The 69931-nt window shown below is 51.1% G+C and overlaps 1 protein-coding gene across 4 annotated transcripts; it reads left to right on the top strand.

Annotated features, from left to right (window-relative positions):
- The first annotated feature begins 16547 nt into the window (after positions 1-16547).
- On the top strand, positions 16548-40127 carry SNX19 (sorting nexin 19). Of its 4 annotated transcripts, none has more exons than XR_014227079.1 (12): positions 16548-18730; positions 19065-19203; positions 19714-19814; positions 19963-20082; positions 20344-20474; positions 21589-21685; positions 21903-22089; positions 24171-24300; positions 34765-34949; positions 35687-35774; positions 36564-36792; positions 39575-40127. XR_014227079.1 is itself a non-coding variant. In XM_082296970.1 (11 exons), exons 1-11 carry the CDS (start codon positions 17207-17209, stop codon positions 36694-36696), a joined length of 2835 nt encoding a protein of 944 aa, XP_082153096.1. In that variant the 5' UTR covers positions 16548-17206; the 3' UTR covers positions 36697-40127. The 4 variants fall into 4 exon arrangements, 1 of the variants encoding a protein (XP_082153096.1); XR_014227080.1 differs by having other exon boundaries at positions 36564-37260; XR_014227081.1 differs by having other exon boundaries at positions 36564-38378.
- The last annotated feature ends 29804 nt before the right edge of the window (positions 40128-69931 follow it).

Below are 69931 nucleotides of genomic sequence, written 5' to 3'. Positions count from 1 at the left end.
ATTAACCAAGCAGCCCATCCAGGGCTGAACATGACAACAGCAATTACAGACACAAAGTCTCCTGTTTATGAGGGGGTAGAAATGAAAATAGACACTTCTCTCTCTCTAGACCCATCGCTTCTCTCCCTGCTCAATCCTGGCTCCTGCACAGCCTCCGCATCCCCCTGCCAAACTCCAAGTCTCTGCCTCCATCTCATGGAGAGACTGGATCTCTTCAGCTTTAAGTTACCTTTTTTTTTTTCCCTTTCTTAAACCAGACAAAACCCACCCCCTCTACCCCAATTTCACATAGCTCCAGGCAGACTTACAGCATGGAAATTTTTAGCCTGAACAATTATCGCTTGGCAGAGAGTTAACTCACTGCAAACAGGATCTTATAATGGGCAGCCTTGGCTATAAACAACTTGGCTGGCTTCATTTTAAGCAAGTTCCATACCTCGGGATAGATCTCCCCCCCCCCTTCCTCTCCCGAAGTCCATTTCACAGCTATTTATGTTTAATAAGAAGCAGCACGGGAAATGAGCAGCACATCCACCATGCAGCTTGGGTGCTGCTGCACACCCCAAACCAATTTACCTTCTTCCTCCATCATAGACACCACAGATTTAAGGGCAAAGCCTTCCAACGAGCCCCAGTCCTGACAGGACAACCAGATCCTCTTCTCCCAGCAAGTGAGGGAATAACCACAGCTCCAACCACTTGGCCCCCACAGCCAGAGCTACCTTTCTGGTATTTCCAAGGGCAAATGCCATGGCTGAACTCTGTTTCATCCCCACTCTCAGCCTCCAGACACTGCCCAGGAGACCCTGGGGAAAATGCTATTTTTACAGTCCAGTTGCCCCCAAGCTGCACAGCAAGACTTGAGCAGGGATGTTTTGAGGTGCTGCTGGAATTCTGAGTGGGATATTTTAGCTGCAGAAGCCTCTGCCCATGAAAACTCCAGCAACTCATCATCCAGTAACATCCTTATAAAATCTGAAAGGCCCTGCTTCCTTTCCCTCCCCCCAGCAACAGTTTCATTAGTCCACACTGCTTCCCATCTCCAAATTGCATCAAGGGGAGACAATCCTGAAGCCCCAGCTCCCCTCACAGGCACCAGGCAGAGCAGTCCTGTCACAGGAGTTGTCACAGGAATTGTCAGGACTGTGATGAGCCTTTGGACAGGGACTGCTGGGATGGAGTCACGGGCTGGTAATTAAGTGACAGAATTTGCCTGATGCTGAGCTGGGAGTGGAGGAAGGATCCGCTCCAGGAGATGCTACAGACAATGGGAGGGGGATACAGCTGCAGCACAGAACGCTGCATCTCACCGGGTGCAGCTCCAAGGCAGGAAGGATCTGCTCAGGCAACACAAGACCCTCATCTCCCACCCTGATGGGGAATGACACCTGGTCCTGTCCAAACTGATGATACAAGAGGGGGAAAAAAAAAAAAAAAAAAAAGCAGGAAAGTGCCACATAATACAATTTCTGCTACTTTCTGTTGTATAAAAAATCGCTATAAAGTGGACCATGTGTTAGAGGGTCTGGAGGCAGATTGATTTTTTTTCCCCAAAAAGTTTTAGAAGGCCTTTCAAGAGCAAACCACTAAATTTTGCAACACATCCAAGTTTGGGGAAATAGCTGCTTTTATGTCATTTGCTGTAATGGAGATTGTTAACGTGCCATTACCACACGCCATGGCTGCTCATGTAATTTCAGTATATGGATTAATGTGTGGTGTGAACGGCCAAGGATCCCAACATCGAGCATTTGCAGATGGAAAGTTTTGTTTCAGACCCATCTTTAAGACATTGGGCTGTACAGAAAGAAGCGTCCCAGTGTTCTGTCTGGAGCCCTGGAAGAGCCCAGCACTGCAGGAATGCCAGACACCTCACCCCGGAGTCAGTGCAGCTCCTCCCCTTTGCTGTCAGGGCTTTCAGTACAAAATGAAACTCTTCCGAGCTCCTGATCTAGTTAAAAATCTCTTCCAAACCTTGCCTCCTCTGGAAAGGAAAAAAAAAAAAACAGAAAAGAAGCAAGAAACATCACATCTCTCTTCCTTCTCCATCTCCCTCCCCTCTGCCTTCAAGTGCTCCTTGGAGTGTCTCTGCAGAATCATGTTTATATGCAGTGAGTGCTGTTGTTAGTTAATAACATCGCGATCGCTGAACCTCCCTAATGAAAGAGAGAGACAACATAAACTGTCATTTCAAACAAACATGCAATCAGGGTACCAGCAGCTCTGAAAATATTATCTTCCCCAATTTCACGGGCTTCACGCAGGAAATAGGCTGCTTTCATGGAGATTCTGGTGCACGGCTGCTCACACACAGGATTGGGGAGCGGGCTGGGAGCGGTGGGGACACATTAAAGCCATGAAATTGTCTGGGCTATGAAGGAGGAATTGTTTTAACAGCTGGAGCCAGGAAGGACAAATAACAGCAGTGATTATATCTTCATTGCTCATCGTAACCAATGCACCAGGCAACTTGTAATTAGGCTGTGGAAGGCTGAAGGTTTGATAGCGAAGGCTTTGAGCTCCTGATTAGACACAGCGCATTTGTCCTGCCCCACAGCCACCCCGGCCCCTTCAAAAGCTCCTGTCAGACTCTGAGTGCTGCAAATGCTGCTCGACCTGCACAAAGCAGTGCCCAGGATTCTGTGGCTGCACACTTCCTCCTCTTCCTCACAACCCTCATCACAGGATCCCAGAAGGGCTTGGGTTGGGAGCGACTCCAAAGCCCATCTCATTGCAACCCCTTGGCATGGCCAGGGATGCCTTCCACTAGAACAGGTTGCTCCAAGCTCTGTCCAACCTGGCCTCGAACACCTCTGTCTCCACAGCTTTTGAAAAAACAGCATTTTCTAACTTTGGGGTGTTCTCCAGCTGGCCAAGCTTTAAGATTACAAAGCAGTGCAGATTTAAGCAGCTGATCAGCTCCGTGTTTTGAAGACCTCAATAACTTGAAGTGTCAATTGTCCTAAAGAGCCACATGGATGATGCAATGGTCCTTCCAACATAGAGGATGTTTCCCCTCTAGGTTCAAAGACCTGCTGAGGGTTTGACAAGCCACTGGAGCTTGGAGATTGTTTCCCCAGCCACAACCCACCTTGTTCAGAGCCGACGGAGGCAGGAGGAATCCTGCCTGGTTTTACCTGGGACCACCTTACACAGACCTTCTCAGGAAGCCAGATCCAGAAGGGATTCACCTCACAGCTTCATGGTTTGACCCTGCCTCTTGGACCTGCCTGGATGAGGAGCTGCTGCTTGGTTCTTACACCAACCAGTATCATCTCCTGACAGTCTGTGCTCCCGCACAGCTTCAAGGGACACCTGAACGGAGAGCGGGCAGAGCCAGAGCTGACACCTTCCAAGGGCTCTGCCTCGGCTCCTTCCCCCCATGAACATGAGGGAACCCTCTGGAAAGCAAGATTGAAAGATAAAACCCCGTCTTCCTCCTGATGTCATCACCACCAAGTGACGCCATCATTTCCAAGGCAAGTGGAAGAGGATCATGGGAATGCACTGCAATTACTGAGGGTGCTTAAGGAGAAAAAACAGAGAGAAAAGGGACTCCGTTTTTCCTTGCAAAACATTTGATTTGGGCATCATTTAAAAAAAAAAAAAAAAAAAACAAAACACCACCTTAGAAAAAGCTGCACTGTGCCTGTTTACTGGTCCTGTCTCTGACCATCATGGGATGGAAGGAACACAGGGTGGGAAGAGCCAATCCCCAGCCCCACACCAATGCCCTTGGAAAGGGACAGGGCAAGGGAGGGAAACAAGGGGCTAATTTCCCCTCACCTCAACATTCTAATCGACACCCACACACTGACAGGGCCTCGTGGGAGAGCCCTGCGGGAGGTGACAGCGCTGCCACCCAAGCCTGGCAGCCAAATTCAAGCTGAGTTTAAAAACTCTTCTGACATTTAAGAAAAATCAACAAGCACCTTCAAGTGATGAGGGGACCAGGCATCTAACTGGCTGAATGTCACATTTCAAGCTGCAAAGATAGCAGCTGCTTTATCTGCTCAAGCAGGTGGCTGGGCTGGGAAATAAGGCACCGAGGGCCGGATTCTGCTCTTGCACCTGCATTTCTCCACTGGCAGCGATGGAGCGACTCTGGATTTGCACCAATGTGACAGACAGCCAGGATAGGACTGGAGAGTCTATTAAACTTTAATACTTCTGAGCATCAACAACGAGCGTGTTACCAGCCCCCTGCCTCGACTCCAAACATCCATACGGGTCACAGTCGCACCAGTAAAATATTATTGATTTAAATTGGCAGTGCCCTTTTGGAATCAGTTGTCTTTCTGACTGATGCACAGATATGGGCAAAAGGACATTTGAAGCATTTTAATGCACTTTTTACTGCATTATCTCTCACCAGGATCTTCGCTGCTTCAAGGAAATGACTCACATAGCAAGTAGAAGAACCCAATGTAATTAACGACCTGGCAACTCTATAATGATCCTTTCTACATAAAAAGGTCTTCCCTATGCTATGAATAGACTTCAAATAATTTATTGCAAGCCATATAAAGAAGAGACTGCTTTGACCTTGGGGATTTTAAGTTGTGGTGGGTTTTTTTTAAACAACCATAATTGCAAAGAATATTTTAAGTGATAGCCCTTAAAAAGAAATTTTTAAATGCAAAGTGAAAAGTGAAGAATCATCACAAACAGCCTTCCAAGAGAATATTAACAAGTATCCTCTGCATCATTTACGGATGAGATTTTGAGACTAAACAAGAGATTCTTCCATTTCTTATAGGTGTTACTCTAAGCCTCGATGCACTGAAACACAGGTGTGGTTTTACTCAAGGAGCTCCCAGGAAATTATGGGTTTGCAGGAAAGCCCATGGGGAAGCCAAGAACAAGCAGTTTCACTGCATTCCCCACAAAGCTGATCATCTGCCTTTTAGGAACCGACCCAGGATGATCCAGAGTTTTCACAGAATTATAGAATATCCTGAGTGGGAAGGGACCTGCAAGGACCGAGTCCAACTCCTGGCCTGGCACAGGGCACCCCAACAATCCCACCCTGGGCATCCCTGGCAGCGCTGTCCAAACGCTCCTGGAGCTCTGGCAGCCTCGGGGCCGTGCCCGTTCCCTGGGGAGCCTGGGCAGTGCCCAGCACCCTCTGGGGGGATGAACCTTTTCCTAATACCCAACAAAACTTTCCCAGGCACAGCTCCAGCCATTCCCTGGGTCCTGTCCCTGCTCACAGAGGGCAGAGATGGCAGCTGCCCCTCAGGAGGAAGTTGCAGACCCAGATGGGGTCTGACCTCAGTATCTTCTCCAGGCTGGAGAGAAGTGTTTTACACACATTCAGCCCACGCTCCCTCCCTTCTGCTCATGCAAGGCTCTTTGCTCCCCATCCTGCACTCCTTCTGCTCACATCAGCACTCAACATCAGAAGGAGCTCAGCAGTGATTTACTGCGGCAGGACTCTCGGTAAATTGTTGGCTTTATGTCCAGCCTGAGTGTTTCATATTGGCTTTTACCGTTTGCAGTAAAGCCTTTACTCTCTCCCTCTCACTCACACCTTCCCTGTCTGTGCGCGTTTCCTGCTTTCCCCTTGTCTCTCATTTCATCTGCCGCGTGCGTCTTTCATATCCCCCAGTCCCCTGCATTTTCACAGGGACAGAACCATAGGCAGGTGATTTAAGCAGGAGTTGAGTTCAGTCTATCAGGGCTCTTTTCAAGGTCTTTGAGAGAGGCAGGGACACCTGGGAAGGGGTCACATCACACGCCGGATTAGTTGTCACAGGACATCTAACACGACGTGCTAGAGTGACTTCCACCCTTTGAAGTACCCGGAGCTGTTTTGATTCCTTTCCCAGAGCTTTGGGGATGTCTCGATTACAAGGAAACATGTTGAGCAAAGGAATAAATCTGGCCCAGGAAAGGGTAAGTTGCAAGTTTGACTGGAAAAAGCTGGGATGGAACCACTTTCTGTCAGAAATGAGATTTGCTGGAAGAGAAGCACTTTGTGGAGTCAGGTCTTTTTCTGCAGAAATTTCATTTCACAGAAGAGGGAGAAAAAAATCTCATCTGACAACTTTGAATCATCCTGCTTTGATACTCCTCAAATCCAGTATTTGCATTGTTTCAAAATAACTTTAACCTCAGTCTTGTTTTCCCTCAATTGTTTCCCTGTTGTGCTTTTGCAACAAAGACATAAATAAGGTAATGCAAACCCAAGATATGTTCCTGCCTGTAATGTTTTAAAGGAGCGAGGAAATGTAGCTTTTCACTCCCATTCGAATCAAAGCCACCATCACCAAAACTCACAGCTGAAGACAGAATTTCACTGGTGGAAGGGCATAAAAATTCATTTCAAACATATTTCAGAATTGGATGAGGATAGAGTCACCCTTTCCATCAAGTGGAACTGCTTGAAGTAGTCAAGAAGCATCAAATTGATGACAGCAAAACACCATTTATTCACCTCTTCTAGGCCGTTTTATCACATTAAATATACAGGATTAAATTTTCATATGATTTAAGCTTAAGTATAATTCTCACATTTAATTAAAGCGAAACAAAGCAGCGACATGTCAATATCCACTACTTCAATTACAAATCATTTCAAATGCTGGGAGAAGCGAGGAAGCTCCAAAGCATCTCCAAGAAGAAAGTTATTCCTCCCAAAAAAAAAAAAAGAATAAAAGCCCTCTGCCATCCTGCTTCCCATTGACTATCAGATCACATCACTCTCACTCGCTACCATAGCTCACATTAAAAAATTAAGTCCATAACTGCAGAGAAGCATCTCCCCATTTCTTTTATAGCTTCTTGCCACAACGAGCGATACATCTCCATTATCCCGGCGCTCGCACCAACACACCATAGATCTGAGCCGGCGCCATAAATAACGTTCCGTGTAACGAAGTTACGCCGAGGAGAACAGGCATAAATTAACACTCAGCCCTGTAACTCTAAATAGTATTTTAGGCCTTGTCAGAAACCAATTATGCAAAATATCCTCCTCGCCAAGATCTGCTCGTGATACTTCAAAGGATTACCTCGTTTCCAGCACCGTGGTCAAGGCACGGGGATGTGGATCGGGAAAGGAGGGCTTAGCTGGGGGATGCTCAGATGATTAAAGCCTCTGAAGTCATCTAATTACTGACATCATTGCTCAAAAGCATCTGTACACTTCCAAACAACATTTTAATTTGCTGTTTGTAATGAAGATGCTTCCAGTCAGAGCCGAGCCCGTTATCCCAAGTCAGTGAATATCCTGAAACAGGAGGGACTACCAGGAACAAGATTTGCAAGGTGTAATCAAAGATATTACCAGTAGAGCTTGAGCTGCCTTTATCTTTACACCATTTTGGCCATAACCCAAAGGAACAAAACATCACCTTATTCCAGCCAGGAATGAAGATTAAACACTTTTCTCAAGGTCACACAGAAATGAGTGGCAGAGATGGGGATAAACAAGAAGCATCTGTTATCTTTCCATCCCAGGTTGGATATCCAAGACTGGAAGCAGTCAGAAATCCCTGACTGGCTGTAAAAAATCTTGGCTGCTTTCCTTCAAATGAGGAATGGGTCTGAAAATCCCTAGGGATGTTTACTAAAGTCCCCGGCAATTGTTTATCAGCACGGATTTAATTGTCCCAGCAACCCTGTCCCTAAGAAACCAGCAGTTGGGGCTTTAATCCTCGTTGTTATGATCCTCCTACCTCACCCAGCAGCCATTCAGATTTAAAAATTTCCGTGATTCTCCCCAAAAAACAAAGGCCAAGCACAGCTCCCGCTGATCCTCGGGCTCCACATTGGCTGCTCACACCTCCCTCAACTCCAAGAGTTTGCTGCAAATCCGATGGCAGATGTGATTTCCAGCTGGGTCTATAGACCAACCACAGCAGGTTCATTAATAACAATTATTAAGTGCTTTATGTTACAAATTAGGCCTGTAGGAATACAGAAAATATCCAGCCAGTTGGTTCACAGGCTCTTGTCGGGAAGAACTGTAAATTCCCATCGTCACAACAACATCACCATGACAAAATGGGGAGAGGAACTCATCATAAATTAGGCTTTAAAATAGCTAAATCATCTTTGGGGGCAAGAATATAAATTAATAGTCAGATGAAGCCCCATGGAATGGCTCAGATAACTTCCATTCATCAAACACACGGATTTTTAGAAGCTGCATGGAAAACATCTTCCTTTTGCTGCTTCCCAGCACACAGAAGTTGCAACCACGTAAGTCCGAGCGTTTCACTTAAAATATATACCAAATCCTTGTCAAAAACCTTTGGAAATTGATAGATCAGGCAAGAGAGGAGCTGCTAAAATGATGGAGGGAGGGAACAAATCACTCCCAGTCATGTCCTCAAGAGCTTCCATGGCTCCTCGGGCAGGCTGGGAAGAGTTGCAGCTACCCAGGCAGCCAAACACTGTCTGGAAAATGCAGAGGAGCAGGATGAGAAAAAAAAAATAAATAAATAAAAAGAGAAAAACGTTCCTTTAATTATTTTTATTCCCCATTTAATTATTTCATTCCCCACCCTAAGGGACAGTCTGCCCTGGAGAGATGATAGGAAAGAGCAGAGAAGCTCCTTCTGTTCCATATCCTACTAATAAACTTCAACTCCTCAGTGTGTGGCACCATGGCACCAAGAAAGAGGGAAAAAGACTCAAAGCCAGAAGAGACCTAATTTTTTACCTCAAAAAAATGATGGGAAAGCCATTTCCTTCTCCTTACCCACCAGTCCCCACAAAGCAACATTTCCCAGGATCCTGCAGAGGACACAGAAAATGGATCCGTGCGCACAAGAGATGCCGAGGCCACAGAGCCCACCAGGGATATCTCAGGAATTTATTTCCAGTCGCTTCTGCCCAAGGCTGGATGCGAGGCAGCAGAGGAGAGGGAGCTTATTCATCCCGTTACTGGGCCCTTGGGGCATCCAGTTCCCCCCACCATGAAAATTTTAATAAAACTGGTGCATCGACTTTCAATTAGAAGGCCGTAAAACGGTTCATTTTCATCTGTTTGTTGCACAGTAACACAGATCCTCGGGAGAAAACAGCGCCTTTTCCAGACTGTCTGCGACGCAGAGAGCATTAATTGAATATTCTGTTGAAACCACCTTCAATTAGTGCCTCTGAGTTTCGCATGACATTCATCACTGCAACTCGCCCCGCTCCGCACGCGGCACGTTTGGGGTTTCGTGATGCTCACATCGCATTAACTCACAGCATTAGCCCGAAAATAACAATTTTATTTGCTAATGAGATGCTAGTTGGGGTAGGGGAAGCTGCTGCAGGAGGCAACACCTTCGTGGCATAAAGCAGAATGGGTTCCCCAGCCACACAATAACCAGCACTGATGATAAATTCCTCATCTAGCCCAGTCCATGGCACTGCTCTTCCACTTTTGCTGAATGGAGAAGATGAGGGCAACCCTATGGCTGATGTTGTCATACAGACACAGCTCCCTTCGCTGGAGCTCCCCCACCAGAATCAAGTGCATTCACATCCCAGATGGAATTTAAGCTGTAAACGATTGTCCTGTGGATCCTGAAGCACCATCAAGCTATACATTTCCTTTTTTTGGCCATACTTGAGGCAAAATTCGAGCTGAGTGGGGGCCAAGAGACAGACACAAGGACAAAAGGTCCACTCCAGGCAGCACTGCCAGCTGCAAACCTCCCACACACCAAAAGACAGCTGAAACCACCCATCCCAGGGCTGATTTCTCCCAAAAAACAAAGGAGTTTTGCAGCAAACACTGTCCCAGGTTCATCCAGTTCACAGAGCACAAGTTCCCACTGTGATGCTGCTCCCCCTCCCTCATCATGGAGCAGAGATACTGGAAGAGATTCGGGTGGAAAGGTGCTTTCATGACTCAAAAAAAAAAAAAAAAAGCAAGCATATTTCAGTTTTGTATTCATCTCTGCTGACTGGGGGATCTTTTTCTGTTGAGTCCTTTCCACTGGTTCCTGCAGCTGCCAAAGTCTCTGCAGACACTGATGCAAAGGGCAGAGGGGAGCCAAGGTGTCTGTCAGGCACCAGGAGCTCAGGACTGAGCAGCCCCTCAGGAGAGGCAGGGCCAAGGAGATCCAGCAGGGATTCCCACACACTGCACACCGAGTGCATCCCGCAGGGAACGGGGCAGCTCAGCTGCTTCAGGCATCACAGCAAAGCAATGCACCTTCACAGAACCACCGAGGTGGCAAAGGACCTCCGGGGTCACAGAGGCCAAGCTGTGCCCGATCCCCACCCTGTGCCCAGCCCAGAGCACCGAGTGCCACGTCCAGGTGTTCCCTGCACACCTCCAGGGATGGGCACTCCACCACCTCCCTGGGCAGCCCCTGATGATATCTAACAGCCTGTTCCATGAAGAAATTCCTCCTAATATCCAACCTCAACTTCTCCTGGTGCAACTTGAGGAGTTTCCCCTTGTCCTGTCCCTTGTTCCCTGGGAGCAGAGCCTGATCCCCACCTGGCTGCACCCTCCTGCTCAGGGAGCTGTAGAGAGAGTGCCTCCTGAGCCCCATTTTCTGCAGGCTGAGCCCACCCAGCCTCTCCCAACCCTTTGCCATCCCTGGACACACTCCCACCCCTCAGGGTCTCTCTTCCAGTGAGGAGCCAGACGTGGACACAGCACTTGAGGTGCCTCCCCAGCAAAAGCCCAGCCAGGCAAGGAGGATCCACCACTTCCCTGGGGCACAGCCTCAGCTTGTCCAGCTTTCAGAGAGCTGGAGCATTGTGAAAAAAGAAGGAAGCAGATTTTGTGGAGCATGTTGTCACTTAGGGGAGCGCACTGTCACCTCCCGAGGTGACACACTGTATTAACAAGGTGATATTAATAAGCAGATCCTACGTGCAGAATTTCACCCACGGAACTGCAATGACGTTTAACCTTGTGCCAAGTGCGCAGCAAGCTGATTATTTTAATTACAGGGTGGGATATTTTTTTTTTCCTTTCCCCATTGCGGTTCCATCGTGAGCTTCAGCCACATCACTGAAAAGCTGAAGGTGACGAGGGGCCCGTGGCAGCACCCAACATCTCTGTGCAATTAGGAGTTGGTGACTTGGCTGAGCACCACAGGCCCCCTCCCAGCCCCAAATCACCACTCAAGCCTCAGGCTGGGACATTTAAGGCTCAGCACAGAGCAACTTGCACTTATTGTACATAAAACATCTCCATTTACACCAGGTCTTGGAGCTGGGCTTTTGGCTTTCACCAAAGACACAAAAAAACCCCACATTTGCTTCACAAATAAACCCAAATACAGCATTTTTGAGAAACCCCACGCAACAGCCAGCGTTGTTTTAATTGTTCCTTAACTTCCTATCTGCAAATCTGCAGAGCACTCTAATATAATCAGGTCCTCCGTACAAGGGATTAGCAGGCTTATATCCCGTGGATCCAATCAGGAAAGTCTATCAGCAAAACATACTTATGTTGATACAGCTATTATAATCTGCATAATTCTTCTGAGTTCACATACTTAATGGATAGCAAACAGAGTCATTACTGCTGCAACTTCCATCCGTAGGATCTCTACGAGCCGTTCACTGCAGTGTTTTTTATTATTCATAGCTTTAGTTATTGATTTTCAGGAGAAGATACATGCTTTTAAGCACCATAAAAGCAAGAGAGGAAAACAAATAGCACTGTTCCAAGATTAATACTCTGCTCATAACAAAAGTATGGCTGTCACATTGCGCTGGGTTGAGCCGACGGAGCCTTGACAAATTCCATGCAAAATGGCTGAGTCGCTTAAGCAGCTCGTTAAATAATTTAAAGGCAAGTTTTACTGGAGGCAGGAAAGTTCTTCCCCAAATCCACTTCCTTCGATTTATGAGTCTGGAGTACGTTAATCAACCCAAGTGGATGCTGCATCCCGGAAGGGCACACGCTGTGCTGAGGGGTTGAGGGATGTGTGATACAGGATGTGTGATACAGGATGTGCTGGCGTGTGATCCCTGCGGGCTCCACGTCTGCAAGGATTCCAGGCCTGAGTGCAGCTGACAGGCCTGGATGCAGTGATTGCCCAAGTCATGGGACACCAGGAATCCCCAGTGTGGGGCACATGAACCTGGAAAGTGCAAGGACCACTCATCCTTCCCCTTTCTCAGCTCTCCAACACAGGATTGATCCCAAACACTTGGTGACCTCATGTCCTCCCAGGGTCAGGACTGACTCTGAAGAGACTCCACTTCTTGCTCTAATGCATTACCACAGCAAACTCCTGGAACCATTTGAGTTGGAAAAGCCCTCTAAGACCATCCTGTCCAATCCTTAAACCCAGCACTGCCAAGGCCACCACTCATCCACGTTCCCAAGTGCCACACCTGCACGGCTTTTCAACCCCTCCAGGGATGGGGACACTGCCACTGCCCTGGGCAGCCTGTCCCAACCCTTCCAGTGAATAAATTCTCCCTAATATCCAACCTAAACCTCTCCCTGGCACAACTCCAGGCCATTTCCTCTTGTCCTGTGCCTTGCTCCCTGGGAGGAGAGACCAGCCCCCAGCTCACCACAACCCTTGTTCTCCCTCCCCTGGCAGGCAGAGCTGCACTATCAAATCCCTGGGAGATCAGAGCTATCAACCCTTGCAAAAAGGCTCCCAGATTCAGGGTACTTATGGGAAGAACAGCTTCCAGAGCCCAAGGGCCCCTTCGAAATCGACATTGCAGGGCAGCAAGCACAAAGCTAAGCTCAAAACTGCCAGAGCATGGCAAAAAAAAAGCAACAACTTGTTCACTTAAAGGCTCACTTAGGAGGTGAAGAACCTACCAAATAACAACATTTTCATGGCAACTGGGGTCCCATTGGGGTCTTTGTGTTCCAGACACTGTACAGGCTGTCTCCATGTTAATAACCCTGCCTCCCAAGGGGGCACAAAGCAGGGAAAACACCCACAAAACCAAATACAAGGAGCCAGTCTGCTTTAACACCTGGGCAAGGAAAGCTCTGCAATAAAGCTGTTTGTGACATAAGCACCTAAAGGACTTTATAAACAACTCTCCAGGGCTGTGCTGGAGCTCCTGTGGAGATCGAGTCACAGCTCAAGCTGAGAAAATCACCCCAAAAGCTCCACATACCCCTCTTAATTCCACAGAAAATTCTGGTATCAGTGTTCCATACTTGGCTGCCCAGCTCTTATTTTAAATAAGCAGCCCATTTATTTGCAGGTCTTCAGGCAGACCCAGCTGGGCTCAGGAGAGACTCATCCTCCAAACAGCACAGCAACATGGGCAGCAGCCCCAACTTCACGACAGAAAATGATCAGGGAGAGGATTTATATTGCTCCACTTTCCCCATCCATCGAATTAAGCTGCTCCTGATTTTTCTGTGGGGGGAAAAGGGTGCAGAGGAGCCCTGGGATGAAGCTGCCTGCTTCAGCAGCACCTTGGCACACCCACCGGAATTGTGAGAGGAGAAACTGTGCTTTAAGCCACTTCCCACATTGGAAACTGTTGTCAGAACAAGGAACTGCAGATATTTTTCCTCCTTGGGAGGAGCTCTAGGTGATGGCACACTCAAGCCAGTTCATTGTTTCCAGCAAAAAAATTTTATCCATCCGGTTAAAACTCCCCCAAAGCAGCTTTGCAGCCCTTCCCAAGAGTGGCCGGGTAAACAAGGCACAATTCAACTAAAACGGGCACAAATATTTAAGGACCCCTAAATTCCTCCCTGTCCCCACCCTGTGGGTGTGACCTAAATGGGTCCAGGTGTTTGAGAAAGGCAAAGCACCTCAGGCAGGTGTTTCAGTCCCAAATATCAGGGTCTGGGGAGAGCTCTCGTGCTGGAGGGTTATCAGGAGCTGCTTTGTTCGGAGCCTCTCCCCTCCCGAGGCTCTTTGCTCCCCGTGCCGTGTGCTCTGCATTTCTCCATTAATAATAAGCTGTCAGACTCCTGGGCTGCACCTGTTATAAATTAAACTCTTAATTGGCCTCGCTTCCCAGCCCAAGTCGACAACAACAGCTCCCAACGGGTCCTGCAAGCCGCAGTTACACAGCGGGAAGAGTTAGAACCTGCCCAAGGACCTCTCCCACCCGCAATAAAAAAGCCAGTGGGGGAACAGGGATGTTTGTCACCGCTGGAATCGTGATGAAAAAGCGCTGGCATCGCTCTGGCAACTCAGCATCCTCCAGCTCTAGGATCCTGATATGCAGGCAAGGCTGCTCAGCTCATCAAGAGCTTGCAGCGGTCCCAAATCTCCGTCGGAGAAGGAAAGGAAGCAGCTGGGAAGGGCTGGAGGTAAAGGGCAAACTGAGGCACAGGGTTTGAACTGCAACGTGCCCGGCGTGGTGAGAGCCGGCAGAGGAGGAGGTTGTAAATCTCTTGGAGGCTTAATCCCGGAGCAGGATAAGCCTGACTCAGCTGCTCAGCTTTGTTAACCCCGAAAATTCAAGATCTCCCTTAGTTCCGTGTATTTCAGAGCGCACTTTGGAGCCAGCAACACGAGCTGCATTTTCCTTCTAAAACATAATCAGAGCTGCTTCAGCGTTTATTGGCAGCCTGCTGACACAGGGTGCCAGGTACTGGAGCTCTCTTAACGAAAGTATTCACAGCACAACCCACAAAAGAGAGGTGGGGGCACAGCACAAGCAGCTCCAGCACCTGCAAACAGCCCTGGATGGGCAGGAATGCGCCCCTGCAGCATCACCCCTCTGCTTCCTCGAGGATGCAGGCTGCAAAAAGCCCACTGAAAAGTCTAAAAATACCACCCTGCCAAAAAAAAAAGAAAATGAAAACTCTGATTCAAGCAGAAAGATTTTGATTGAAAAATAAGGTTTTGATTAAAGCCAGTTTCCTTTGGTGCCTTCGCTTCCTGCAGTACTTATACACAGCTAAAAGACAGTCTCAAACCTGACATATTTGGGGCAACTTTTACAGTCTTGCAAAATTCTTCATTAGAAATGAGCAATTCCACTTCACGGTTCCCATCCCAGACACCTGCGGCACCCAAATCCCACCCAACACCCGCTGCCACAGGCAGAGTAACCTCTATTCCCACTTGTAGTTTATTTTTTTGCATTTAGCACCAACCCAAGAGCCACAACCACACACGGAGAAGCAGCAGAAAGCCCCTGGCAAGTTTGGATGTTGCAGCTAGGGAGTTCCTCAGCACCAAACACAAATATCATCAAAACCAAACAAATCCTGAAGCAACTTTCCCAAAACTCTTCCAACACCTGGATGCAACCAGGGCTCTGGTGGCAGTGGGGACCCCTCTCAAGTCCCCCCGCTCCCCAAAGCGGTTTTAAATGAGTTTTTAAAATTTCTCTTACATTTTTGCAGTGACGTCTCGTCCTGCTGCCATCCCATGTTGTCTTTCTCGTGGGGTGTCCCTCGCAGCTCCACAAGCAACTCTGGGGAGCCTCTTCTAGAGAGAAGTCAGGGTCTCCAGAGGAGCCACACCTCCTTAGTCCCACCAGGAGAAAATCCAAGTGTATTTTTGAACATCCACAAAACGTTTAGTTCCAAATTCCTTCGGGAACAACCCCAACGCTGTGTCCAGGATCTCCCACATCCACAGAGCATCAACACAGAGCTGGTGCTCCCCCGGCCCTTTTACAGCTGAGCAGCATCACCCCATTAATTACCAGCTGTAGGTAATTACCCTCACTCCTATTTCACCAATCACACCTCTTTTTCTTATTGTTCCTTAATGAGGTAACAAGGCTCAGGTGTTTTCCAGGGCACTCAGCACCTGGAACGCAGCAGAGCTGCCTGTTTGCATCAGCAACACAACTTCTCCTTTACTTTAAATAGTAGAAACCCGCAATTTTTTCCTAGTTTATAATAATGCCATGAAGATTTTTGCCTTTTCTTTTATACCCCTGTTATACCTTTTTACAACTTCTGTATTCCCAGTGCTTTTTGCCTACATTCTTGGACTTGTTTGTCAAGCTGAGAGACTCAACATTTTAGAAGCTTCGTAGCCAGGGATCAGTGTGCCCCAGAGCCCAAGGTCCTCTCCAGAACACATTCTGTAAACCAAGATAGAACCATCCAGGAGAAGGTTCCTTGGGGAGGGGGGCTCACTTGAGCCTCTCATTGGGGAATCTTTGATAGATCTGCTAATTAGTAACACCTAGAATGTTATACCCAATGTTGGGAAGAGGATAGGCTCGGCAGGGTGCATCTCAACGCATATGACCTGGACGTGTGCACCTAAGGATCCTGAAAATAAATACCAAGGTAAAATCCCTTTTCCCCTTCTAACCGTATATGACTCTTGATTTTAAGACCAGAAAAAGGCATCAATAATAGCTGCATAATGAATTCAATTTTATTTTGTATTCATGCAAAAAGGAACGGTATTTATCATTTAAAAATCTATACATTTAAAATTATGCTTGCATACTTTCTCTATTGCATATAAAATAAAAGGTGGGGGAGGTGAAAACTTGTTTCGCGTGGCTGCGAAATGTAATATTTTAAATTTTTTTTTTATTTTATTTTTAGAGCTTAAATTGGGTTAAGAGGACTCGCGTGAGACCTCCGGCCCGCGAGGGGGCGCTGTGGGAACAGCAGGACCGGAAGCGGAAGTGCCGGCGGAAGTGGCGGGTGGTGCCGGCGCAGTGCCCGGGCGGTGAGTCGGGCCCGGGGGTCCCGGTGTGGTGGGTTTGGAGGATAGCCAGTCAAGGGCTCCGGTTTGCTGGGCTCTGTGAGCCCCAGTGCCTGGTGAGGGACTGGGCTTGGGGGGATCCGTGCCTCTCCCCGGTGCCCGGTGAGGAGCACGGTCGGCGCGTCCCGGTGCCCGGTACGGGGCTGAGCTGTTCCAAGCCCCAGCGCTCGCCGAGGGGCCCGGTCTGGGGGGGCTCTGAGCAGTCTCGGTGCCTGATGAGGAGCCCGGTGTGGGGGTCTTTAAGGAGCCCCGGTGGGGGACCTGGGAGGCTGTGCCCCAGAACGCAGTCAGGGGTCCCGGTGTGCTGGGCTCTGTGAGCCCCGCTGTCCGGTGAGGGTCCCGGTCTGGGGGGTTCTGACCCACCCCAGCGGCTGCTGAGGAGCCCCGGGCCCCAATAAGGGTCCCAAACAGCGGAGCCCCGGTGCTCAGTCAGGGTCCGGATCTGCTGGGCGCTCTGACCCCGGTGCCTGGGGAGGTTTCGGGGTGGTTGAGCCCCCAATCCCCACTCCGGCAGCCCAGTCTGGGGGGGCCCTGAAGAGCCCTCGGGCCTGGTGAGGTGTCGAGCTGTGCACCCCGCTGCCCGCCCACCCCGCCGTGCCCACCCCGCCATGCCGCCCCAGGGCCCCTCGGCGTCCCGCCGGCCGCTGCTGCTCTTGGTGGTCGCCCTGGGCTGGCTGCTGGCCCTGCAGCTGTTGCTGGACCTGCGGGCGCTGGGGCTGCTCTGCGGGGCTCTGGCCGTGCTGGGGGGCTGGCTGGGCCCCCCGGCCCTCGGCCCCCGCGGCCGCCGGCTGCGGCTGGAGCGGTTCGTGAGCTCGCTGCGGGCCCCGGCCGGCAGCCCCGCGGATGAGGCCCGGCTGGAGGAGGAGATCGCCAGCACCGTCCGTAAAGTGGTGCGGGATTTCGTGGCCTCCTGGTACCGCACGGTGAGCAGAGAGCCGGCCTTCGAGGCCGAGGTGGAGAGGGCTATGCTGGGGCTGGCTGCGGAGCTGCGGCGGCGGATGAGGCGGGTGGACCGGCGAGCCCTGGCCCGCCGCCTCCTCCTGCTCTGCGGGCAGCACCTCCAGAGCTTCCTGCGGGCACGGGACGCCCTGAGGGCTGACCCCAAGGGCGGCCGGACGCTGTGGCGGGAGTACAGCCGGCTGGCGGGGCCGCATCCCGCCCTGCTGAGCCCCGCAGCCGAGGTGGGCTGTGCCCGGGCCGCTGTGGACACGCTGCTGCGGGCGCTGGTGCCGTGGCCGCACCTGGAGACGCGGACGGGACGGTTCGTGGTGGTGGAGCTGGTGGCTTGCAACGTGCTGCTGCCGGCCGTCAGGAAGATGTCTGATCCCGACTGGATCAACCTGCTGCTCATTGGGGCGTTCTCCAAGAAGCCCCGGGGTGGGAAGCCCCACCCTACACCCCCAGTGCCGGATTCCTTGCCTTTCCCGGCACAGACGGATGGGGCTCCTGCCGGGCTACCCCCGTCCCCGAGGGCTGCAGAGGGGCTCAGGAGAGAGGCGGGGGCTGCTGGAGAGGAGGGAGAGGAGGTGAGCAGGTCATGCCATGCAGAGGAACCCTTCCTCCGCCCCCGAGCCCTGGGATCCCTCTTCCCCTGTGAGGGTTTGGAGCTGGAATCACCCGCACCCGACATGGGCCAGGACGTGGAGCTGCTGGCACCTTCCCCCGCTGGGGAGCTCCTTGATGAGGCCCCCCAGGACCCCTCTGTGCCAGAGGGAGCAACTGCCTCAGAGGATGGCACAGGGGACCTGGACCAGGGCCCTGGCCCCAGCTCGGATGCTGGCCTGCTTCCCACCTCTGCTTTGAGCTCCTGCCCTGACATCCAGATCGAGCCGGCGGTTGAGAAGGAGGAGGAGAGCCCAGCTGTTCCCAGGAGGTTCTCCTCACAGAGACCCTCCAGCCTGGGGAGAGATGTGGGCACAGCAGAGGGCCCACCACAGTTTCCCCCAGAGCCTGGGCAGAGCCTGCCCCTGCTCTCATCCTCCCCGACAGCTTCCGTGAGCACCTTCAGCTTCGAGCCCCTGAGCAGCCCCGACGGGCCGGTCGTCATCCAGAACCTGCGGATCACCGGCACCATCACTGCCCGGGAGCACAGCGGGACTGGCTTCCACCCCTACACCCTGTACACTGTCAAGGTAAGGGCTCCCCTCGCTGTCACCCCCCTTCCCAGATCCCTGCCACCGCCTGGGCTGGAGTTTGGAGCTGAGGACTTGCTCTGTGTCTCCACAATAAATTTTGTCTGGGGGAATATCAGGTACTGGGGCTGTTGGGTAGTGGCACAGGGATTCCTGTGGGGCTGGTTGAATCTTTTGTATCGTGCTTTTGTTCCGTCATGATGGGTTCCTTCATCTTCAGGGAAGGGTTGATGTGAGGAATTGCTGGATGGGACATGCATGCGGCCTGGGGGGCCAGCAGGGACTGGGATTGTTTTAGGATGTGTAAGGGTTGTGCCTTTGCCTTCCTCCTCAGTATGAGACAGCCCTGGAGAGCGAGGCCGCGGGCAGCCTCCAGCAGGTGGCTTATCACACCGTGAACCGCCGCTACCGGGAGTTCCTCAACCTGCAGACCAGGCTGGAGGAGAAGCCGGAGCTCCGCAAGTTCCTGAAAAGTCAGTGCCTGCAGTAGCTCTCCGAGGAAATCCTTCTCCCTCTTGTCCCACTCCGTGCTCCTCTGCTCTGAGGGTTTCCTGCCCTGCTTGTGCAGCTCTGGATGCTGGGCTGTGTCTGCTGCCCACATTCCCCATTGTTCTGTGCAGAGCTGGCTGGAGGAAAGATTTATCTCTTCTGGAAGCAAATTCCAGTGTTTCAAGACATTCCTTTTCCCATTCCACAACACCTGGCTTTGTAGTTTTGCACCGTAACAGTGAATAGAAACACTGGTGTCTGTGTATTACCACGGGCTGATGCCAGGCAGTGTGTGGGGTTAGCCTTAATCACATAACCACCTTTATTAAGGTTTTAATAAAGACTAAAATCTGTGTTTAGATTTTAAGATTTTAAAAATTTTAATTTTTAATCTTAAATTTTTTTTAATTTTAAGATTTAAAAATGTTTTAAATTAAGGTTATTACAATTTTGCAGTTTTCTCAAGCTTGCCAGTGGGTTTGTTTCCTTTGTAGACATCAAAGGCCCAAAGAAACTGTTCCCTGATCTCCCCTTTGGAAATATGGACAGTGACAAAGTGGAAGCCAGGAAAAGTCTGCTGGAATCTTTCCTGAAGGTGAGATATTTGTGTGCCCCTGTGAGCTAAAAGCAGAGCTCAGGACAGCTTTGTGCAGGCAGTGGAGCACCCCGTGTCTCTTGCACGTTACATGATCAGGTTGGGAACTTGACTCCAAAATGATCTGAATCTCCATCTGTCCTTGCAGCAATTGTGTGCAGTCCCTGAGATTGCAAACAGTGAGGAGGTGCAGGAATTCCTCGCCCTCAACACCGATGCCAGGATCGCCTTCGTCAAGAAGCCCTTCGTTGTCTCCAGGATAGACAAGGTGGGAAAAGTGGGAAGCTGGTTACCTGAGCCCCTTGCAGCTGCCCCTGGAGATGCTTCCTAGGCTTCAGTGTCTCCTAGGAGCCAAAACCCTTCCTTTGTAGCTGGGCTCAGCTTGCCCAGAAACCCGTAAAGCTACAGAGGGTCAGAGCTCATCTTAAAGAACCTATTTAATAGAAAATACAGTGCAAGTCTCAAAGCTCCCAGTTTGTTTCATTAATAAGGATCAATCCAGTAATGAAAGGCAGTGCTGGCTTTGCAGATCGTTGTCAATGCCATCGTGGACACCTTGAAGACGGCGTTCCCCAGGTCAGAGCCCCAGAGCCCCACGGAGGATCTGAGTGAGTCGGAAGTGGATGGGAAATCCCAGACAGACGGGAAGAAGGCGACCAAGTAAGGGCTCCCTCAGCTTTGCAGAACAAGGAATTCATGCACAAACCAAGCCCATCGTGGGGAAGAACTGACTGGGTGCTTTATGTGTTGGGTAGTAAATTCTGTCATGCTCTAACTGAAATACTTTGTTCTTCCCTTGCTGAACGCAACTGTTTGAGTTCCTCTTTATCTAAAGGGTTTCCCAGGAATGCTCAGGTTTCCACAGAAGGTAGGTTTCTTCCTCAGGGAGCTCTGAGGTGCTGCCATTTGCCAGCAGAGACACTGATACTCCTGGGGAATTGCTTTTTAACCTTCAACATGTGTATTGCTTATATAAGGAGTGATTGCAAAATACCGCCTTAAATTATCTACCTGAAAGTTCCTTCCTGCCTCTCCTGTGTGTTCCACACTGGCCTTGCCCAAAAAACATTTAAATAGCTGTTTATGAGTAACATTTAAGATGGTTTCATGTATGTTCCTTACCAAATGTTGGTGCTGCTGACAGTGCTGGGTCTCATTGTGCTTGTCAGTGATTCTTCCCTCACCAAGGAAGGGAAGATTTCTGCACGAGTATAGCTTTTTCTTCCCAAAAAAAGTGATGTTTTGCTGGAAAAAAGCTGCTGTGGCCAAAAAGACAAACTAAAGAAGTACTAGTTTGGAACCATTTTGGCTGAAAAGGACATTCCTTAATGATAAACAGGCTATTTTACAATTTGTCCCAAAATCCCAGTGTCCTTTCATATCCTCCTTTTTGTGAGTGTTTATAATTAGATTTCACAATCCTGCTGAGTGATTTCAGCCTCAGAGGCTTTCCTGAACACTTCCCTGTGTGTGCTGCAGTGCTCACACCTGCCTACATCTCCCTGTCAGCTTCTGTGTAACACCTCTCTGTGGAATGTTGGAAATTCAGCTCAGGTGTACATGAGGAAAAGTGCTTTAATACTTTCGAGGTGTGGTTTCACTGCCATCTCTTAGTTATCCTGGAGGCAGATGTTTTCTTAAACCACCTAATCGGGTCTAATCAGATTTCTTTGCGTGGATGTGGACAACAATAACAGGTCCTGGGTCTTGGCTGAAAAGCTCCTGACTTGCAGCTTGCAGAGAGAACTGACTGTGCCATGGCTCTCCTTTTCAGGTCCAGGCTGAGGTTCTCATCCAGTAAAATCACTCCAGTGCTGAGTGTGAGTGAAGCTCATGACAGGATCGTGTACTCCATCAGGGAGGGCAGTGCTGTAAGTTCAGATCCTTTTGTAATCCTTTCACAATCCCTGTTTGGGAATAATTAACATACACGAGGGTTGTGGCTGCTGCAGCCTTGTTGCCATGTGCCAGGTCTTTGCAGAAGGTCACTGAGCAGCCCTGGCTGTGCTGTTGGCTACAAACCAGGAGGTGGGAGGTTGTCTGGGCACTGCAGACCCCAGGCTGTGTGGCACTAATGCACTTTTGTAGGTCTCTGGCACCCTGTCGCTGGCTGCTATGGAATCCTTCATCCAGAAGCAGGAGAAGCTGCTGGAAGCAGTCCCCAGCAAAGCTCCTGAAGGCGAGGGAGGCAGAGAAGCCAAGGAAGCCCCTGTGCAGGAAGAAATGGATGGGCTGAGCACACCGGAGCAGGGAGCACATCCAGACACTGACTCTGGTGAGCTCAGCCCCTCTGTGCTTGCATTTCTCTCCCTCAGTACCACAGCAGCTCCAACTTGGGCAGGTTCAGCTTGAAAAGTCTTCAGGACTTGCTCTCCTGCCTGTTGGCATCTTGATTGAAAGGAAAGCAAATGAAGTTTTCCACTCCTGTTTGGTGATGGCTCTGGGCATTGTGGCTGGTGGGAGCAAACTGGGCCTTGGCTCAGTTGTGTCAACTGCAGATCTTCACCTTGGTGTGCTCAGCTCAGTCACTGCACAAAGAAGTTTCTTAAGGACACGGTGCTTAAACAGGCAACATTCTAAAATCGAGCTCTTGCAAACTAAAAATTGGCCGAATTAGAGTTTCCTGGTAGTTCCAAGTTAGCCTTGATATGTCCATACACTATAAAAGGACCTTTTGAGATTAAGTCTGGATAGATTTGATGGGAGGAGTAGCACAAATGTAATCTCAGTTCAAGGAATGATGTTCCCTTTCTGATTCTAGAACCCTCCTCTGAAGCACAGGGGTGCCACAGCTTCTCAGAACAGTTACAAGATTATCCTGAACACATGCAAAAATATGTTCTCCAGTCTTTTTCTTGGAATAGCTGAGCTGTATCAGCTGGAACTTCCCAAAAACTTCTCTCCAGTGGTTCAAGTTTGGCAAGCTCTGACTGAAAGCACGTGCTTGTGACAGGATAGGTCTGGTGTTCTGAAACCCAGCCTGTGCTACCAGCTTTGCCTTGTAGTCTTGGAACACATGCCCGTGGTTTTTGGGGAAGCAGGACTGGAGTTGGAGGCCAGGGTTCGGCACAGAGCAGGCCAAGTTAGCTGAACTCTGAGGGAAATGGAATGTCAGGGATGTCGAATGATTGCAGATCTGGGATGCCTCAGGCTGGGCTGGCAGGGTGAGGGGAACAAACGTCTGGATAAAAAGGCAACCCATGTCCCTATCTGCTCATGGAGTGGCTTCTGGGAAGTGGTTGGCCAGCAGCTCTCTGAGGAAGAGGGCTTGGATGCTGTGGGAACAAACAGCTTGCTGAGGATGCTCCCTGTATGAGGTTAAGGGGAAGCTGAGCAGCCTGCTCCAGAGTCTGCACTGGGAAGTCAAGTCTCGGGGGGCAAAGCAAGTGAGGAGTAACTTACGCACGGCCCTGAGCAAGAGGTGCCAAGTGCTCTGTCTTTTTAGTCCAGCTTTTAGGAAGAGGAGGGAAGGAGAGGTGTGAGGTCCAGAATCCCTCTTCCCTTTATTTCCAGCAGTAAATTGTGAGTGTAAATTGTCTCTGTAGGCAGAGAGGTTGGAAGATGAGGCATCAGGGCAGCCAAATTAGGGAAAGCTGCTGCACAGGATCTCACCTGGCCAACAGAGCCGAGGCAGCAGCCTCAGGTTGGGGTGGTGGCCTGGGAGTAGCTGTTTGGGGCAGTTTTGTGGCACATTAATGAGCTTGTTCAGCACAACACCTCGGGGCTGAACAGCATGGAAGTAATTCCTTAGCAAGTAGAAACTGTTTTTGCTGAAGGCTCTGTCATCCTCCTGAGGGTCAGAGGGAGGTTTGGTGTCCCAGGTCTGTGACAGCAGAGATATGTGGGTTAATGTTTAAACTGGTAAATCTGGGTTATGCAGATGTGGTTCATCCACCTTCCTGCCAAGGCTGGGATCTGCCACACGATGGCAGCCCGCAGCCACCAACAGAGCCTTGAGCCTGGAAAACTGTTGGAAGAAGGGAAAGGAATGGGAAAGACTGGGATAATAGTCCTCAGCAGTGCACCTTTTCCTGGCTACAGTCACCACCTGCTTTCTCACCTGTTTTGGGCACATGGCCACCCCTGTGCATGGACTGGGATTTGATAATCCTGCTGTTAACTGAGAAGCAGCTCAGCCTTTGGTGCAGCCCTTGGTGGGAGACTGGGGCTGCCTGTGTGAGGTGGAAATCAAAAGAGTGGGGAGGGCAGGGTCCCAGGCTGTCTGGGCTGCAGCAGGTCATGTGTGTTTGCACGAAGGGCCAAGCTGGGGAGAAAAGAAGGAGTTTAGGGTGATGCTTTTCACCAGATTTGCCCTGAAGTGACTCCTTCATCTGCCCCTCCTCTTCCTCCTGGCAGACTCTGAGACAGCTTTGGCTGACCTGGCCCTGGACGTGCTTCGCTTGGTGCTGGTGGATCACTGGAGCTGGCTGTGCACGGAGAACATCCAGAAGGTCTTCAACCTGCTCTTTGGGACCCTGGTTCAAAGGTAAGGCCAGAGTGACCACCCTGGCTGCTCTGTGACGGGCATTGCCTTTGCAATCACAGGTGGAAGTGGAAGCTTGTGCCTGAATGCAGATCAGTGCTGTGTGTGCATCAGCCAACAAGGTTCTGCACAGCAGGTGCTCCGTGTGTGTGGAGTAAACACCTTGGGGATCTGCACTGGGAGCTGTTTTCCCTGTGAGCGCTGGTGTAGCTCTAGTGAGCAGCCTCCAGGCCCTTGATATCAGGGAAAGGCAAGATCCAGCCCTGGGGTGGGAGTCTTGGCTCCTGACAGGGCAGCAGTGCCCAGCTCTGTGGCTCTCCCGGGAGGACCGGCCTGCTGTTCTCTTGCTGCCCAGGGCCTCAGTGTGTTCTTTCTGCAGAAGTAGAATAAACAGGCCCAGGGAGCAGAGACTTGTCAGTGACAGCTCAGAGTGTGGTCTCTGCTCTCACTGCTGCACCCCTCTGCTCTGCCTGTGCCTGGGGCAGGGACCCACACATGGAGTAGGGGCAGGCTTCCTTTCCAGCTGGGATGGACTTGCCAAGCTTTCCTGGGGCCAGTGCCTCTGGGTGGTAAGGCTCAAGGCCAAGACACACAAACAGAGCATTCCTGTTTTTTGGTGTAGGTTGGTGACTATCACTAGCTGAGGATGTGGTTTTTTAGAGTACATGGAAAGCCTTCCCTGAATGACTTGGGCTTGGGAGAGTCTTGGAGCAGTGCTTTTCCCGCTCCTGCGCCCTTTTTTCTCCCACAGGCATCCAAAGCCAGCGTCAGAATGTGCAGGGCAGCACATTATAACTGAGCTGGTAACTTAAGCTGCCCTCAGCAGAGGTTGCCAAAGTGTTTTGAGGTCAGGGACTGCTGTCCTTCAGTCCTGGTCTGTTCCCTTTGGTGGCAGGAGGTGGGGGTTGCTCCCACTTCTCCAGAATGGGCTCTGGTTTCTTGGGAACAAGCTGCAACCCAATCCCTGTGTGTAAGCACAGAGGTATGAGAGCTTGAATAGGCACATCATCACCTCCTAATAAGCTGTGTCCTGGTCACCCAGGGAGCCTGCAGCACCCACACGTGGCATTGGCATTTTCCACTAGAGAAGTTGGGATACACACAGCACATGCCTGCTCTGGGAGGTGGAACAGCTCCCTGAGCTGTGCTGGTGCATTAGAGTGAGGCGGAATGTGTCTGTGGCTGCTCCACTTGAACAGGTCAGAGTGAACCCACATGTGCTGCAGGCAGAGCTTTGGCTGGGGGTGATGTTGGGAAGCCCTGAGACCTCTTGGTGTCACCATCAGGTCAGGGTGCAACTACAACCTGTTGAACAAACTCTGTGAGTGTGCTGAAATCCAGATGGTGAGGCTCGCTCTGCTCGTGTTCTGGGACAATCGGGAATCCCGGGGGACAGGGGAAAGAGCTGCACAGTGGGCACTGACGTGTTGCCAGGAGGATGGTGTTGCACCTGGATTCCTGCAGGGAACATTTCTGTTGCCTGTAGTTACCCCTAGCCCGGAGGAGAACTGGGAATGGGGAGCCTTCCTGCTGGTTTGCCATTCATCCTGGCCCTGAGACTTGTACTCATTCCTGGCCCAGGTGGTCACTGCTGTCGTGAGCAGACCTGAAACTCTCTAGCTCAGACCTGCCTGTCCAGGGACACAGTGGGGATTTGGTGGCATTTCTCTTCCATTTAAGTATTTACAACTTGATCACTGCTCAGCCAGACCTGGCACTGCCATTCTGGCTGGCGCTGTGTCTGGGGACCCTTTACAGGTGGGGAAAATACCAGAAACTCTTCTGGGAGCATCTGCTATTCAAGGATTTGTTGTTCCTGCCTCTGAGAGCAGGCACACAAACATGGGACAGCAGATGGATTTGCATTGTGTCTCCAGCCATTACTGGCCACAAAGTCGGAGTGGGCTTCATCCTTTCAAGAGATGAGATCCTTCCCTGTTCCTGTCAGTGGCTGGGTTAGGTGGTAGGGGATGAAAAGGAGGTGTCCTAAAAGTGTTTTGGGGGGCACTGCTGGATACTCCTCTGCCAGCTTGCATTTGGTGAGTAGGTGCTACTCCTGCTGCCTCCCTGCAGCTGCAAGCTGATGATTCTGCTCTGGCGTGAGACACGGTGCAGAGTGATAGAAATGGGCACAAACCAACAAAACCCACACCAAGAATGAGATCCAGCTTCTCCCAAGAGCCAGTCCCTTTCTTGGAGGATTTTCTCCCTTGGGCTGGCAGTGACATCAAGTGCTTATGGGGCCTCCCTACCTGCTCCATTCACTGTTCTCTGCAAGGAGCATCCCACCACCCTCCTCCTTCCCCCCTTCTCCGTAGCTGGGGTAGCTGGAGCCAGCCCCCATCCATCTCCCGGAGTGTCACTTTGATGGCAGTGGGAGAGGAAGGCTCCATGACCGAAAAAGGGATTGTTGAGTCAAGGACGGCCGCGTGTGCGAGCCCGGATCCGCACTGCGCTCATCCCATTATGTAACAGGGAGTGATCCTTTTTTGGAGCTGAAAGGAGAGGCGGATGGAGGGGAGGCAGAGGGGCTGGGAGTGGGAATGACCCTGGGGCCGAGGATTGCTTCCAGCAGCCTCTCTGCGTGCTGGGGCCGTGCCTGTAAACAAACCCGCTGCCCCGCTCCCGCCTCTGTCCGGCTCCGCTTCCCTCCCGCGGGCTGGAAAGGCTCCTCTCCTCTTCCCTTGGGAGGCTGCAGCGGGAACCTGTTGGCACAGGGGAGGAGCTGGGGCTATTCTGGGCTCTGGGGGTGTTCGGTGCAAGAGCTAAGAAGCATTTGGAGAATCTGGGTGCTTTTTAGAGCCTTGTGAGTCAAAGAGGTGTTAAAAATACGCGGCAAACACGCGAACCACGCCGTGCTGTGACCCTACACCCTGCCCTCAGTTGTCCCCAGTGGCACAGTAGCCACAGGTCTAGGGTTTGCCATGCAGAGCATGGGGGCAGTGCTGGGGCCAGGGTGACAGCCACCACCTCTGCTTTCCCTTCCAGAAGCGAGCCCCAGCACAGAGCCAGCATCCCAAGGATGGACCTGGGAGTATTTGAGGGGCAGATCCTGGTCTGTAAGCTTTTCCTGGCTCCTTCTCATGCAGCACAACAGAAAGCCATGGCCACAAACTGCTGAGTGGGGGGAAGGTGTCTCGGCACACCCTGGGTGTCTGTGCCCTGGAACCTGAGCAGGGCTGGGGCACAGAGTCCGTGCCAGGCTCGGAAGTGCCTGCCCTGAAAGGAGCGTGTGGAACTACTCAGGCAGCTTTGATGGTGTCATGTTCCACTGAGCATGAGTTAAAATAAATGCAAATCATCCCTGCCTTACCCATGAGCTCAGCCCTGCTTGGCTTGCTGCTTGCTTTGGGTCATTCCCGTGCTCCTCCAGGCTTTGTCCATGTCCCCTCATCCCTTGGCAGAACTGGAAGATTTGAGGAGGTGATATTCCAGTCTGTGTGAGCTGTAGGTGGAGTGCCAGGGGTGCTTTGAGACTGACTGCAGGTGACCATCCTGCTTTTGAGAACTGGTTCTTGCACATTCATGCTGTCACCTTGGTCTTGGGCTCTTCCACTGTGTCGCTGTCAGGCTGAGTGTCACGGGCACTTGTAGATCAAGGAGGTCTGGAGCTTCGGAGAGCTGCTGGCTGGGTGCTTTTTTCTGGTTTTCTCTTCGATTTTCTTTGATCTCTGTGCCAACAGAACTGGCACAAAGAACCTTGGCAGCCACCTTGATCCTTTTGACTGGAAAGTGCCACCAGCAAATAGTGGTGCCTGACCCTCTTCAATGTCCCTGAGTAAACCTGGAGCAGCCAAGCACCCATGGGCTGGGAGTGCTGGGAGCACAGTGCCCATGGGCAGGGAGTTCTGCCAGCCCTGGAACCACGGAGGGGCCGTGTCTGACGGCCGAGACAGTGCTCCCACTTCCCTTTGGCTTCCTGGCTGGCATGTGCCATCCAGCCTCAGGCAGTGCCTCTGGGTTTTGCTGGCAGAAACAACCAGGCAGAACTGCAATATCAATGCAGCTGGAGCATTAATTCCACTCATTCTCCTGGTTTGTTACCTGGGGAGGGGATTTGGGCATGTTGGGTGAGGACCTCTGCAGCTGCACACACAGGGACTGTGCTGGCAGGCCCAGGTATGTGGCAACGAAGTCACTGTCCCTAAAAAACAAGCCTGAAAGCAGCACCAGAGTTGGGAATTAGGGGAAGCAACCTCATGGCATCTTACTCCTCATCTCTGGATTTGGCTGTTTGCGTTGTAGCCGTGAGGAGCAGCAGGAATTGCAGCCTGTGGTATGTCAGTAAAAGCGATTTCAGGACTCTGTGTGTCTTCATGTGTATATGTAAAGTAAATAAAATCAGCTTGGAAATGGGCCTCGATTCAGTTGTCTCCAAGCACCTGGAAATTTTGGATCTGGCTTTGAATCTCTGTCCCAAACAAAATTTATTTCCCTCTTCTAGAAGCAGCCTTCTTCCAAAAACAGCCACTAGAATGAAGCCAGCACTCCATGCTTTGATAACAATTGCAACATTATTTTAACTCTGATTCTGTTTCAGCAGTTACACATGCCAGCTTTCTTCCTGGATTTAAAAAAGCACAACAGCTTCCTATTTCAAATGGAACAAAGAAGAAAAGGGTTGAGAGGAAGTAATGTCTCCCCGTTGGTTTTAGTTTTCCCTGGTGTTTGAAGGGTTAACAGTGGGTTTATGTATTTTGATTCTGAAGTGGGCTAATGAAGCAACTGCTCCAAGCAAGGCCTGGCCAAGACAGCCTGGCCTCTCCCTGGGGCACCACTGAGAGCTTAATTGGCTCAATAAATACTTGAAGATGATGCTATCAACAGCCAGGATGCTTTGTGAAAAATCAAGGAAGTTTGGGGACGATTATTTTAATCACATACCTTCCCCCCTTCCCTGAGCCCCAAGGCATCGCAGGAGGATCTAGGTTGGGAAAAGCAGAATTTGGTTCATTCACTGCAGGGTGAAGACGTTGGAGTCCTGTGAGTTTCCATGATTGCTTCTTGCAGCAGGTGTGTTTTGAGGGAGCCACACGTAAAATGGCACAGAAATCCCAGCACTGAGGTGTGGGTTCCTCCCTGCAGGGATGAATGGTTGCCTACAGAAGGGAATGGTTGATCTTTCTTCCTCTCTGCCCCACAGTAAGATGTCCTGCACACCCACATCTCCCAGGGTTTCTGCCAGCTTCACCTCTCACTGCCTGGGTCAAGCAGGTAGGAAAACCCTTCTGCCCACGATGTCCCCAGCCAGGTACAGGACAGGTTGTTCACAGCTCTACACGTTCATAGGGCAGCAGGGGAGGAACATTTCAAGGAGAGTTTACTTTGTGCAGAACTTTGAAGGGCCTCGGTATACTTCATGTTCTTTGATTTATGGAGGTTATTTTTTTCCTTTTCTTTCCCATTTCCTTCCTCAGCACAGGGTTTACCCATGGCTTGGACAAGTGTGAGGTTGCTTTGAAGGTGCTGAGCTGGGCATGCTGCACACGTTTCTGCTGCGTGGAGAAGGTGGATTTAGGCTCAGGTAGCAGGTGCTGAAAGCTGAGCCTCAGGGCATAAACTCTCCATTTGTGTTTTTCAGTTCTTACTGTGCCCACTGCAGCTGTTGATTAATTTTGGAAGGTTTCCTCAGAAAGGTTTCGCAGTCAAAGCATTGAAATGTTGCTCCTCCTGAGCCCTTGAGTTAAGGATAATCTTGTGGTTCAAGGCATTATCTGGGGAGGAATTTGAGGGACAAGAACTGGTGAGGGAGGGATGGTTGGTGATTTAAGCACCAGCCTTCCTTGATTTCAGAGTCATGCTTGAATGCCTCGTGTTTTCCAGATGTTGCTTCTTTCTTCAATCATTTTTGCTACCTTGGTCCCACAGGCCTCTTTTGAGCTTCTGGATAGCCACAGTGTATTCCTTAGGGAAAGGGAGGCCACGTTCTGGGGTGGGAAGCAGTCAGTGTTGAGCTGGACATGCTATCTCACGTGTATTTGTAGGGCTGTTTGTATTTATACAGCTAAAGCAGAGAAACTTTCTCCTCTTTGTCGCCTTCCAGCTCTGGCCTCGTCTTCAGTTTGTGTTTGTCTGAATCCTTAAAATCCCTGGGTGTGAGGAAATCACAATGGCTATTGCTTCAGATTTCAATTATAATCAGCATATTTAACTTGACTATTCCTTAGCTGAAGTGATCTCAGTTCTTATCCTCACCTTGATGGACAAAAAGAGCAGAGCTTTACCTGCTTGTGGCAGGTGGTTGTAAATTTGGAGAGTATTGGATCTCTTTGTTCATTCATAGCACATCTTTATTGTGCACACCAAGCAAGTCCAACCTGTGCGGGCTTTACTTGCTGAGCTGAGCTCCCTCATCTGCAGGTGAACCCTCTGGATAGTCCACTTGAGTGAGTGGATCCAGCCAGGTAGAACCAAGCCCATTTGCCTGTTCCTGGCTCTCAGCCTGCCTTTCCTCCCTCCTAGCAGCCCTTGTTGTTTCTAGGAGCCCAAGGAAGGCCAAGGTATGCACCCCCAGCCCTTGTTTTTCATTCCCAGGCCTTCTCATCATAACAGACCCCTTTAGCTGACCTTGGAGGTCCAGCTTAAACCATGGCATTAATTTGGCTCTTTTTTAGCAGCCATTTCATTCCTCCACCAGCAGCTATTTCAAACAGAGGTCCTTTACAGCATGGGCAAGTTATGCACCTCCAGATTATCTTCCAGGCCTCAGCAGCCTTTGCAGTCTGGCACTTTGCATTGGGCACTATCAAAGCATTTGAGTGTCTGAGCCCAGGAGGTCGCTTTATCTATTTCTGGTCTCAGCTGAAGTGTAAGGAGATGGTTCTGTGATGGGTTTATTTTTTCTTTCTTATTAAGGCTATTTCTTCATGAAATAGCAGAATGAAAATAGTAACTCATCAGCCATCCAAAAATAAAAAAATAAGAGAGGTCTATTTATGTTTCTTGGTGGATTTATTTCTACCTGGGAGCAGCGTGTGTGTGCTTTCAGTGTGGCACAGGAATCTCAAATGCTTAGGCCTTTAATAGCACAAAAAATCATCTGTGACCTGCTGGTGAAGGTCAGCTTTGAACCAGCAGATATTTGGAGTTCCTGATCTGTTAATCCCAATCCTGGTGCAACAAGTCTGTGTGATGGAAAGGTCAATTTGCCATTTTCTGGGGTTTACTCAGGTAGGATTTTTCAATAAAGTTGGTGTGAATCTCCCTGAGTTGCAACTACAGTTGTGGGAGCTGAGGTGGGATTCTTGGGATGTCCTGTGCAAGGCCGGGAGTTGGACTTGACTTTCCTTGTGGGTCCCTTCCAGTTCAGGATATTCTGTGATTCTGTGAATTACTTTGCTCCTCACAGTTTAAATGCTGCTGGTGCTGCCCCTGTGTGTGTTGGAATGGGATGTGATTCCCCGAAATGGGTGTTGGTGGTTCACTGTGGTTGCGAGGAGGGAGGAAAACTCAGGTCACTCTGTTCTGAGATCTTCTTTTGAAGCCTCAGCTGCTCTCCCAGAGTGGATTTAGAGCCACACGGATCACTGCAGGCAGTTCTCTTCCCAGTGCCTTCAGAACGGCTCCACACACTGACAGACTGGCAAGAGGGAACCCAGAGCTGAGGTGCTTTGGTCTGTGTTCCATTTGCACCTGCCTTTGGTTTCTCCTTCTTTCTTGTCCCTTTTCCTGTTTAGTTCCTTCGCTTTTCTTTGTAAACTTTGTGGGTTTGGGTACTTCTTCCCCAGCTGTCTGAGCACCATGTAATGGGGCGAGTTGGCCTCTTCTCAGGAGCTTGTGTGGAGCTGTGCAAGACCCATGGAGCCGTTCCCAGATCCTGCCCTGTGCTTCCCAAAGTGGAAGGCAGTGAGCTGCCAGACTCGGGGAGAAAATCCATCAGTGGTGTTGCACAACTGTGGGAATCAAGACCTGTAGGCACTGGCCTGTTTGCAGTATGTGCACATGTGATCACATTCAGAGGTGTTACTTGGGGCCTTGTTGCCTAACTCAGGTGTTTTTATGGACATACATGAGCTGGAAACAGGAGGTTGGTTGTGTGGGGCCTTCCAGCATTTGTCAGTTCTCAGCTTGCTCTTGAGCTGTCTGGAAACGTGTGCTGTCCTCCGTAGGTTCAACTTTCTCTCTGTCCACTCTTTGCTTGATTTTTTGCTATTTTAGGAATGTCCCTAAGAAAAAAGAAAGCTTGTTCTTTGCTTTCTGCAGCCTTTTAAAGGCTGGACAGTGGCTGTTGCTGTAATGAGTTTGGTGTCAGTGTTCAATCTGAACCCCCTCGGTGCAGGGTTGACTCGTTGCAGCTCTGTCCCCAAGTCTCTGAACTTCTGTTGCTTGTCAGATGTTTTCTCAGCTAGGAAAGCAGATTGTGTAAGAAAACATGTTAATGAAAAGCCATGTTAATGAAAAACCATGTTAATGGAAACTCTTGCCCCTAGAGAAGTCAGAGTTTAACACTTTAATTTGGTTGGGAATAGCTGGAGGGTTTACCATGATCCAGAGTGTTAAAATCTGCTGATGGCTGGAGATAGAAACCCTTCTAATTTTATTTCCAACATGACTTTTCCCAGGCAGGACTGGGATGTGACATTTTGTCTTCTAGGACAGGTGGAAGGTTTGCACTTCAGGCATTATCTTGTAGCACCATCCAGGTCCGTGGTGATGCTGAGCATAAAGGATGTGCTTCCCCATTCCCAGTGCCAGTCCTGGAGCACCGGCAACATCCCCTGTGTCCCTTGCTCTGAGACATTCCCGGTCTTACTGCTGCACCAAGGCTCCTTTTCAGGATTTTTAATGGCCTTTGCTTTCCAGCTGGCATTTCCTAGCTGTGCATCCCTCAAGATCTGCTGTTTTCACCTCATTTCCTGCTGCCAAAGGGATGCTCACACCGCGGCCCTGCCCCGCACGATGCCAACCTGCTTCCTTTGCCCTGCTCACCTTTGGCTGTTGCTATTCCCGACTCCCCAGTCGTGTGGGGAAGGACACCCTTGGCCCGAATGCCTCGCCCAGGAAGAATGCAGACAGTCTGGCAGAGCGCAGGTTAAATAAAGTTTGCCTTGGCAGGGCTCTTGGATGTACTCGGAGCTGCCGGGGCGTAGTGGTGACGGAATTGCAAGCACGAACACCAGCTGCCAAGAGGAACGGGTCTCCTGGCCCTGCTGGCTGACTCCTCTCCTCTGGGACTCTTGAAGTACTGGCGCAGTCACAAGCCTTGTCCCTAGCCCAGCGCCGTGCCGGCACTCCCAGCTTTGCTCCGGAGCCTCCCGCCAGTGAGGCCAGCGGCACCATCAGCGCTGCACCCCGAGTCCTGCTAAACCAGGGAACCATCCTGGGGCCTCTGTGGGATTCACCCACGGCCTCTGGGAATTCTGAGGGGAAAGACTCCAGGCAGTGCAAGTTCTGACTGACAGCTGTGGCTTGTGCTGTGACATGGGAAGTGATTTCCCGTCTGGGCGAGAGGGTCCATGTGGTTGATTTAGGAACTGTCCCTGGCCAGCACTCGGGTGGTGGGGTCACATCATCCCAGTGCAGCTGCAAACGCCTCCGAGCCCTTTTGTGGAGCAGGGATTTTGGGATTTGCAGGTGGTTACTGTAAAAAGGGCACAGTCCTGACCCAGTGGGAGGGAGCATCAGCAGTTCTGTTGGATTTTGGATGGGAACAAAGAAATCCTTCCCTGGAAGGGTGGGGAGGCCCTGGCACAGGTTGTCCAGAGCAGCTGTGGCTGCCCCATCCTTGGAAGACCTCGAGGCCAGGTTGGATGGGGCTTGGAGCACCCTGGGACAGTGGAAGAAGTCCCTGCCCAGGGTGGAATGAGATGAGCTTTAAGGTCCCAAAATCAAAGCGTTTGGGGATTCTAGGATTTCATTGCTTGCCATCAGTGTGCAGAGCAGGACTGAACAGCAGGGAAGCATGAACAGCAGGATGAACAGTAGGATGAGAGGGGGGATGAAGCATCAGGATATTCATGGCTCATCATCCTTGGAGTGTGTTTTGGTCTCCAGGAAAGACATCCTTGACTGTCTTGGTAGCAGAGGGACTGATAAAAGGAGCAGAGGCTGCCAGAACAGAGCTCATGTCCTTGTAGTCCTTCCTGGGGGTTGTTTGTAGTTAAACACCAGTTCCTCCAGCTCCATCTCGGACTGTGCTTGGGGATAACTTAGGAGCTTCAGGCCAGTCGTATCCCTGAGCTGGGTGATTCACTGGGGTTCCTGTGATTAGCAGGGTGATGGGGCTTTTTATGGCCTTTGCTTTTCCCACATTTGTCTGTAACACGGGGAACATCTCCTACTTTTGGTGCGTGGAAAACTCAGCTAATTAATACTTATGAAGATCTTTGACATAGAGACAAGAAAACTGCACATTAACAAACGCAGGAAGCTGATTTACCCTTCCAGGGCTCTTGATGGGTGGAAATATCCCAACTTGGTCCCAAGCCAGACCCTCCCTGACCTTTGTCTCTCTCCCTGTTCCTGCAGGTGGCTGGAAGTGCAGATGGTTACCCTGACCTGCACCCAGCGCTGGGTCCAGTACCTCCAGTTGCTCCAGGAATCCATCTGGCCTGGAGGAGTTTTACCAGCAGTGCCTAAATCCCCCAGGACAGAGGAGCAGAAGAAGGCAACAGCAGAGCAGGCCCTGCAGAGCCTGATGGGGATCTTGCCCAGTAAGTGTGTCCCAGAGACCTGTCAGCTGCCCATGGGATAGGACAGTGGCTGGAGAACACTCCAGCGCACCAGAATCTCTGGAAATGTGGTTAAATGCAGAGATGGAGTCTGCTCGTGCCAAGGCACTGGGAAACCTTCATGACCCTTGAGGTTTGATGGTTTCCTGCAAGCAAAACCCGGAGTTTTCCAGTTCTGGATAGTTTGTGTAAGGATTTGGGAAGCAGCCCAGCTCGGAGGGAAGGGACGCGTGTGTTGGCCATTCCCGGATGTAGCCAGGCCGTGATTCAGTGCTCACAGTTCCTGCTGAGCCGCCTCACTCAGGCAGGGCTCAGGACAGCTCTGCTCCCACCTGCTGCCAAAGGGTCCCATGGTGAGGAAAGTCACCATGCAAAGCCTGTGGCTTTTCCACTGGACTGAAATCCCGAGCCCAGCTGCACTGGATTTCCCTCTCTTGAAGTTTGACACGGGGACCTTTGGCATTAAAGCAGCTGCTGCCTAATCCATGTGAGTGCAGTCTGAACTTTTAACTCCTTGATGCAGTGTAAAGGGTCCTCGCTGTCCTTTGGGAGTGAAAAGGCACTGCTAGTACGTGCCCTTCTAGCCAGGAATGCTTTCCTGGCACTCCCTGCTGTCCCAGGCTCAGAGCACCATCACAAGCTTTGATTCAGCACCCACCAGGACAAGACTGACCTGTGGGAATATGCAGCTCCTAAAGCTTTGTCTCCAACACTTACAGATGTGATCCAAGAAATCCTTGGGACCAGTAAGTGTCGGATGAGCTGGAACCTGGTGCTGGAGTCGCTGAGCCAGCCTGTCATCAACAGGTATGGGATTGTGTTCTTTACCCTGGTGCCTCTCATGGGGTCTGAGAGCTGTGCCCGGGGTTTTGCCGTGCGATTCCCACTGCTTGGCACCGAGCACATCCACCTTGTTATTCCAGACTTGTAATATCAGGGGCATCTGCATGTCCAGAACCTCAGTCTGGCTGCAGATTATTGAGCCAGTCATGTTATGAATGTTGTTTGGCCTGCTTAGTTAGTGCATGTCAGGGAAGTAAGACAAATCCTGGTTTAGTTTGGTGTGGGAAGAGCTGCAGCTCTGTGTAGGGGGTGTTCTTGTCTATTCCCAGTGCTGTGAGTCTGGAATAAAAGGGTTTGGTGATGGATAGCAGAGAAATGAGGGTCAGACTGGACATCAGGAGGTATTTCTTCACTGAAGGGGTTGTTAAACATTGGAAGGGGCTGCCTGGGGAGGTGTTGGAGTCCAGGTGTCCAGGGAACAACTGGACATGCACTCAGTGCTCTGGTCTGGTTGGCAAGGTGGGGATTGGTCACAGGTTGGACTCGATGATCTGGGAGGTCTTTTCTGTCTTTAGTGACCCTGTGATCCTGTTAAACACAAGATGCATTTGTGTTTTCTGTGCTGCTCAGCAGCTTCAACACCCACTGGTTTGGGGGAGGTGAAAAAAAGCTGAACCACCCCTGAAAACATTTCTCTTCTGGGGACCCAATATTATTCCTCTCTCCCCTGGAGCATTGGAACACCCCTCCCTTGTGCTGAGCTTTGCCTCCCATGCCCTGATCAGCCTAAGCTTCATCTTTTCTCCATTCCAGGCACCTTGTGTTCTGCCTCCTGGACATTCTGCTGGAGTTCTTGGTTCTGAAGGGCTCCAGCAAGGAACCCAAGGCTGCAGCTGCCACACCATGTGCTTGTAGTGGCCTGGACAAAGCTGTCCCAGCCCTTTAACCGGGGCTGGTGCCCCCAGCAGTGGAGGAGAGAAGCAGCCACAGGCATGGAATGATTGGATTTTCAGCCTTTACTGAACGTGCCTGGGAGCTTCTTGTAAGGAATTTCTCCAGCCAGTGCTAAATGAAGCTGCTTCCAGGCTTCTCTGTTTCAGCTGGGTGGTGGATCAAACCCAGAGTGAGGGGCTGAAGATGCTGTGCAGCATCTGTTTCATTGCTGACCCGATGGAGAGCCTGGAATGAACCAGCCTGACCCGTTGGAGAAGGAGCCACAAACCCATGGTCTTGCCCCACCTTCCTGAACATCTCTAACATCTCCAGGCAGAGAGCACAGGAGATTTGCTTTTGTGGCTTTAGAGCCCACGTGGCACTGAGAGAGTTGGTGTGATGGGACCTTGCTGATGGATGTTCCTGCAGGACAGGTGGAGGGAGGAGCAGTGCTGTCCCTGCTTTGTGAGCAGCCTGCGCTGCACAATCCGTGTCACAGCAGGAAGAAGGGGAAAGGATGGAGTGTGGAGATGTGCTGGTCCTGAAGTCAGCATCCAACTGCCCAAATACCTGGGAGGTGAGAACAGGGGTCAAAGGTGCTGCCCTGCCTTGGGGACAAAGATCAGCTGCTTCTCCCTGCCACTGCTCTAGGATGCAGTAGGGTGGACTGTGATCCTGGGAAAGAGACTTTCCTCAGGCTAGGGAGGAATGGTAGCTCGGCTGGACTTCAGGATTCCCTTCTATTGTGCTTTCTGAGTCACCTTTTAGTCCCTGGGACAGTCACCTGGAAGGCACAGGACAAAGGAGCTGACCCATGTGGGACACAGCAAGTAAATCAGCTCCCACACAAACGTGCTTGTCACAGGAAGCTCTGGAAGAGGAATGAGTCCCTTGGAGCCCGGGGGGAATCCTGGACAGCCAGAGGGTGAGGCCCCAGCACAGGGCCTGCAAGCACTACCTGAGCTCTGCTCCTCATTGCTGTGGCACTGGGCTTTGGTTTGCTGTGCCTGCTGCTGCAGCAGCTCCAGGCAGGGCTCTGGAAAGCCCCTCAGGTCACGGAGCATGGATTTGGCTGCTGCTTCTCCAGGTTGTCCAAGACTTGTTTTGTGAGCTGATGTTGCTCAGCAGTCAGGTTCCTGGGAGTACAAAAGGACTCAGAACATGCACCAACACACCAGTTTGGTGACCTGCTTTGGTGTATTTTCTGGGAGAAATACGGACTGACCAGTGCTGGACTTGGCTGGTCAAGGTGTTCTCTAGAGACCAAAGGAGGCTGCACACAAGGGAACCACGCAGGATCACTGTAGTGTCTGTGCTACAGTGCCAGATGGTTTCATCTCACAGAACCATGGAATGCCAGGCTGGAAGAGACTGCCTGCTGTTTGTGGGAGCTGGATGCTCCATGGCATGTTTGGAGAGAAGGCAGTGTAACTCCAGCATGCCAGTCCTGCTCTTTCCCAAGGAGCTGCTTAATGATGGACTCACCACAGTGTGAGCTGCTCTGTGCTTCTGTGGTGTGAAAATACCGGGAGGGATCATCTTGCTGCCAGCAGATGGATATTTAGGGAGCTCTAAGGACATCCCAAGACCAGGCAGATTCCAACGTTATGAAGCAAAGCAGTTCTGCATCACTGTTGGAGCCATTTCTCAGCAGGAGATGGTAGCTTGGCCACCTGCTTGGAGAAGAAGGGAGATGTGAGTTAAGTAAGAGTAGATTAGGTGGAGAATGCTTTGGGATAATCCCAACTGGCTGAGCAGCAGTTTGGGAAGCAGGACTCAGATATATCCTTAAATATCTGCTTGGAGCAGCTGCTTCACCTTGTCTTTCACTGCCAGGTTCCTGTTCCACTCCTTTTTCCTCCTGCTTCCATTTACTGCCCCAGCTGCCAGGAGGGGGAGAAGGAGCCACCAGCCAGAGATGAGGCAGCAGAGCCCTGTTGTGCTTGGTGGCCTCCCAGATGCTCCTGGTTGTGCTCGTTTGCTGTTGCTTCCTAATTAATGGTGTGGTTTTGGGGCTCCAGGACTGGGGTCTGTCTTTGATTAGGGATAATATTAAGAGTCTTTGCTGAAGAGGATCATGGAGTGCAGGTTATCCATTGCCAGTTCCAGCTTAGGGCAAAAGTCTAGAGCTGTCCCTACACGCACTGGAAGGACGAGCTGACACTTCTCCTTTGCCAGGAAGCCCAAGTTCTCCCTGCTTTAAACCCCCACCTCTGAAATTATGCAAATGACTCAATGTTCAGTCCTCCTGGTGGAAATAATTTGTGATCACTGCCAGTTTGGGAGCTGGTGCGTGGCTGGGGTGGTGCAGCAGTGATTTGGGGTTGTCCCAGCAGCAACGTCCCCCTGTGTGTTAAGATACAAAGAGCTGGGGCAGAGAGAGAGAAATTAGATTTACTGATGTGCACTGAGAGTCAGTGTCGGAGCTGGGAGCAGACCTAAGGAGTTTGAATTGCAGAAGGATTGTTTTACTCTCCAGAACCCCCTTCCTTGCCTCAGACATGAGGGGTTTGAGCCCTTTCTCATGCTCTCACTGGCTGGGCTTCAAATTCCCATTCTCTCCTTGGGAGATCTGAGTACAGCCTTACAGCTGAGGTGGAGCTGCCCAGGAGCAAAGAACCCCTCTCTGCATCGTGTTGTTAAGGAGTAAAACAAATCCAGTTAAAAGCTCAGCTTTTCTCCTACTGCAAGTCCTTTGCCTCACTGTAATTTTGGGATTAAATTGAGTACAATGGTGGCAAATAGAAACTTCTGCATTCAGGTGGGCTGAAAGTTTATTTCCATTGGACTAAGACTAGAAAAACTGCTTTGGTAAAACAAACAAGGTTGACAAAAAACTTAAGCTCGCTCTGTGTGTGTCATATTCTCAGCAAGCTCCTTTTTTTCTGCAGGAATTTGTAGAAGGAATTTGCAGAAGGCTCCTGCCACCTCTCTGAAGGGCAGGTGGTGAGAGCAGCCAGATTCCATCTCAATGAAGAGTTGCAGCCTGGTGTCACGTTAGGTAAAGAGCAGTACCTGCCTCAGGTGGGTGCTCAGCTCTCCCTCTCCAGGTCCTTCTGGCTGTGCGTGATCTGCCTCCAGCCCACCACTGGCTGATTTTGTGGAGAAATATTTCCTTTCCTTCTTCCTTAGTTTCCTTCCCCCAGTTGACTGGAAGCTTCCTGGAAGCAGGGCTTGCTCCTATGTGTGGCTGAGTGCAGTGGTGTAGAGCTCCAAGGCACCACTCTGAGCTAAATAACTGTTAAACTGTGTTTTTAGGGGAAAAAAATCCCACCATGCACTGACTCCCTGTCCTATTTCCTGTACTCAACCTTTGTATCAGCTGCTTGTGGTGCTGCTGTTGGGGTCTGTGTGGAATTGTGCTGCCTGGAAAACCTGGTTAATTGTTAAATGGGGAGCAAAGCGTCACTCCCAAGTACTTGTGTGCAATAATAATTTATTTCAAACTCATTTCTCTGTCAGAGTTTTAAAATTTGCCTTTGGTCTCTAAGGCAGCCCTCAGGAAGAGAAGAACAAGTGGGGAAGAGGCTGGGTGTGAGTGGGGAAGGGGGGAGGTGTCTCCCAGGCGTCACAGATGTGTGGCTGGGGCAGCAGGGTGGGTGACAATGGGTGTGGGACAGGGGTTTTCCCTCCTGGCACACAGTGGGGCTGCTCAGGCATGGGAAAGACCAAAGTCCTTAAAGCTTGGTCCGGAGTTGGAGCAGTTTCCCACCTCACCAGCATTGCTGCTCTCTCCCTGACACAAACCCCTTGATTTAGGCTTTCCAGGGAGTCTAAAACCAGGGAAGCAATGTGGATCATTTGCCTTTCTTCTGGAAAACAGGGAAAGACTCCCCTAGAAGCAGGGATAGTGCAGACCCATCTCCACGTGCCTTGGGCAGTGCTGCTTCGGAAGCTTTCCTTGCTGTCAGTGCTGGAGTAGGAAAGCTGGTAAGCTGTGAGGAAATAGGGCATGTCTGAAACTGAGGAATTCCACGGGAAATTTACAATATTATGTCAAAGGGGGGAAAAAAAAAAACCAAGAGGGAGGAAGAAAAACCTGATACAATGAATGCTTGGGTCATGTATTTTTCTGGATTAGCTGTGCCACGGAAGGAGCCCATAGACCCTATGAAATCCATTCCCTGCAAGCCAGCGAACATTTGTACAGCACATGATGTGGGATCATGGCTGAAGCCAAGTTCCCCAGGATCATATCCACCCGGGATAGATTGGGTCATTTCCAGTGTCAACAGCCAGAGGATTAAGCATTTATCTCTGCAGAACAGGATAATTAATACCAGATCGAACTCGGGGCTGTGCTCTGAGCCCGTGGCTGAATTTGTGCCCGAGTTGTGGGGAGTGGGAGGATGTCCTGGGTGCTGCAAGATGCAGGCATTGCCTCGAGGTCCACGGGAATGGCACTGGGATGGCATCAGGCTTCCCAGGTGAAGCTGAGGGGGAGCTCTGCTGTCGTGGCCACACGAGGTGGGTGTTAATTTCTCACCCCTATCAGGAAGACTCTTCCTGGCCAGCCAAAACTTGGAGGAATGAAATCAGGGCTCTGTGATTTGCCATCTTCTGGGTTTAAATGGAAAATCCAGGTTTTGGCACTGCTGGCTTTGTTGAAATAAGTGAACACAGTTATCCTGGCCACAGTCCAGGTCAGGTAATTATATTCTTCCTACCTTAATGCCTCTGCAGCCCCTGTCTCCCCTGGATATGCTACACTCTTTAATTCCTGTCTGGAACTTGCTTATTAGGTTACAAAGTGGGGTTTTTTCCCCCCTCTCAGTAGAATTTGTGCACAGAGCACCAGCCAGGCCCCAGCATTGTGCTGAGCTGCTAAAACAGGGAAAAGCTGCCCTAGATGTTTGACTGTGCCTGGTGTTGTCCTGGAGCATCTCTCCTGGCTCGTAAGGCTGTGGAGCTGGGAAGGTGGGTGATGTGGAAGATGAGGGAACGTGTTACAGTCCTGTTTGATTCAGTGGCTGCTGGAAACCTGCTTTTCTCCTCTGCCAGTTCCTGAGGCTGGTGGTGTGTTTGTGGGAGAAACTCAGGACTCGTGGGTGGTGTCTTATCTTCCTCTCCTGTCATTTCTTCAAAGATTTTGGAAGACTAACATACGTCCTTAATGGGGGGGAAAAGTCCTCCTGCCTTCAAGAATATTTGCCATGTCCAAACCTTGCTCATCAGGCAAAGCAGCCCTGCCTTGGTTTGAGGTCAAGCCCTGGGAGCCTCCATTTCCCTGCAGTGCCTGAGCTGGTTTGGAGTGCCTGGTTTCCCTGTTGGAGCACAGCTGCTTGTGTGTGTTGGTGGCTCCTTGGCCTTTACATCTCCTGCAACTGATGCATTGAGTTGGGTTTTTTTTTTTCCTTTTGAAAAGTATTTATAAAGTCTCCTTCTTTCCTTACCCTTTCAATCCCACTCTCCCTCTCCCGGCCTTGCTGAGCGGGTGAAAAGGTTGCTCAAGCAGTACTTGAGGACAGCATCCCGCAATTCCACGTCCTTCCTTCCTGTTCCCAGGCCCCTCCACTCTTCCCCGGCCCTCGAGGACAAGGAGGGTTTGAGGGACAGCAGGGGTGAGGATCAAAGCCCCTGAACCACTGTTTAAAACACAGAGTGCCCACTGCTCCTCTTGAGAGTCGCATCTGGCAGAGCCTCATTAACCTGCTTCCCCCTCCTACTCCTTTGCCCCTGAAAATCAACAAAGCCAAACATAACAAGTTGCCTTGCCTGAAGCAGCCTGAAGTGTGTGTGCTTAGTGTGAAAAAGCAAAGCCAAGCCATTGGCCAAAGCCCCTTTTCTGTGCAGGCCACTTCACATTTATTACACTCCAAGCCAGAGCTCTTTAAGCCCTGATGCTCTTTAGAGCTGAGCTCTTTAACTTTCTCCCTTCCTCCCCTTGCAGGCTCCTTTCTCCTCTTGTTCCGCTCCTTCCGCTCCCTCCGTTCCCTTTTGTCCTGTGAGAACGAGTCTTTTAATCCCCTTGTACTGCAGATTAAAGCTGTTACAGCCTCCCCAAGCTGACATTTTCTCAGAGAGGCTCACAGCCAGACCTTTATGAGAGCTCTCTGTCTGTCTGCTGCTGCCTTTCTTCTCGCCACACTAACCTCCATCCCTGACCTTTCCCTGAGGAGGGAAAGGCTCAGGAGTGCAATCCCATGTAGGCAGTGCCTGGGCTCAGCAGGGCTCGGGGTGCAGGAAATTAAGACCCGTGGAAATTAAGAAGTAGATAAAGAGAGAAAGAAAAGATGATGGGAATTAAGAGAGAGAACCAAAGCAACATTCGGCGTGTTTGGAAACCAAATGCTAGGCTGGGGTCTGAGCTCGTGAGTCAGCTTGTCTTTATGAGGAGCCAAACCATTAACCTGGGACCAATTTCCAGTATTCACCTTCCAGCACCTAAGGGAGCTCCCAAGAAGGCTGGAGAAGGACTTCTCACAAGGACATGTTGGGATAGGATAAGGGGGGATGGCCTTAAGCTGAAGGATAGAATTAGAGTAAATATTGGGAAGGAATTCTTCCATGAGAGGGTGGGCAGGCCCTGGAACAGGGTGCCCAGAGCAGCTGTGGCTGCCCCTGGATCCCTGGCAGTGCCCAAGGCCAGGCTGGACACTGGGGCTTGGAGCAGCCTGGGACAGTGGGAGGTGTCCCTGCCCATGGCAGGGAGTGGGACTGGATGGGCTTTAAGGTCCCTTCCAACCCAAACCAGTCTGGGATTTTTTTAGTAGCAGATTGGGGTTATCTGAAACCCAGACTCCAGTCTGCATTTGTTCCAAGAGCAATGGACCCAGACACCCACAAGAACAGATGCTGTTTGTGAGCTTACAGGGAATGAAGTGACTTCTACTCCTGGGGGCTGTGTCTGTGACAGCAGATCTCTTACTGTTTGTCACCAAATGAGTGTTCTCACCTCTGAGACTGCAGAGTGCATCGATGCACCAGTCCTCGTCTTGTGCACATCGTAAAACCACAAAGGATCAAGGTAACTTGCCTAAAAGCGTGCATTCTAATGGCAGAAACATCTTCCCTCTAGGTTTCTGTCTCGTCATCAGCCCTGCCACTGCAAGGTGTCCTACAAATGTCCCAGAGTTGTTGGCAAAGCACCAAGGAAGGTGAAAATCTGGTCCTGAGATGCATTTCCCAGAGAAATGGTGTAAAGTGACCCCAAACAGGCCCCCTTTCAGGTCTGTGTCCAATATACGAGGAGGCATTAGGGAAGGGGAGAGGTGTCTAACACGCTTTTTGAGCAGGGAGGGGACAGGCTGGGTTCTCTCAGAGCTCCTGCATGGACTTGGCCTGGTCCATCTGAGCCATCATTTCACCCAGGTGTCAAATGGGGTTTGTACCTGACCCAGAGCTGTGCAGACATCCCGACACTGCCATGCTCTGGGTGCTGAGCTGCCCCACCTAGCCTGAACCAGGGAAACCATGCCATACCTGTGACAAGGGAGTGCATAAAGGTCGAGTTTGGTTCCTGTGAGACTTCACCTGCATCCGTTTACACCTGGATCATGTTTTACCTCCCTTGTAAAAGGACAGAGGTTTGTCTTATCTGTGAGAGCAGAGTCTCCTCCTGTCTGGGGTTAGCAGATGTTTGAAGGGTTGAGTCAACCAGATTTTGCTAAAATAGGTGGTGACCACATATAAATAATAGAGCAGAGAGATATGGATTCCCATCCCTGGAAGCTCAAGGCCAGGCTGGGACAGTGGGAGGTGTCCCTGCCCATGGCAGGGGGTGGCACTGGATGAGCTTTGAGGTCCCTTCCACCCCAAACCATTGTGGGATCCTGTAAGAAGTTTCCCCACACTAACTGGCCACGACAGGCTGCGCTGACAGCCCAACTCGTGGCACTTGTGCTCTCCCATCCCATGCCCGAGCAAAGGCAGAGGCTTATGGGGGCAGCAGCAAAACTGCTTTCAAAGCCACGAATAAAAGAAGTGCAACTTTCCCTTTCTGGGAACTCATTTCGGGGCAGAAGTCCCCCGGCAGCCCAGCTTGCTGATAATGAAATCAAACCAGGAGCTTGCCCCTGGAGGGTCCGTACGTGTGAACCACTGCCGTGTCGAATCCGTATGAATCCTCCTCCAGGAAAGCCCCAGCCCTGTAATTACTGGTTTTCTAGCTAGCAGCCTTTTCTTTCTCTTTGTGTGGGCCCTCTCCCGCCTCCCTCTCCCTCCGTGAGTGCACAATAAGAGGATATTTGTAATGAAAATCACCGGGCAGGAGCGGAGAACAAAGCGGGGGCACTGGGTGGGGATATTGGAGGCGCTGGGCTCCCACCTGCGGCCGGTCTGCTCTGTGCTGGGACAGCACGGTGGGCACGGCGGGCTGCGGAGCTCTTATTAACCTTGATCTGCAGAGAGGGCTCGAAGCCACGCTGGGCCCCGTTTCATAGCTACCCCAGCTCGCTCCCAAGCGTGCAGCCTTATGAAGGGACAGTCTCCCCAGCAACTCTAATGCGTTTTTGCACCGTGCCCTCTAATCTGAGGGAGAAATGTCACCGCCGTCACACCCCAGGCTGGCAGCTCCCAGCCCCGGCCGTGCTGGTGAGCACATATCCAGCTTCAGCCTTCTGGTTGCTGGGGTGAAAGGGCCTCTTCATCTCCACGGGGAGAGGCAGATGAATCCCTGCCTCCAACAAGGGACCTGCTTTCTTTTTTACGCACCACTCCCACCCCCCCATCCGCTTCAAGGGCTCTTTATTATGTCTTTTAATTCTCGCCTGCGAGTGGGAGGGAGCAATAAGGCGAGGGGGGAAAAGCCCTCACAGTGGGGAAAGGCCCCAGTCAGCAGTGTGTGAAAAGAGAAGGCAGCGTGGGGATTAAAAACGTCAACTTCATGGGAAGTGATTGATATTTAATAGCTTCACTTGATTGCTGTGGGGCTGTGACATGCACAGCGCCCCAAGGGCAGCTATGAGCCCTCAGAGAAAGCCACTCGACTTCCACTAGAAGGACTAGAATTCCACTAAGCTGGGCTAGTGGAAGGTGTCCCTGCCCATGGCGGGGACTTGGGAACAAGATCACCTTTAAGATCCCTTCCAACCCCAACCATTCTGGGATTCTGGGATAAGCGATGCCATTTCTGGGTGTCCCGGGCACTCTCGCAGTGCAGGATGGGGAGAAAGAGCCATGGGAGGTGAGCTGGGGTTACTTGAGGTCAGGTTGGCGGCTCAGGGGCTCATCCTCTCTGAGCCTGGCTGGCACAGGATGCAGGACACAAGTCCTGGCACAGCAAACAGAGCTGAGCTCCCCTCCCTGCGATGGCTGAGAGCTCTTGAGACTTGTTTACTGCAAAAATGCTGCTGAATGCTCTGTCTGCGAAGTATTCTCCAGTTTGCTCATGTTTGCAGCCACTTTCAGAGCATTAGCTCTGGGTAATCTGCTCTCCTCAGCAGATGCTCTGGTGCTTATCTGCCTCCTGTACAATCAGAGCCACTGGAGGAATCTGTCTGTGCGACAGGAGCCTGTTCCTGCACCAGAAGGGATTTCTGCAAGATTTTTATCTTGTTCCTGCACCAGCAGGGATTTCTGCAAGATTTTTATCTAATCAGGCCAACAAAAAGTCTTGGATTCCTCCCTCATCACGAGCATGCCCATGCTGCAAACACCAGCACCCAAACTGCACGCTCATTTCTCACCCAGATTGCTTCCCATGCCCCCCTGGATGCAGCCTTGGGAGAGGAAGTCGCTGTTGGAACAAGCAGCTCTGAGAGGACAGAGATTGCTTCTCGTTGCTGCTTTTGTGACAAAGTGATGAAGACACTGGAGCTTTGCTGGTGTGGCTGCCAGGTGGTCCCCAGCACTGCACCTCATCACTCTCTCAAAAGCCAACGTGCCTGTATTGTACCAAGGCTCCCTGACGCCTTGAGGGGCCACCCAAAAACAGAGACTAGACAAGAATAAGGGAATAAAGGTAGGAATTTATTTGAAAGGCTTTCAAGGGGTACCCCTGGGGAGCCAGAGGGCACTGCCCACATGGACCCCAAAATGGACAACAGGTCACGAGTTCGTCACACTTTTTTAAGTTTGGTTCATTTGCATATCAGGGTTAATTCTCCAATTAAAGCTTCAGTTAATGATGTCATTTCCCCAAGCTTGCCCCCCCTTTAGAGGCTTTGGTTTACACTTTTTGGGCCCAGGAGGGTCTGAGTGTCCTTGGAGAGCAGGCCTGGAGAGGCTTTGTTATGTCTGCCTGGCACGAGAGAGCAGAAGTGAACAGGCTACAAGAAACTCCAGAGTCACACACTAGACAATACAGGATTTGAAAAATATGAAAGTTAAAACCTAAGGCATCATCCCAACCCTCCATCAAGACCATGAAGCTTTTCCTTTCACCCATGCAAGTGAGTTCTATAAACTGGCTTCTCTGGCTGCCACTCTCAACACGCTTTCAAACACATCCTTGCATGTTCCAAGAGCTTTATCCCAGATTCATGTGCACCTCCAAAGCACCAGCTGAAAATCCCCCTCTCCTGTGAGGCAGGCACTGGCAGTGTTTTTTGGCAATATTCCTGCCAGCACCTGCCTGGAAAAGCAGGATGCATTCCTGTCCACCCCTTGGCTCTTCTGTCTCAAGGAAAACAGCGTCCAGGGAACAAACAGCCACAATGCACCACGATTCTTTTTTAAAGGCTGTTCTTGTCCCAGTGTGCTCCACTAACAAAAATAACCTGTTCCACCCCCCTCAGCGAGGTTCACCTGGAGCCCAGAAGCCTCTTTGGAACGGCGCGTACGAAAGTGCTTCACACAACGAGGCCTTGAAAATAACACTGGTCTCTTTTGATCACATTCCTCTCCACCCCAGGCTGACGATTCCCAAGCCAAGAATGTCACTAACTTCTCATATTTCTCCTGGTCATTTCTGTCCTGAAATTGGAATGCAGCCACAAGCAAAAGGGGGCCGAACGCCCTCATGTCAGAGATCCAGATTGGAGAGACATTATCTCACCCATAGTGGACAACAGCAAGGCTGGCACACCATCAGGCAGGATATTCCCTGGAAGGTTCAGTGCATGTGGCAAGGGACACAGCGAGGCTTAACTCCAGTGTGGAAGGGTCCTGGCAGCCTCGGAAAAGTATCTCCATGGAGCTGGAGGGCAGAGCAGGCCAGGGAGGCAGAGGATGCAGGAAGGCTGAGAACAGTCCCACAGCACAATGGTTAGGAATGAACAAGTCAGATTGCAGGGAGGGAAGGAGGGGAACAGGACTGAAATCTCTGGAGCAGCTGAGGAAACTGGGGTTGTTCAGTCCAGAGAAAAGGAGGTTCAGGGGACACCTCATTTCTCTCTACAACTCCCTGACTGGAGGGTGCAGTGAGGTGGTGGTCAGGCTCTTCTGCCGTGTCTCAAGTGAAAGGACCAGGGAAACAGCCTGAAGTTGCATCAGGGGAGGTTCAGACTGGATATCTGAAAAAAGGTTCATTGGAAAAGCGGTCAGGCATTGGAATAAGTTGCCCAGGAAGGTGGTGGTGTCTGGATGTGGCACCTGGGGACATGGTTTAGGGGTGATTATGATGTTGCTGGGTTGGTGGTTGGACTCAATGATCTTGAAGGTGTCTTCCAGCTGTGCTGGTTCTGTGAATTTATGTGAAATCTGCACTTCTTTGCTGTGGCTTGAGAGGAAAATTCCGTGGCTGAGGGAGAGGAGCACACAACAAGTACCCTGAAACATCCGGGTGCGAGGTCAGCGTGAGAGAAGGGGACTTACAGTCCTTCTCTGGGGTGGCAAACGGAACTAAAGCTACATCTAAAGCTCCTAATACCCTTTAGAAAGCTCCTTACGCTTGTATTGTCCTCAAGAAAAAGCTCATCTCTTGTGCTTGGCAGCAGCTGTGTTTGGCCTGGAGTGCGGCACAAGCACTGGCAGATAAGGTGGCACCGGGAGGTTTTGCAATCTCTGAGCCCTCTGGATCCTTCTGGGGGAAAACTTCAGAAGGACCCGATTTCATCATGCTGCGAAACTAGAAGATGCTTTCAGTTGGGGAAGAAATCACGTGGGAAAGAAAAGGAACAGCTTCATACGAGTAAATCCCCTCCAGTGCTGTCCCAAATCCCATTAAAGTGCCAGCTCTGATCCTGCAGGTGTGGAAAGCCTGGCAGGCACGGGCAGCATTGCAAGAGTGTTTGCAGGGAGTATCCTCCTGAAACAGCCTGAAACTGCCTGAAACTGCCAAAAAACTCATCAGTTCGTTATGCTGCCTGTAAGATTTGTGCCTGCGGGCCCCAGCACTGCAGGGCCAGGTGGAGACACCTCCCTTGGTTCTGAGCACCTCAAGAGGGACCCAAGCTCTTCCCATTTTTGGGGGGAACAAATGTCGTGGAACCAGGTTGCTCCTAAATCCGTGTGTCATGCTCCATGGGGGCAGTCTGAGCTGTCAGATCCAGCCTTGCCCACCCCAAGGGTAAAACCTTTGCTCACACCATGTCCCCGTGTGGATCCCAGCTGTTGTGGATGGACTCGGGGGTGAACATGCTGTGTCCTGCCATGCCCAGGAGTGGTTTCTCCAAAATTTTTTGTTCTGGGGAGCAGGCAAGCTGCAGAGTTCGGTTTGCCCTCACGCCTGCTCCCAACCCTCCAATTCAAGGGATCGTGGAATAACAGAGCAGTTTAAGTTGGAAAGCACCTTAAAGCTCAGCACATTCCACCCCCTGCCATGGGCAGGGACACCTTCCACTCGCCCAGGTTGCTCCAAGCCCTGTCCAGCCTGGCCTTGACGTGCAGAGGAACATCTGGGCTGCTGTGACCCGCTGGCTGCAGGATCCACGAGAGGGAGCTTCAGGGTCATCCCCAAAATCCTTTCCCAGGCCAAGCAGAGTCACAAGATGGTGCTGTTGTCTCGGCCATCGCAGGGCCTGCGAGGGACAAGGGAAAGCCCCTGTGGACAGGGGACCTCCGGGAACCCCCCCGTGCCACCACACCGCCCGTGCAGGACAGAGCCCAGCTCCCGGATGGGAGCTTCTCCCAAATCTGAGCCCATTTCCAGCCCTCCTCTAGGGCGATCCCAAGGCTCTGCCTGGTTTTTCTCAGGAAAAGCTGGTGGACCGACGATCTAGAAGAGAAACGTGCCAGCAAGCGTGGCTTCACCTCCAACCTGCACTTCCCGTGTCCTGGGCTAATGTCCTGCCCTCGGGGTGAAGGGTCTGCGTCCCTGGGGCTGCAGCTTTTATAAGGGGTCCAATCAATCTGTGGAGCCCGGAACCTCACGGTGAAGGGGGTGGGGACATGGGGGACAGAAAATCCAGAGGGGGTGAGGGTGTCCCCATCCCTGGGGACCGCCAGCTGTGCCACATGATGGGGATGTGGGGTGTGGAGAGCCCTTGCTCACGCTTCCCAAGGGGAAAGCTGCAGCCTGGGCTTGAGAAAAAGTTTCCCATGAAAGATTCCCTGAAACTGGTACGTTCCCACAAGGGGCTTTGATTTCAGTGTATTGGCATTTTCCGATGAGAAACCGTCCCATTGGAAATTCCCAACCAGCAGAGAGGAGCTCCGTGGTGTGTCGGGGGAGGCATCCTGCCGCCCGCAGCGGGAATTCAACACCAGCGGAATCCTGTGTCCGGAGGCTCTGGATAAAGAGGGGCGAGTGCGGCCAGCACTGCTCCCAGCGCAGGGAAACTGTGGAGTCCTGCAGCTGAACAGCTTTGCTCTCCACAGGCTGCTCCTTGTTTTCCAAACACTTTCCTCTAGGAATTCCTCTTCCATCAGGGTGATGCTGCATTCAGGGCAGGCAGAGGGTGCAGCGTGCGAGCAGCACGGACCAGAGGTGGGAGCAGCTGGGGCTGTGGAGGCACTGGGAGCACAAGTTGATGCCTTGGTGCAGGTCTGAAGCTAAAGAGGATCCATAAAATTTGAAATAATGGGAGAAACCAAGGCAAGCAAGTTAGATATCAGCAAATTTAGGTTTTAGGAGGAAGTTCTTGGCTGTGAGGATGGTGAGGCACGTGTTGCCCAGCGAAGCTGTTGCTGTTCCATTTCTGGAGGTGTTCGAGGCCAGGTTTGGACAAGATCAGCTATAGTCATTGGGCATCAAAGCCTAAGATGTGCCCAAGGCCAGGCTGGATGGGGCTTGGAGCAGCCTGGGACAGTGGAAGGTGTCCCTGCCCATGGCAGGGGGTGGCACTGGATGGGCTTCAAGGTCCCTTCCAACCCAAACCATTCCGTGTTTCTATGACCTGCTCTCAAACAGCTCTGATTGTGCTGTTTCCACATCCCCACCACTCCCCAGTCCTGTGCCTCAGCTGTGGAGGAAATTTCTGGGTGTGCAATGGAGGCAGCTCTTCTCTTTTTAAGTTTGGGGTACCCCTAGAGCAATGACCAGTTCTTGCACCCCCGAGGGACCTTTCTGCTGGACCGTGGGACGTTGCTGTGAGGGGCGGCACTGGAACACCCTGGACTCACCTCAGTGCTTTGTGGCTGGAAAATGACCTGGGTTTCTGGCATCCATGAGGAGCTGCTGAGGTAGGGCAGGCAAGGCGAGGTGCCTGGAGGCAGGGAATGGGGCAGGCCGGCTGCTGGCCCTGGAGAAGGCAGTGCCCTCCTAGGGGTGCTCGCCCTTCATCAAAAACCAAAAGCTGGATCATGACCTGGCCCTCTGCTCTTAAAAGTAACCCAAAATTTGGCTCTTGATGCTTCTCGTTGATATCATCACTGGCTGCCAGGGAGGTGCTCACCTCAGGTGCCTCACACAGAGAGGAGGACTCGCTCCACGGGAGGTTCCCCCACTCTCCAGGTGACATGTGCTGCTTTCAGGAGGGTTTCCAGCCTTGCCCACGCCGTGCTGGTGGAACTCACACTCAGTGTGTCCTTAGTGGGATAGAAGTGATGGAGCCAGAGAACTGAAACCCTGAATAGGTCACCAATCCCCCTCTCTCTACCCAGGGTCTCCTCTTCCTGCACCACGCTGGACTCTTCTGTCATGCATCAACTTCAGGGCTGTTGCACAGGAGCAAAGGAGAACAGACTCCAGCCACGAATTTCCCCAGGGCTTTGTCCCATCTGGTTTGGAATGCATTCCCTGAGAGGGCTTTCTCCAGCCCTCCTGGGATCAGGTACCACGGCCTGCTGCAGCTCTGATGGAAACCGTGCCTCTGTTCCGTGGCAGGTACTTCATCTGGGCTCCGAGGCTTCCTTTCCTCCGCTTGTTTTCCTGGTGGTTGTCTCTCCAGCGAGTCCCTTTGAGAGGCCTGCACTTCTCAGATGTTATGTCTGGAAGTTTGCTCTGTTTTTTTGGCTAAGGGGCCCAGGGTCTGGAAGTAGAGAGGCTTTTGTGGGAACCCAAGTCCCCTTTTGACACGACTTCCTTGTGCTTAAATTTCAGGTTGAGTTACAGGCTCGAACAATTTCTGGTTGGATATCTTTCATTGTCAGAGGGGATTAGGGCAGCGATTATTTACATGCACCTCTATTACACAGAGTCTGTTTCTTTTCTTTCCTTTCTTTTTCCCCCAAGTAATTCCACATAATTTGCAAACCTTGATTGAAGCAGCCCCGTAGATGGGGGAGAGGGAGTGAATGAGGCTCCTGCCGGGCAAAGTGGAATGGGCAGGTGGAGATCTCTGAACTGGGAGACGCCTGTGGGGCTGATGATTATGGAGCCCCAGAACTGTCTGGATTGGAAGGGACCTTAAAAATCATCTCGTTCCACCCCCCTGCCACGGGCAGGGACAATTTCCACTAAACCAGACTGTTCAGAGCCCCACCCAACCTGGCTTTGGGAGAGCATCCTCTTCATCCTTCTCCTCGCACACGTATCCCGAGCAGGCAGGTTCCCCCTGGAGCATCCCCTCTCTCCAGCACTGGAGCTGCTCCCAGCAGAGCTGAATGCCTGGCACGCTGGGCTGCTGGTTTGATCTAGGGCAGCTCCTCTGGAGCTTTGGCTGTTCCCCAAGAAATAGGGAGATATTTTTTTTTAGAACCCAGCGTGCATGAGTTTTAAAAGGGATTTTTGATAGAAGTCCCATTTACTCCTTTATTTGGCTTGGGAGGCTGCAGTGGAACAGATTTCTTTACATATCCTTGAGTGTTATTTGATTAAGGTTATGACTGCTAATAAACACTCCAGGGCTATTCTCCATCCCCACCACTTGTAATTCAGGCAGACTGTTGCCTGCATGGGACTACACCTTTTTTATATCAGTACAAGGGACCAGAGTGCTGATTCTGCTCCCTTTCATCAGTTCGCCAGGGTATTGCTCACTTTGATTTATTCCAGCTTTATAATGTAAGGGAAAATAGAAATGGGAGGTGTGCCAGGAGTGTTTCTGGCACAATAACCAGTTTACTTCCTTTTCCTTCGCTTTGCCATTTAGAATCACGAGTTCTTCTATAAAACAGCTCCGAGAAGAGCACACATTACCCTGGAGTGAGAAAACTTGAAGCTGCAGAATCGAACTGATGAAACCCAAAATCTTGTTTGAAATGTAGGAGAAGCAGGTCCTGCTTGGAAAAGCAGAGGAAGGAAGGGAGCCCAGAGGACTCTGTTCTGCCCCCTAGAAAATGAGTGCATCTCTTAGTATGCTTAGGTTTTGCCATGTAAGTAAATATTTTTAATTTTTCGGGAAGGAAAAGAGAGGAAGTGATAACGGACACCTGTGGTACCAGCACTGCCACAGCTGTTGGGAGACATCTCAGCCAAAACCAGCCTGCCCTGGGCTGAGGAAAGAGAGGGTCAGGCTCTTCTAGGGGTACACAGCATGTCTGGAGAGGAGGAAGCAGAGCCTCAGGACTCACTCAGACACTGGTGAGTGCAGTCACCAACATCCAGGGAATAACCAGGGCACCGCAGAAGTTTAAAAAATTATGACTGTGCCACATGCAGTGAAATCAGGATGTGCTTGGGTGTAGCCAGGATGCAGCTGAAAACACACACTGATGGCCAGGTGGGAGTCCAGGAGAGCACAGAGAGCTCCCCGGTTGCTCCAAGCTCTTCTGCTCCCCTTTCCCCTGCAGCCTCCATGGCTTTTTCCCAGCCATGCAGCACCATCTCTCCACAACAGCCATAATAAGTCTTGGGCTGTGCACTAATGAAAAGCTGTGTGGGCCAGTCCCTAATTACACCCATCAGTTAAGCTGTCAGAGGGGGCTCTCGGCCTCCTTGTTTCATTATTAGATCTGAGCCTTGATGAGCTGCAGTCAGGCATGAAAGGGCAACCTGAGCCCATGGAGGTCTCCACTCCCCCACGGAGCTTGGGAGGTTTAGGACTAGGCCTGGTTTTTCAGGTCTGAGCTTTACCTATTGCAGGGAGAGAGCTGAGAGAAAGGAAGAGGGAAAGGTGGAGAGATCCAGAGGTCTTCTCACATTTTCTGGCTTTTTAGAATCTTCAGGCTTCAGCATTTTGAAGACAAGAAGCCATTGCCTTCAGTGCAGGCTTTCCTGCATAAAAACTTAAGGAATTGCAGCTCTGTATGTCCAGCTTCACTACAAACGTGGTGCAGGGATGAGCCCAAGCCATGGTGTCTTTCAGCCACATCTGGATTTCAAAGTGTCCCAAAGGATGGTGTTGGGGGCTATTTCTCCACATGAGTGGTCCCTTTAAATTCACACCAGACCCAGTGGAAAACAGACCTGCAGATGATGGGGTTTAATGACAACAGCACCAGTTTATTTGAACCAGGGTCTTTATGGGGAGATGTGTTTGTTTTCTCAGGCCACACATTATTAACTGATCCCCAGACTTTGTTTTTACAGTCTCATTGTGAGCAACTTCCCACTTCTCACCCCTTTTCTCCATCAAAACACTGGCTCTGGAGTGGTGTGTAAGGCACCCAGGCTGTTGCTGCAGGGGGTGAATTTCCATTCAGCAATCCTGCTGAATCCCACAGAATCCTCCTTCTTACTGGGAAAGTCAGACTGGGAACTTCCTGCTGCTCTTTGGACAAGATCAGCTACAGTCATTAGGCATCGAGGCCTAAGATGTGTTCCAAGGCCAGGTCGGATGGGGCTTAGAGCAGCCTGGGATAGTGGAAGGTGTCCCTGCCCAAATGGAACAGGATGAGCTTAGAGGTCCCTTCTAACCCAAACCATTCTGGCATTCTGTAATTCTGTTCCCTCTTGGTATGAAGGGGTAATAATTTTTTTTTTTTTTTTTTTTTGCCTTCCCCATGTATCAGCCCCATTCTTATTCCAAAGCCCCTTTTCCCAGCTTCTCCTCTCCCAGGACAAGTCTGTCACTTGCTGGATGCCTGTACCAGGGGAGAAGAGCCCATTTACCAAGAGCTCTGAGTGAAACACTTACAGGACCTTCTTCTGGAGTATTTGGTTCTGTTAAACCAGGAGAGAACGGGCTTTTTGCCATCCCTTCATAAATAAATAAATTTGAGAAGCGTTGAAACAATTAATCATGGCTGTGCATGAGGTGCTGGGCAAAGCTGGAGTGCTGGGAAAGGGATGGGATTTTGGGCAACGGCTTCTCCTCATCAGGTTCCCCACCTGTGACTTCCACAGAGTCTCCTCCGATCAGTCCCAGCCTCCGCCTGACAAGCAGGAATCTGAAACGGAACAGCCTGTTCTGGAGGGCTCGCGGGGGTCTCTGCTGCGTAGCTCCACGCAGCTGTTAATCACCAAATATCTCTGGCTCCCAGCAGCTGTCCGGTGTTTATCTTTGCCTGGCTATCTCCAGGCCCAGCCCGCCGAGAGCAGGCTGTGCAGCCAAGCCAAATACGAAGGGAACACGGATCATTTGCACCCAGGGACGTGCGCGTGGGGCTGCGCGTGTGCGCGCACGGGCTGGGGCTGCGTCCCCCTGGAGGTGCCCGTCAGTGGTCTGTGTTAGTGAAATGTGCTGTTCCTGGAGGTGCAGGTGAGTGGAGGTGTGTGAGAAGTGAGAGCACTCAGGGAAGTGCTCTCGCTCAGTAATTCCCTGAGTTCTCGCTAAGCCTTGTGAAGCTTTTGAGATAAAGCGGAAAAATACAGAACTTCCCAAATCTTCCAGCATCAGTCACAGAGGGGCTTTAAAGTGCATCTCAAAGGCAGTGCCCTAGGCCATCCCTTTGGGAAAAGAGAAGGAGGAAGAAGAGAAGGCGGAGGACGGCTAACAAAGTAAACTGTACCACCTGCAGAAGACAAGGAGGGTTGACCCTGTGGCTCCAATTAACCTGTCCTCACAGGTGTGTGAGGGCACAAGGTTATATAAATCAGGCTCAGGAGAGGCAGAGTTTTCTTGGGAAGGGTTGAGAGCAGCAGCTCTCTTGGCCTGTTTGATGTCGTTTCTGTGGCAAGAAGCTTGCAGTGACCTCAGAGATGAAAGGCTTGAGATGCAGCAAGGAGGATGTGAGTGTGTTATACCCTGATTTTTCTGAAGGCTTGCCCCTTTCTTTTTCCCTGTTTCCAGGTCCTTTCTGTAACAGAGCATCCTGAGCTACCACATGATAGCAAAGGATGTCCTGGCTGCATCTGAGTTGCTGTTTGTGTGATAAGGTAGGGTTTAGCTGAACTTACGGGGGGTGGGAACCAATGAAGTTCTCTTTTATTGAATTTTAGCTGCAAGTGTCCAGAGAAGAACAAGGTTGTGTTGCTGAATGTTGTGAAGCTTCCAAAAAAAGGGGTTGTGGTTTTTATTTACCACGCAGTTGGCTGGGTATTTAATATTGTTTTGTAAAGAGAGCTTGAGGTCCTGGTTGCTGCTGACCCTCCCCTGAGGGTTCAAAGGCTGTCAGGCACTGAGAGTTACAGGCCCTGGCTGTACAGGATGGTGTGTGCCTTGGACTTGTCTGAGCCCTGGAAAGGCTGGAATCTTGCAGTTTCTCACACCGAGTTCCTCAGGGCAGCTGCATGGGATATGCTGCAGTGCTGGCTGCTGGAGAGGGCGTTTTTGGGGAGGTGGGAAGCTGGAGGCCTGTGCTGTGCTGTGTTTTGGGCTGAGTGAGGGGGTGTGAGTTTGCTGATGCCTGGTTTGCCTCTTGCTCTGTGAGTACAGTGAGTGCTTTCCATGGACATTGTGCAACAAAGGCCAGGGCTTCTTCTAAAGCAACTCTGCTTTCTTGGCTGGAAATGCCCAGTTTTCCTTCAGGTCCAGCTCTGGTATTTATCAATTAACTTCCTCCAGATCCTGGGAACAGCCACAGCTGTCCTTCCCTGCAGCCCAGAGCACCCACTTCCTCCTGCCTTACCTCATCCTGCAATTAGTGTCCCTCAGGGCACCCTGGGCTGCAGCAGCCTCTCCATCTGTCCTGTTTTCTGTGCATGCAGCGAAGCCTCGGAGGATACAGGAATGGAAGAGAGAGAAGCCAGTTGCCCAGGAGGGGTGTTCAGGCAGGACACGCTTGTGTCCTGCACCTGGAGAAGTGGGGGTGAGCCTGGAGTGGGGATCTGGGGCTGTAGTGAGGGTAATGAGCTGCCAGGAGGCTTCTGCTGGGGGCTGGGGGAAGAAAAGCAAGGAAGAGGTTGTGGTGGCTCCTGTTCCCACCAAAAACAACAAACCCTTGGGCTATCCAGTCAGAGCCTTTGCTGTAGGTGAGAGACTTCTCCGAAGGGAGAGTCCCTCTTTCTGGAAGGCAAAGGACAGGAAGGGAGGAGTTCAGCTGGACCAGACTCTCTGATAATGAGCTCGTCAGCTGTTAATGTGCTGAGAGGATGTGGCAGCCCATGGATCTGCTGGACTCTGTGTGCAGTGATTGCTTCTCTGAAGAGCCAAGAGTCTCCTGACAAGCAGAGGTGCAGACCCTTCCTCTCCTCTGTGGAACACCAGGAAAAGGCTCTTTGGGACTGTCACACACCGGGGTCAATGTGCTGCCCTGAAAAGCGGAGTGAAAAACTGCACAGAAAGGCTGCTGTGCCCTGGGGAGAGGGTGGTGGAGACAGCTCAGGAGGCACCTCGATGACAGGCACAGTCTAGAGCTCCATCCCCTCTGGTTTATTGTCCTTGCAGGCTTCTTTCCAGGTGGCAAAGGGAAGCGTCACCTTTGGCTTTGCCTCGTCAGACGTGCTTTGGGCAGAGCTGACACGTCGGGGCTCTGCAGTTTCCACGGGGCTGGCACAGCACAGAGGGGTGTGGGGGTCCCTCCTGAGAGTGCTGATGCTCAGGGTGGATCAGGGTGCCTGCGGGACTGCTGATGGTGGTGCAGTGGAATATTTGCCTCCTCCCCATCCCAGAGGCACCAAAAATCTCGAGGGAAATTCCCAGGCTGCTGTGCCTTGGCGTGGGCGCTGTGGAAGCAGTGGGGTGTAGAGGAAGAGTGGCTTTGCTCTGCCCCTGGACAGCCCTGCCAGACAGAGCAGAAGGAAAGGGGGACAGCAAAATTATCCCCGGTGCTGGCTTCAAACTCAAGTCAGCTTCAAGGCCTTGTCCTGCCTGCTGGGAAGACCTGCCTAGAAGGCTGTGGAGCTGCAGGAAGGTGATGTGCTGAGAAAGTACCTTGTTCTGAGTGCTGCTGCTCTTCCTCAGCTTCCCAGGGCGCATCCCCTGTGACCATCTCCGGTGTTCATGGCATCCCAGCCTGCCCTGTGTCCCCCCATCTTGGTGAGATGTACCATCTCGTGGTACTTGGGCACTGCCATGGACATTTTTAGTCAGTTTTCTCCCCTTCCCTTGTTTTGTTGGGAAGAAAAAGCCAGAGCCAAAATCCAGCTGCTGTCAGTGGGGGTCCTGTGGGTATTTGTGTCCCGAAATCCCATTTTCCTTTCTGAGCTGTTGAATTTTGTTGTTTCTGGCCCCCACTGATTCAGGGAGCAGACATCCTGTTCTTCTCCATCCTCTCCATGTCCCTTGGCTGATGTTTAGCATTAGCTGAGGACATTTGGTAGCCCACTGTGCAAGCCACCATGGGAAGACAACATTTCCCCTGTACTTTACACAAGGGCATTGTTGCCTGCTTTAATGTGCTTTGATTTAAACAAAATGCTGTTTTTAAATGAGCTTGGAGGGGTTTGTTGCAGAAGGCAGTAAGTCTGTCTTTAAAAAGGGGGGGGGGGGGGGTTTGTAGAGAGGGGATTCTGCCTCTGAGTTGAGGTTGCTGAGTCGGGCAGCTCTTACGAGCCTGTATAAAACTGTGTATGAGCCCTCCTAAACCTTCTTGTAATTCCATGAACTTCAGCGTGGCTCTGACGGTGCTTGGAGGGGGGAACTTCACGCTGGAGTCGCCTGGCACTGGTCCCAGTCAGGATGGAGGTCACTTCTATCGACCTGAGCTGCATTCAAAACAATCACTTAGGTGTGAAAAAATCCACTGCCTGTTCCCAGGGCTCCTCAGTCCCCACCCAGAGTATTTTTAAAATATTCATAATGAGCTGTCATTTTGGCCAGGGCTCACTTGGCCATTTAGGGCTGGTGGTAACAATGAGACCACAACGTGCAGGCACAGGCGAAGGAATGAGGGGCTTTCTGCTGCTTTATTGTTTTCCCCTGCTTTGCCTTCGGTTGTTTGGAGTCCTGCAGTGGTTTCCAACAGCTGGCCCGGCGATCATCCCGATCGTGTTGCTCTGTGCTTCACTGAGCTGGGGGGACTTGGCAACCCGGCAGCTGTCCCAGAGCCTGAGCCATGAATGAGCTCAGAGGGGAAGGAGAGAGGCTTGGATGGGAGAAAGTGTATTAGTGGTGGCTTTTTTTCCAAGCGAGAGGCTGACGGAGTTGACTGGATCCAGGCACAGCCTGAGCAGGTGCTGTGTGTGCTTTGCCCTCCCGTGTTTCTCCTCACTTGCCTGTGCCTGGACCCTTCTGGATGTTATAAACATATATTATAATATTGGCTTCTCGCAAGTATAAAGGTAGATATTATATAATGTTAGAAATGCTGTTTGCTGTGTGGATGCAGTTTTCTCTCTTTAGCAAGAATGTTAGCAAGTGTGAGCAAGTAAGAGAACCTCCAAGCGAGCAGAGGATGAGGCCCGAGGAGCTGCTAATCAACACTTTGTCCAGGGAACAAAAGGGCCCAAAGGCTGCTCCGCCCGGAGAACGGGCGGCCAGGAGGGTCCGAGAGCCGCTATCACCGCTCTGCCCGGGGGAAAAAGAGGCCCAAAGCTGCAATCAGCCCTGACTGTCTGGAGAATTAAGAGATCCACCCCACCATCGACTCTTACCTAGCGGGCCCAACCCCAAGAATCAAAAGAAATAAAACCGCAAGGCAGAAGACTACGCATGCTCTAAAAAGGTGGACCCAAGGAGTGGCCATGCAGAGCAGCTCCTGGAAAAGTTTGAATATGAATAGAGAACAGACAGTAAAAATGGTATAAAAAGGACTCACCTCGAGCATCAGGTGTGCTCTTGGCAGAGCGCCAAGGCCCCCGGCCGTTATCCCTTTGCTTTATTTTATGTGTCTCTTATTGTCTTTATATTAAACCCTTTAAATTCTCACAGGAGATTGAACCTCGTTTTTCACATGGAGCACTTGGGGATGGCCACAAGAAGGCCTCAACCTGGCCTGTCTGAGCATCCCTGCAGCACCAGGGCACTGCTCACCCCTGCCCCGGGAGCTCCCATGTAGTTCTGCCAATCTGTTCCAGTGCTGATGTCCAGCTGCTCTTGGCTCTTCCCACTCTGATGCCCCACACAGATCTGTTTTTTAAGCTGTGTTTCAGGCTTGAATGCAACCTGCTGACAGCCTGCCATAGTTTTTATGCTGCAAATCCCAAGTGCCAGAGCTGCTTAAAAAAGGGTTTTGAGCAAGATCCTCAGTGCCCCTTGCAGCATCCTTCTGCCCAGTGCAGCGCTGTCCCTTGATACCAGACCTAATAGCTCAGGCTGGTGTGAGATTCTGAGGATATTTTACACCATGCACAAGGTCGGGATGAGAGCTTCAGCCCCTATTTCATGCCCGTGCCCTCAAGCCCATATTTCAAAATGACATGGGCTGTGTTCAAAGTTTCCTTAAAATACCCCACACGGACCCAGTGAAGTTGCAGCACGGTGTAAGGGTGTGGTTCCCTTCGTGTGGAGCCTAGAACACTCGATGAACATGGTGACCCCTCCCTAAAATGTGGCTTGCAAAGCAAAATCCCACTTCCGAGTGGGTGTGATGAAGCAAGGACACAGAAATGTCTTGTGGTGCTTTCCTTGGGTGAGAAGAGTTGGGCAAAGCACCCCAGGCTGCTCCTGCTTTTAAGTAGGTCATCTTTAACTGGTTTGCTGCCCTCATTACCAAGGGCAGTCCTGGAGGCTGCTGGGGGTTCCATTTGCAAGGCGGTCACTCGGGGTTTGTGGAGATGGTGATGATGTGTGGCAGGATGAGCTCCAGCAAGGGGTGGGGAAGGCTGAATCCCAAGCCCCTGTGAGGCTCTGCGTGCTCTGAGCTTTAGGATGAAAGAAAATAAGGGACTGCTTTGCTCTTCCCGAGATGCGGCCTAGGTCAGTGTGTCTGCACTCCTGCTCTGCTGTTCCCCTTTCCTACCAAGCCTTGGCTTCTCCGGAGTCTGACAGAAGCTCCATGTGGATGCAGGGATCTGCCAGGATCTTACCCGTTGGCATCTGGAAAGCTCCTGACCTGTGTTATTCCTGGCCTGCATCAAATCTCTCCATGGTGACAATCCTTTGGGCTCATCCCCCAAAACATTTTGCGGGACCTGTCAGTTTCGGTTGGTGCTGCTGTCTGCAGCTTTTATCAAGGATGATGCTCCCGTGCCATTCGCCCTCGGGCGTGCCCCACCCTTGCTCCTGTTACCTCACAGCACAGCTGCCCTGCTGTGCTGCATCCTGCTCTGAGGTCAGGATCAGGTGTTTGTGCTTTTGGAAGGGGCAGACTGAACAGGTGTCAGAGACTGGAACAGTTCATGCCTCAAACACTGATATCATTGGGATCCGTGGAGTGGTGATATGTTTTTTATTCTGTCTCTGTCAAGCTCTTTCTGTTCCCCCCCCCACACCCATTTTCTCTTTCTTTCCCTCCCTCTCTCTTCTATTTACTATCAAATAAAACCCACACTATTGTCACTGGCCTGTGGTCTCATTTGCACCTTAATTCAGGCAGGGGCATTTCTAAGAACGTCAATAACCGAATCCTGACAACAGGCCAAGTGCTTGGTTGGTTTTGGGCTTCTCAGGCTTGTTTTCTTCCAACCTCTGCCCTCAGGGACCACAGAGAGGGGCAGTGGTAAGCACAGGGCTGAGATCAGCCGTGCCTGTGAGTGAGGGAACAATCAACCTTTTCTACCTCAATGCTTACTGCGGATGCCAGGTCTCTCGTGTGTCTTTCCAGACATCTGCCTGGGCAGGTGCCATGGTCTGGCAGGGAACAGGCCAGCAACTGCCTCCAGTGTTGGAAAGCCAGCCAGTAATGGTGGAAAGAACACTTGTGGGTTTATTTAGATACCAGTGCCCTGCTGCTCCTTTGAGGGCATTTGTTACCTGGCACTCGAAGCAACAAATTTTTTGCTGTTCACCTAAAAGGGCTTTTGAAGCTGGGAGAGAAGGGCTGGGATGCTTTGTAAGCCATGGATGGGAACTGGTTGGGGGAGACAGTCTTAATTCTTTGACATAATGTGGAACTGCAGTGGTGAAATCCACATTAAATTAAGACAGATGAGTGCGGAAGGAGTTGTTGGAGGAGTTTGCTGTGCTCAGCACAAGAGCGCCAGATCTGTGTTCTCTTGGTTGTGTCTCAACACCGTGGATGCCTCAAGGTGCCTGGCATGGGGCTATTTCTGCTAAGATTGAGTTGGAGCTTTCAGAGGATGACATTGAACTTTGAATTAAGGCTTTGGCTCTGTCACAATTTTTTTCTTCACTGAGAGGAGGGAGCTCAGGCCTCTGCTGCTTTCTCTGACAGTAAACCCTACCCTGAGGTGTGCAGAACAGCTCTAAATCTCAACTCCCTGCGAGTTATTTCCTTTGAGCTCTTGATTATGCTCTAGCACGTGATCCAGGATGGATGAGGTTCCATCCATTCCTTCTGGACACCTCATGGATCTCCAGCAGCTGCGAGCAATTTATTTTGGGTGCAGTCAGTTAGCGTTGTGGTGAAGTGCTTTGAAGATGTACAGCATCCTCGAATGCTGAGCTTTGTTTCATTATTATTATTACTATTTAACATCTCTATGCAGCTGAACTACTGTCAGACATCCTCACTTAATAACACATTTTGTGTCTGGATCTTTTCTGCAAAGGCAGATTTTTGGCCCAGGGGACGGTGCAGTGATATAATAGAGTCTGCAGTTACACACTGCCTGTCATCCCAGTCTCCCAACGTGCGCTACAGGCACCACTTAATTCTCACCATTTGGTAGGGCAGGCTGGCAATCCATCATCCGTGATTCCATGATCTCCGTGCTGAGGCTGAGAGGGAAAGGCTGACCTTTGTGAGGTCAAACAGGAAGGAATTAGCCCCACATTGCCCAGAACCTGCTCTCCCCATTGCAGTTCCACTGCACCCACACCATGGCCTTGTAGGAACCTCTCCCACTCCTTACAAAGGGATCTGGCAGCTGCTGTCTTTATATGTTCTTAGTTCGGATCAAAAAGCACAGAGCAGGAGTTTGCTGTCATGCAAAAAGCTTGTGCAGTGCAGAGGTTGAAACCCAAAGAAGCAGGAGACAGCCTGGGTAAGCAGGAAAGCAGGAATGAGCAACTCCTGGAGTTTGGAGTGAGGTTTCTGCCACCGGGGGATGGGTTGTTGTCTTTGCTTTCCCTTCTCATGATGCCACCTGGAGACCAGGCATTGATTCTGTTATTGAATTTGATTTCTGGCCAGCACGATTGCTGGCAGAGCTCTCCAAGGAGCTGCTGTTTGGGATGCTGTGGGAAACCAGTCTGACCAGAGGCCACCCAGCAGCCTAAATCCCCCTCTTGGGAGTGGGGGAGAGGGACTGGGCCAGTCCCTCCGTGTCAGAGCAGGGCAGCTTTCCTGCTCTCTCCCGTGGCTCTTCAGACTGATGGCTGTCAATCCCCGCTTTTCACCAGAAACATTAAAAAAATCACTTTAAAATTGAGGATGTGATAGGAGAGGGAGCTGTGGAACTCCATCACCTCTTGGACATGAACATCCAGCCTAGAAGACTTGGAAAGCCGTTCTTCCCCTCCATGCATCCCCCAACCCACCCCAGGGACAGCAATAGCATGGAAATAAATTAACTGGCTCTGCCGTTCTGACACATAAAGAGCAACTCTTCATAAAGCCCTCGGTGTTGTTCTCCCTGCCAAGAATCATTTAAGCAGCGCCGTTAGTGACTTATCTGTGCTGAAGCACCAGTGAGAGCTGACAGGGAGAGACCCCGTCGGCCGCTGCTGTGCTGAACATCTGTCTGCAGCTCCAGCTGTTTGCACCCTGCGTGGGGAACCTCCTTCCCTCAGCCACGCGCTGGGACACGGGGCTTACAGCTCCTTCCGAGGCTCAGGGATGGCTCGGAGCAAAGTTTGGGGTGACTGACAGCAGGGAAATGCCTCCTGCTTACTCACAGCTTTATCAGAGCCCTGCTCCTCCCAGGGAAAGCTTCTCCTGATAACCCGGCACTGCAAGCAGCCATAAGGGGTGGGAAGTGCCCCAAACAACCCTCAGTGGGATTGGGAATTGGGCTGCAGATCCCGAGAGTCTCGGAGCCTCTTAACCACTGGCAGCCTCTTTATCTTCCTAATGCGCCCATTAAGAGAACAAAGTTATCTGCATCTTAAGGCAGGGAATGAAGAGACTCTTACTGCCCTCGAGTCTCCCTGGTCCCAGTGTCTCCAGCTGGTGCTTTACGGGAGTCTGAATTGCTCTTAAATGTCCCCTTGCTCCCCATATCACTGCGTCCAGGGACTGGAAAGGGATTTAAGACGACTGAATATGGCCCTTAACGACTGCCACAAAAGTGCATCCCAGGGAAAGGATGCAAAACACTTTAACCCTTGTAAAAGTCCAAAAGCCTTGTGTTAAACCTCCAGATCTGCCAGCTGAGGTTGCCCAGGTTCCCTGTCTGTGCCGGGTTTGTGTGTGAAGCTGTCTCCTGAAGGCAATGCTGTGCAGGGTCATCTCTGCCCAACGAGCTGAGGTTCAGGACTGGCAGCCTGATAAAATGAACCAGCCTAAAATTTGCCTGGAATTCTAAAGTCTGGTTTATGGCTGTTAAATTTGAAACCAATCAAGTCAAACTTGAAACCCATTTACTTTCTGAACTCTTCTTTGCTTGCTTGTTCAAATACTGGGAGGGAAGCCAGCTCTGGAAATGAAGTCACTTTTGAAAATGGCTGCTCTCCCCAGAAGGAGGCTCTGAAAATTCCTATTGTAATTTAAAGTCATTTTCCCTCCTCCTCCACCCCCCCCCCCCCCCCATCCCCAAAATATTACAAACTTGGCTTCTGAATCAGCCCCTCCCATATGTCCTCAAATTAAAAAGAGGGGAAAAAAAAAAAAAAAAAAAAGACAGACACTGGCACTGCCAGACCTTTTTTATGGCACCAATTTTATTGCACAGGATTCAGCCCATTGACAGGCTGTAAAAGTTTACTGGAAGCAGATAGAGCCTGTCAATGGGCTGACCAATGCCCCTGGCTGGGATTCACCCCGAGGCTGCTGGAGAAGGGATGTGGGTTTGTGGCATTTTCCACGCTTTGGCTGGGTCATCCAGAGGGAGAATTTCCTGCAGGGAAATGCCCGCTGGGAAGCGCCGGCGCTGGCGCAGGGTGTGAGTCAGTTCTGTGCCGGGACGCGGTGCTGACGAGCTCTGTGGTGAGTCTTTGGGGTGAAACACATGGCCGAGGTTATTCATGCCAGCAGGTCTTTCCCTGGCAGCTGGATTGCACTTGGATGATATTCCCATGGATGCATCGTCAACATCGTGTGTGAGGTCTTCTGCATGAGAGGAGCATCCCTCTCACAGAGCCCACCAGGCAAAATGCAAACCAAGGCCTTGTGCTGTTACTTGGGACTCTTGTCAGCTTGGAAGGGAGCTTTTCCTTGGGAAAATGGCTCTTGGTTCCAAAGGAAAGCTGTTCTTAATTCCTGTGTGCTTTTGCAGGATGCCTGGCACACCTGTGACACGAGTTTCAGGTGCCTCATCTGTGCAAAAGCCTTGGAAGCGTTGGGGACTGCCCACAGAAGGTGCTGCCTCATCCCTCGGGGGCTTTGGAGTCTGTCCCAGCAGTCCTTGATGGTTTGGGTTGATGTATCTTATGTACAACAAGGACAAATTCTGCCTTTTTACCTGCGTTCTGCCCCTCTTCCCTGCTTCATGCTGAGCCGCTGCAGCAAAGTTTGTCCAAAACACAGTGAGCTCCTCAGTGGGGAGCAGGGTGCCAGATCTGCTGCGTTCCCAGGGCAATGAACTCGAATAACTCTTTCCCTCTGAGACACTCGGGGACCCTCAGCAGAACAGGGCTGTCCCCCCCTGCCAGACCCCTCACCTTGTGGGCCTGTGCCAGTCGGGCTGTGCTGTCAGGAGTTGTTTGCTGGGGGAGCAGCCTTAGGTAAACCCCTGTGTTTGTATCCACAACAGCGTTGCATCAAGGTTGCCGCGTGTCATTTCATCACTCTGGCAAGCGACAAGCTCAGGGCTTGGAGTGTGGAACCTTATTTTTAATAAAGGAAAAATCTTTGCACTTTTATTCTGCATCTGTCAGCGATCTCACTTGGCTCAGCCCTGGAGGAGTTCAGCTGGCCCTCGTGTTAAGGAAAACCAACAAATTAGTACAGATGTTTTTCTGAGAGCTACGGGGATCAGGGATCAGTGATTTAATACTGCCTGATATTTGATAGGGGACGCCCAGGGAATATGTGCTGGAAACCAGGAAGTAATATTACATGAAATCAAAATATAAATATGTTCCTAAAGGTTTAGGTAATTTTTTGCAATTTCCCCTTGTACGGTTTTAAATGAGGTCTCTCCTTCTCCTCCTGTTCTCCCTGCACTTGTTCATGTAGGAGCTGGATTCAAAAAGCCAGGGAGTAAAATGGAGGCTTTTTGTGTGGTTTTTGGGGGGTTTTTGTAGGATCATGGAATCCCAGAATGGTTTGTGTTAGAAACTACCTTTGAGCTCATTTTATTCCACCCCCTGCCATGGGCAGGGACACATTCCACTATCCCAGGGTGCTCCAAGCCCTGTCCAACCTGGCCTTGGACACTTCCAGGGATGGGACAGCCGCAGCTTCTCTGGGCACCCTGTGCCAGGGCCTCCGCCCCACCCTCCCAGGGAACAATTCCTTCCCAATATCCCATCCATCCCTGCCCTCTGGCACTGGGAAGCCATTCTCCCTTGTCCAAAGCCTTTCTCAGCTCTCCTGGAGCCCCTTTAGGCCCTGCAAGGGGCTCTGAGCTCTCCCTGGAGCCTTCTCTTCTCCAGGTGAGCCCCCCCAGCTCTCCCAGCCTGGCTCCAGAGCAGAGGGGCTCCAGCCCTTGGAGCAGCTCCGTGGCCTCCTCTGGCCAGCATCTTTCTGTAGGCTTTAGCACAGCTGAGGAGCACACATTTAAAAATAGATATCTGGGGAGGAAGGTAGCCTTCACCACCAGAGGTAGAATTTTGCCTTTGGGAAGCATTCAGGCTTCAGGATCCATCATTCATTGTGCCCTCCCTGCTCCTTCCAACCCTGAGAACTCATGAGAATCAGGATATCCCATGATTCTAGAACTGTGAACTGAGTTGGACCCACAAGGATCATCAATTCCAACTCCTGGCCTGCAGCTTCAAGCTCCTGCCAAGATCCATCTTCAGGAAGGGACAGCGTGGACATGGGAAGTCACTGTGGCACCGCTTTTCTTGTTGATGTGCCAAAGAGTTGTTTCTCCGAGGGGTTTGGGGCATTACTTGATTCCTGGTGGTCCAAAAGGGCACAAATCTGTTGTCTTTTGGAGTTTTATATAATCTTCCACATGTTCTGGATTTAGGTGACATCTCTGAGTAGGCTTACCATGACCATAAGGAGCATCTGCAATTCTTGGTGGTTCTGGACACTCAGGAGCTCATGATGTGTCACGCTGGTGAGTCTTTGCCTGCCACATCTCCTCCACGGGGTTTTTGTGTTGCTCAACGGCTTCACCACTGCTGGGTTGGGTTTGCTGATACGTAAATAACTCACAGCATGAGAATTTATTCACACCCTCCAAAAACCACAAGATATGGAAAAATTCATGTTATTCTTGACTCTCAAAAACATAGCAGTGATTGAGATGAAGTCATAAGGGCTCTGCAATGACCATCAGGGGGGATTTTGAAATAATTCCCAGACCTTCTCTCTGTCCCTGGGATGCCCAGGGTACCCCAGCTGTCTGGCAGAGGGGAGTGCATTGCTAAGCACTGGCAATTTTGGAGTGGAGAATGGCTTTTCTGCTCAACTCAGAGCTGGCAGGGCCTCCCAAGCAGGCACAAGACGACAGGGTTGTGCCTGAAGATTTTTGGGTTGGAAAACTGGCTGGTGAAGGTCACAGCAGAGCTGACCTCCCAGGCTGCGGCTGTGCCTTGGGCAGGGCAGCGGTGCTGCCGGGGCCGAGTTGCATCCTCTGGGTAACATGGAACTCCAAAGCGTTAGGAAGTTTGGCTGCTCAAAACCCATTGCTTCATTCCGGAAGATGACACAAACAGCAACTCTTTCCCCTCACATTTCCCTTCTTGCCCTTGGGCAAGGACCCAAACCCTTCCTGATGTGTAATGGATTTACTGGTCCCTCACCAGTGGGATGCTGTTCTGGCCTGGTTCTCGTTGCCAGAGCGTCACAGCTTTTGGTGTGTGCCCGGAACATCCCCAGTGTTCATCCTTGAGCTGCGGTTCGTGGGTTTGGATTCAAATAAATGAACTTTTTATGAATGTTGTGTTGAGGTTGTGCTGCAAACAAAGCTAATTAGAAGCTTCTTGGTGATGGAAGTGTTGAGGCAAGGAAATCCAGAGCAGGGAGTGACAATGTCCTGCGCTTCACAAATTCCTGCTGAGGCTGTTCCTTTCCCTTTGCTCATCCGGCTGTGCCTTCCTGCAGCACACAGAGACTCACGGATCTCTTGCCCATCCTACCCCACGGTTTCTTGGCTTGCTGGGATTCTGTAACTCTTTTGGTAGTCCCTCTACAGGGATAGGAAGGCTGAGGTTTTTGTAAGGCCTCAGTTGGCTTTAAATTGTATAAACTTCATACTCCTTTTACATCCAGCCTGCAAACTTAGGGAACGTATTCAACTCTAAAACAATTTCTCAACTTAGTGACAAATCTGCTTCCTATAAACCCAAGCTGTTGGCATTTGCTCTTACACTCCTTTAATGCTTTATTAATGAAGTTCTTTTACAGCTGTTCCATTATTTCACCTGGGATAAGAGTCAGGGTCACAGGTGGATAATTATGTGGGTCATCCTGTTTCTATCCTCTTAAAACTCTGGCACAACATGAGCTTTCTTCCAGCCCTCAGTGTTCCAAAGACTTATTAAAAGTCAACATTAACGATCCAGAGCACTCTCTGGCCAGGTCCCTTTTAAATACGAGTTCTCTGTGCTTGCTGATTTCAAAAGACCTCATTTACTAGCTGTGGCTTAACATCCTCCTTAGTTACTGTTGGATTAGGAGCTATTTCATCATTGCGTGACACAAGCAAATCCCATGGCCTCCTCTCAAAGCCCGAGTGGCTGCTCCTGTGGCTGGAATACCTTGGAGCTGTGGAAATACCCCTTGGCTAAGTGTGATTGTACTCCTTTTCTCAAGTCAATACCATTGTTAGGGGGTTTGTTCCTCTAGAGCTGTTTGAGGTGTTTGTCCCACAGGGAATGATGCAGAAATTTGCTGTTCCCAGGCAGGGAGATCATCACCATGGGGGGAGGGACTGAACATGGCACAAACATCGGTCCAGGGCCAGGGAGAAAAGGAAAGAGGGGCAAGAGAGCTTTTGTGCAGTGGAGATTGTCCTAATGGAGAGTGGAGAGTACATTCATGCCCAGACTCAGGAATGAGAGAATCCCAGAATGGTTTGGGTGGGAAGGGACCTCAAAGATCATCCAGTCCCACCCCCTGCCACGGGCAGGGACACCTTCCACTATCCCAGGTTGCTCCAAGCCCCGTCCAGCCTGGCTTTGGACACTGCCAGGGATCCTGGGGCAGCCACAGCTGCTCTGGGCACCCTGTGCCAGGGCCTCAGCACCCTCACCTCCCTATTGGGAAGCATTCCTTCCCAATATTCCATCTCAACCTCTTCTCTTTCAGTTTAAATCCTTTCCCCCATGTTCTACAGAAACCTCTCAGAGGAAACCCCTGGGACATGTTAGGGTGGGACAGGGGCCGTGTGCGTGGCCCTTGGAGAAAGGGCTCTTGGGTGACAGCAGGATGGTGATGGGATGAAGGCAGGAAGTGGGAAAAGGCCATCTGGGCTGGCACTGAAGGGACATCTGTGGCATAACTGGCACAAGAACACATCCGCATAAAGGAGTAAAACCAGACTTAGCCGGGGTCTCCTGGAGACC

The sequence above is a fragment of the Coloeus monedula genome, assembly GCF_965178545.1.
Source record: "Coloeus monedula genome assembly, chromosome: 25".
NCBI classification, from domain to species: Eukaryota; Metazoa; Chordata; class Aves; order Passeriformes; family Corvidae; genus Coloeus; species Coloeus monedula.
Note: the sequence above shows the minus strand (reverse complement) of the source record. Positions and strands in the feature narration are given on the sequence as shown.

What these genes read in the sequence shown, in the direction of transcription:
- SNX19 (XM_082296970.1), top strand. Translation starts at nt 17,207, where the DNA reads ATGCCGCCCCAGGGCCCCTCGGCGTCCCGCCGGCCGCTGCTGCTCTTG. An exon ending in GCTCCGCAAGTTCCTGAAAA is followed by an intron (nt 19,204 to 19,713) that starts GTCAGTGCCTGC and finishes TTTCCTTTGTAG; the next exon opens with ACATCAAAGGCCCAAAGAAA. An exon ending in AGCCAGCCTGTCATCAACAG is followed by an intron (nt 35,775 to 36,563) that starts GTATGGGATTGT and finishes TCTCCATTCCAG; the next exon opens with GCACCTTGTGTTCTGCCTCC.